The 72089-nt window shown below is 46.7% G+C and overlaps 1 long non-coding RNA gene across 1 annotated transcript; it reads left to right on the top strand.

Moving 5' to 3' along the window:
• The first annotated feature begins 62196 nt into the window (after positions 1–62196).
• Positions 62197–63743, top strand: LOC118355852 (uncharacterized). Its single transcript, XR_004819103.2, has 2 exons — positions 62197–62297; positions 63544–63743. It is a non-coding gene; the product is annotated as an uncharacterized LOC118355852 (long non-coding RNA).
• The last annotated feature ends 8346 nt before the right edge of the window (positions 63744–72089 follow it).

The raw sequence follows: 72089 nt of genomic DNA, 5'->3' as shown, positions 1-72089 counted from the left end.
GGGAAGCGGTAACCATGGCAAATATATTTTCTCACATTTGCCAAAGACATTAACATTCTCCCCAGGAGCGAGAAACCCAAAGTTGACTCATAATCATCTTCCCTTCCGTTATCCTTTCCTCTCACTGATACCAGGGCTCTCCTTTTATCGCTCCATCTACGAAGAAACAATTCTGTTATCTGGTTGGGGTGGGGTGGGGGGGACATCCAATAGAAACCAACGGACTCAAATAGCCAAGCAATGGGATTCCCTTTTCTGGGGATGCGCTGGGGCCCATGACGGTGGCTGGGGACCGGCCAGGCCAGGTGGAGACGGAGGTTCGTGGCTGTCTCAGCCCGGGACGGATGCCTGCAGCACCACTGTCATTCTACATTTGACATTAATATCGTGAACGGTGCTGTGGAAACCCCAGACGTCCCCCCACTGAGCTGGCCAGTTGTCAGGCTGGTGAGGGACAAGCCAACAGGAGCCTCAGCCGTCGGCGGGCGTGGTGGCCCATCCAGGCCTTGCTCCGCTCCCGCCCCGGGAGGCCCGTGGAGGTGTGACAGCCCGTGGGGGGCACTTGCGTGGCCGCCCCAGCCGCTCACTTGCCCTTTGACATGAGGGCAGGTGTCCACACGAGGGACACGGGAACACGCTCTCATGGGTCCCCTCAGTGTTTTTGCAACAGCCTTTCCAAACTTGCACGCCTGTAGGTCCTGCCGCGAAGATTTAATCAAGACACAAAGTGCTTTATAAGCCTGAGAGGCGTTACGACAGTTGTTTTAAGGATGCGTGTGCGTGTGTGTTAACGATGGGGCAGGGGACAGTTTGGCTTCTCCAACTTTTTATTTTTTTATTTATATGTTTTTTGAAGATTTTATCTATTCATTCATGAAAGACACAGAGAGGCAGAGACACAGGCAGAGGGAGACGCAGGCTCCCCGCGGGGACCCCCGTGCAGGACTCGATCCCTGGGCCCCAGGATCCCGCCCTGGGCCCAAGGCGGATGCTCAACCGCTGAGCCGCCCAGGCGTCCCTTCTCCAACTTTTTAAAGTGAACTTTTAAAGGAGGCATTTTTCCTGAAATGTGTGACTCTTTTCCGCTTTACCAAACCTGCACGGGGCAGGTAACGGGAATAGAGGCAACAGGTGTGCGCTCTTTTGAAGACTACGCAGATACCTAGCTCGGGGTTTGGTGAGACCACAAAACATGGACGCGATCGACCTGGTTTTATCAAACGAACAGTGACACCGCACGTCGGGCTGGGCTTCTCAGGCGTCCTCATCTGGCTTCTCCCTCATTGCGCCGCCCTGGCCCCTGTCTTCCCTCGCTGGCTGCTCCCTCGGAATGTCCCGACCCGGAGTTCTGGCCTGGTCTTCTCCCCTCCCCTCTCTACACCCCTGCCCGGAGCCACCCCCTCTCCGGTCAGGACTCTGAAACCAGTGAGCGTGTCCCCTGGCAGTGACCTACAGATGTCTTGTGTCTGGCTCTGGCCCACCCCACAGCCGTGTCCCCCACGGTTGCCCCATTGGGATCGCGGCCGCAGGCTCTACCCCGTTGAGGTGCTCCTTCTCCGTGTGCGGCCACCCCTCTGGTCTCACTCCCTGCGTCCGGTCCGTCGCCAAGTCCTCCTGGCTTTGCCTTCAAGACACTCCCCGACCATCCATCCCTGCCCTCAGTCTTCATGCTGCTCCACGGCGCAACGGTTCACACGCGGCCTAGCGAAGCGGCTTCCTCTCGGCCTCCCTGATCCTCGTGCTGGGTGGAGGTACAAAAACACTGGGCTTAGAGGGCGACGGTTCTGCGCTTACATCCTTCTGACGGCCTGCACGGCACACGCAAATCCAAACTCCCACCCAGCTTACGAAGCCCTGACCCGACCTGGCTGCCCTGACCTCCGTGCACCTGCCTCATTTTCCCCCGCAGGCACGCTCTGGCCCGCCACGGCCCTTCATCCCTGGAACGCTCTCTCCCTCCCAGGGACCTTTGCCTTAGCGCTTCCCTCTGTCTGGAATGTTCTATCCTGCATCTCTCCTCAGCTGCCACTGTTCTCTGGGTTCGGCCTCGAGCTGCAGACCGCCCAGGCCTCCCCTTCAGCACAGCCAGGGCGGCACCCTTCCCTCCCCGCATTTCCCTTCCCTGACAGCCCTCCTCACGACCCTGTGTTCTGATTGTTCGGTCGGGTGCTCATTTACACTTGGCAGTCTTACGGCCAGCACTGCTTGTTCACGTGGAACAGGGTCTTTCTAGAACCCAGTCAATGCTTTTTATTTTTTTCTATTTTTATTTATTTTTTTTAAGATTTTGTTTATTTATTCGCTCATGAGAGACACACAGAGAGAGGCACAGGCACAGGCAGAGGGAGAAGCAGGCTCCCTGCGAGGAGCCCGATGAGGGATTGGATCCCAGGACCCCAGGGTCATGCCCTGAGCCGAAGGCAGACGCCCAACCACTGAGCCACCCAGACGTCCCTATAGACTGCTTCTTAAAATTGTTTTTGTCCTATTTGCTTGTTTTGAGTTTTACTGTTTAAATAGCACAGGTGATCTATGCCAAAGACTTCTTCTATTACACTTTGTGATCAAAGTAAATGATTATAGGTGTTAATTTGCTCTCAATGTACACCCTTAGTCTTTTGAAACTACGTTTTTGGCCAATCTTTCATTCGGTATTCTTGATATCTTTAAATATTTTCATTTTTTTTTTTTTTCATTTTCGAGTCATCTGTGATTGTTCGCTCAGAGGCTTATCCAGAGGTTCATTACTTGAGTCCCTGCACACCTGAGGCTGTTTGACCAACAGAGGACAGCTTGCTTTTGCATGTCCAATTTTTCAATCAGTTTGCAGAAACCAATTCCTTTGTGACTTTGAATTTATCATTCTTGTCAAGCCCAGGGCTTTGTGATTCTTTGACCGGGTTTCTTTTTTCTTTTATTCCGACCCTAAATTAAATCATTCTAGCGGTAAGCGGATGGGGACAGAACAAGCTGGCCGTGCCCGTCCACGTTAGCGTGCTTGGTGTGCCGTTTAAATCATTTATCGCATTAGCTACAAAACATGGTTGTGACATTTCGGCAGCCTTCCATTTGACTGGGGTCCAATGTACAGCACTAATTAATCCATAGATGAGGCTCATCATTTCCCATCTGTCTCTTTTGCTGGCACTATTTCTTTGAGACAGAAGATCCTGCCAAAGGGTTAGGTTACACCATCCCCCATTTAATTTCATTCATAGAGTTTGACCCGCGGCTTTGTATATACTTCTGGCAGCCTGAGGACAAATAGGGCTAGCCCTGGACGGCTCAGTGTTACCCACTGTGGCTCCGTCACACGTTTCTCTCTGCAGACTGTTCATATCTGCCCGTGATGAGAAGCCGTGTAGGAGGTCAGCCTTGGATTTGGCATAAGATCCAACCACATGACAAGAAGCCAGCAATTGAGACAGAACTCGTTTGCAGTGACTTCTGTGGCCGGTACCTAGAGTTTGGAATTCACGTCCCCTCCAGGGTAAGAGCCTCCTCCATCCGATTCTCATACACTGCCTTCCTTCCTACAGTTTCTTGAAACGTGCCCCACCTCCTTCGTTAAAGAACAGAAGCTTTTGGAATTATTATTTTTTTTACATGGTACCGTTTCTTCTCTGCCTTTCTTTCTTATTGTGAAAATATTAGGCGATGAATCCATTTCCCTTCCCCATCCTCCCCAATGTGTGGGGACAACCGCAAAGTCTGTCATCAGCTTTGTTCAGGGATCGTCACGATGAGATGAATCAACAGAGGGTTACAGCCTCTTCCTATAGATGAGCCCATTCCATCCATGCAGGGAAAGAACAGCATTTTGTCTCAGTTTAATAGATTTATCCTTGGCTTTGTTTATGTCCATCAGGCCATCTAGAATCAAAATGGGTTCAGGATTTAGTGGGCAGGTGGTCTGCTGCAGAATGACTGGTATCCCGAACCTCTCCCTCCCAAGGTTCCAGAACACCAACAGCACCTGGGAACATCATGCAAACCCAGAGAGACACAAATTCAGTGGCTTATTATTGTCGGGTCCAGAAAATCTGCCTTTTTCTGAGAGCTTCTAGGGTGCGTCCATCATTAGTCACATGAGAGGAAACCAGAGAATTTCTGCATCCTAGATTTATAAATGCTTTATAGGGATTAAATAGTTCAAGTCTCTGAAGGTAAACTGAGGGCCAAGACCACGAAGCTAATGGCTTTCCTAAAACATGCAGAGAGTCATTCAGTATGGCCAGTGCACTCACTTAAGAAAGACAGGAACATTTCTGTTACATCTTAGGAAAATCCGCATCAATGTGGCTTAAATTTTCTAAAAACTGCCCTCGAAAAGGCAAACACCCTCACTATGAAAACGCCATCACACCATCCAGAGATGACTTCCTGGGATTCCAACGAGCCTGGGTTTCCCTGAGAAGGGAGCGAGATGTTTAAATCAGTTACTTTGCTGCCCCCAAGAAATCACAACACAATTATTTGCATTTTTACTTTGGTCCCTGAGTTTCGATCTGAAAACCTGTTTTAGGGTGGACAGTGATGTCTATTTGAAACATGACACAAAGCCTTAGGGGAAAAAAAAAAAAAAAAAAAAGACGTGCTAAGCATAATCCTACAGAAAGCACCAGCACACTGGACTCTTGCTGGATGTTTCCAGGCCACCTGGAAAGTCACTTAAATAAATAAGAGGGAGAAGGTATGATCTCTTCTTTGCTTCTACTCCTTTTTTTTTTTTTAAGATTTTATTTATTTATTCATGAGAGACACAGAGAGAGAGGCAGAGAAACAGGCAGAGGAAGAAGCAGGCTCCGTGCAGGGAGCCCGATGTGGGACTCGATCCCAGGACCCCGGCATCATACCCTGGGCTGAAGGCAGATGCTCAACCCCTGAGCCACCGAGGTGTCCCATCCTTTGCTTCTATACTGTTGGGTATCTTGCCCGTTTATGGTGGTGACCATCGTTTCTAGAAGGCATATTGATGCTTGAAGAGAGCCATTTTAACTCTGATTTGCAATGAGTGGATTTCTTCGGCTGTTTAAACTAGATTCTTGGGGATCCCTGGGTGGCTTAGCAGTTTAGTGCCTGCCTTCAGCCCAGGGCGTAATCCCTGGGATCAAGTCCCACATCGGGCTCCCTGCATGGAGCCTGCTTCTCCCTCTGCCTATGTCTCTGCCTCTCTGTCTCTCTGTGTCTCTCATGAATAAATAAATAAAATCTTTAAAAAAAAATAAATAAACTAGATTCTTAATTCTTACAATGGGTCAGCATGAGCATCACTATGTAGACGTCAGAGTTGAACCAACTGTGAAAAAGATGGAAAGCACACAGTTAAGGGTTAGAACACATCTGAGAACGTGTGGGTTGAGTCCTTGCATTTTCCCCTAAGCCACAGCAGCAAAGTGATACAGGGTCAAATTAAAAAAAAAAAAAAAAAAAACCCGTTTTGCTGGGGCACTCCCCTGAGACCGAGTCTCGGGCCACTTAGACTCCTTCCCAGAGTAGGCGCTTCCGAGGTGGAATGCCAGCTATGCAGAGAAGCCGGAGAGGAATGTGTTCACCTCTTAGCCTCGACCTGTGGGTCAGAAGGAGACATCCCTGGAAGCGGAGCTTTGAAAGCAGGAGATAAACGTGATGGATATCAGGGGACTTAAAAGGGAGCGCAGGCAGCTGGCCGCCCTGGGGATGCACAGACTCCTATTACCAGCACCTTCCCCCGAGCCCCCCGGGGTTGTGGGTGCTTTGCACACATTCGCCCAGACTTTTTCACAGCTTCAGACTTTCCACTGAAGGGGAAGTGTCTGCCCAGGGCTGGTGACTTGGTCTGTGGCTGAGCAGGAGCCCCAGCCTGGTCTGTCTGACTTTCTCACTCCACCATGCAAGATGCCTAGAAGAGTCAAACTTTTAATCTCGAAATCTAAAGGGAATGGAAAGGTGCCTTGATTCGCCTCCAAGCATCTCCAGTGGGGGTAAATCAGGGCCCACAGCTTTCTTTCTCAGGAGGTAAACTGAGGCATGGGAGAAGGTTGTTGAGGCCAGGCGGATGGGAGCCCGCTGTGGTCACTGCTGTTGTGGACACACTGGGAAAAGCTGCATCTGCTGCCCTGTCTCTGTTACCCCAGGCCACGGGCAGAGGGACCTTTGAGGACCCGTGACACTGTCATTCCGGGCTCCTTATGCTGTGGCTTCTGCTGCTTCTCTTAAAATTCCCCGCGTGTCCAGCGCATCCCAGAGAACCAGGACTCTGTGCCGGGTTCCCCAAGGGTTCCCTCTGCAAGCTTTCCTGCCCCTGACATTTGTCCGGGCGTCCAGGCCTCCCTCCCAGCCCTCCTGAGGATTTCTCCTCCATGCTTTAGAGCCTGACTCTTCACCTTTCTAAGACCTTGTTCTCAGACCCCCAAAAGCCATGCTGTTCCCATCTTTTTCCATTCTCTGCCTTCTGTGGTTCATCCACCCAGTTAATTCCAGTAAATATATGTATTTACTCAACAATGATTATGTAAAAATACATTATCTACTGAGGAGCCATCACCTTTTGGGGCAGCATTAAAAATCCATTGGGTTGAACTACATTTGATGAGAATTAATCTGTGACTGTCGTTGTCCTCAGAGTGGGGGTGACTGCGTCTCAGGCAGGTTGGGGGTGACTCCAAGGCGTGGAGACTCACCTCTGGCCTTTGGTAACCCCCTGGCTCTCTGGCATGACGAGACGTTCCCATCTCACGCACCTGCTGTCCCTGGGTCAACCATTTCTCCAAGCATCGCTGTTCTCCTTTGTTATCAGACCCATCTGGAGGCTGTAAAAATGGTACCTCGTGTGGTCGTAACGTGTATTTCCCCGACCCTCTGTGATGTTGTGATGTTTTCCTATATTTATTCCCCAGTCATGCTTTCTCCTTCGTGAGGCCGGGCCATGATTTTGTCCAAATTACGTGTATGTGCACGTATATGTCTATACACACGTGAGTACATACGTGTGCACATATTCATACATATGCAGACACATGTACCCACAACCCATTTGCATCCATATGGATTGCTCACAGATTCATGGTCCATTATTTATTCTGCACAGTAATCACTTGACAATTGTACGTTTCACAAATACCTTCCCCTCCTTTACAGTTTATCTTATCACTTTATTACGGTTCCTCTCATGGGACAGAACATTTTCATTTTACGTGGGCAAATTAAAAACATGTTTTGTTAAACGAAACATATTTAAAGGAAAAGACACAAAAGCATACGGCCTCGTGAATTATCATGAAGGGAACACTCTTGGGGCCACCACGGATGTCGGGACAAAGACCACTAGAGGCTCCCCGGAGAGAACTATTATTCTGACTTTTTAGGCAATGTACTTTTACCTTTTTTTTTTTTTTTTTAAGATTTTATTTATTTGGGGCAGCCTGAGTGGCTCAGTAGTTGAGCGTCTGCCTTTGGCTCAGGTCGTGACCCCAGGATCCTGGGATCGAGTCCCATGTCAAGCTCCCTGCATGGAGCTTGCTTCTCCCTCTGCCTTGTCTCTGCCTCTCTCTCTCTCTCTCTCTGTCTTTCATGAATAAGTAAATAAAAATCTTTTATTTTTTATTTTTTCATAAAAAGCTTTAAAAAAAAGATTTTTATTTATTTATTCAGGAGAGACACACGAGACAGAGGCAGAGACGCAGGCAGAAGAAGAAGCAGGCTCCCTGCAGGAAGCCCGATGCAGGACTTGATCCCAGGACCCCGGGGTCATGACCTGAGCCAAATGGAGCAGCTCACCTGCTGAGCCACCCAGGTGCCCCCATGTCTTTACCTCTATAGCTGTTTCTCTAGACATTTGTCCGAGCTCTGCGGCTTCGTGCTGCCTGTTTGGGGGACCTTATATAAATGTAGCTACACAGGGTGATTTTCTGTGGGTTCTTTCCACTTTGCTTTTCAGAAACTGACAAGGTAATTCTAAAATTTGTGTGCAAATCGAAGGTCAAGAATACCTACGACGTTACTAGGCAGTGAGACTAACGAGGAGGTGACGGAGACAGCGCTCACAGTCTTCCACCGTGTGGACACGCCACGACGTGCTCATCCGCTGCGTGGATGGTGGACACCGGCGCGGCCTCCCGTTCATGGCTATCATGACCAATGTCGACATGACACGCTTGTGCCCGTCTTTCAAAAGCATGTGCCTGCATTTCTTTGGGGGTGTGGGCCAAAAAAGTGAGGCTGCAGACAGGGAGTTGCGGCCATAAATTGCCTTTTGAGCCAGATAATTCATGTTTATGCCCAGGATTATGTCCCAGCCTAATATGTTGGCTTATCCGAGTATCCAGTTGTCCTGGAATAGTTTATGGCAAAGATCACCTCTTTCTCACCGCGCTCCAGTGCCGTCTCCGTCGTAAATCGCGTTCGCATATGCTGTCTCCCCTGCTGTCTCCCCCAGGAACCTGCTTATCCATCATCTCCAGCTTCAATCACCCCTCCCCGCCTTCTGGAAATGCTCATTCTCTCCCTTCGAGGTGTCCTCATGCGAGTGGCACACCGTGTCGGGGGTCGGGGTCGCACGGGAGAGCGACTGCGGTTTTGCTGGGTGGCATGAGCCGTGTCCACTTCATCCCCCGCCTGGCCGGCCCCCCTCCAAGTTACTGGGTGAAGGCAGCGGGTAACCGGCAGCCTTCGCCGTAACCCCATAACCGTGGGGACGCTCCCTGGAGCCTGACATGGTCCCACAGAAATAGGCACCTCGGGTGACCTGTCCCACGGAGGGAGAAGGAAGCGCCACCGCTGCATCTGTCCGTGTGGGAGCTGGGAAGCGGTCAAGCGGGGAGTGAAGGCTGTCTGTCCATCGGGCTCCAACGCCATCGGGTGCCCTGATGGAAGTGTCACCTTCCCTTACAGGGACGGGGTGTGGCTGGAGCCCTCCTTCCCAACCCTCCCCGTTCAGCTCTCCTGGGGCGCTGGCAGAGAGCTCGCGCCCCCACGCCAGCCTCCAGGTGTGTCCACGGCCTGACCCGCTCAGAGGCGTGCAGGTGCTGAGTCCCCGGGGTCCCCGGGCCGCCGCGGGCTGTCACACTTCCCCTCCGGCAGCGGGGGCAGATCCAGAGCCTGGGCTCTGTGTCAACACAGCACAGCTCCCCGCTTCCTCTCCTTGGAGCTCCCTTTCGTTTCTCATTGTGTTCAAACTTCCTGCTTTTGTGTAGGGATTCCCCTACTTCTGGGCAAACCCTTCTTTTGTCCTTGCCCCTCCCGCTGCTTAGCCACCCGCCTGCCAGCCCAGCAGGAGAGCCCCCTGTCCCCAGGGCTGCTGAGCCTGAAACCTCCCCTAAGTTCCCCTAAGGGAGACAGAAGTGCAGCCGAGGGTCCTCCCCAGGCTGCCAGCCGCATCACCATCCTGGAAGCACCTTCTGGAACCTACCCTGGCATTCCGAGATGATCGCGGCTCATTTTCTAATGGGAAATCGCCCTAACCGGGCCTCCACCGTGATCGAAAAGATGGACAAGACTTCGGAGAATAAATTTAATTTGATTTCCCTACACGGGCAAGCTTTCAGAAGGTTCATTTGTTAATCGGTTTATCTGGAAACCAGAAAGCTCTTTTTCTTTACTTTTTTTTTTAAGATTTTATTTATTTATTCATAAGACACACACACACACAGAGGCAGAGACACAGGAGGAGGGAGAAGCAGGCTCCGTGCAGGGAACCCAACGTGGGACTTGATCCCGGGACCCTGGCATCACGCCCTGAGCCGAAGGCAGATGTCCAACCACTGAACCACCAAGGTGCCCCCAGAAGGCTCCTTTTCAGTTGAAACTGTGGTATAGGGACATTCGTCTAATACAACCTCAAATAGTGGACCATTTTAATGAAAAAACACGGTAGACAACACATTCTTGACACTAGTAATCACGCAATTTTAATACTGCACCCAGTGGAGTTCAGTACAGAGGCCGTGGGCTGTGGGAGGTGAAAATGAACCTACACGTTTATGGGGATATTAAGTGGGAATGCTCAGCATTTTAAGGAGCTTTATAGAAATGTGATATGAGACCTGGTTCCACTGAAAGCCAGCCTCACTTGAGGGCCCCTTCACCGTATCCACTGAAGCTCCATCATGACATCGTCAGGCTTCAGCTCTGGGGTTTAGTAAATGTTCCGTAACCCACAAGTGAGCAGAGAGGACTGGATCCAAGTGCATTTCGCACCTTAATTCCATTAAGTCCTCATCAAAACCCCCCAAAACAAGATGCTTCCATTATCACCTTCATTTTGCACGTGGGGAAACTGAGACGCAGAGCAGTCAAGCTGCTTGTCCAAAGCCACACGGCGAGCAAGCGGGGAGGTTGGGCCGCGCGGCCAGCAGGGTCACCATCCCTCGCACTGCACAGCCCCAGCTGGATGGCACCAGGCACTGAGGGACGTCGAGAGACCAAGGACAGGACAAGGCAGGGTCCTGAGGTCAGTGGGCAGCAGGACCGCTTCGGCTGTAAAGTCTCTCATGAGGGTAGGATGAAGAGAGGGTGCAGCGGGGGATGGCCCGGGGATGGGCTTCTCGAGGATGCAAGGCCAGGGCCAACGGCGCCCCCAGGGAGCCCAGCCCCCATCTCCGCCGGCACCCAGCCTCTCCCTTCTCCCTCGGCCTCTGGCACGCAGGAGCCGTGCAGAAGGACGTGACAGCATTTATGCATTTGGGGCCTTGCCAGGATCTGGGGCAGCAGCCGGCAAAGTCCGTGAGACGGGAAACGCAGACGGAGGTTCGGGCACAAGAGATGCGGACGTGCTGGGTTGGTCAGAGTTCCTCAGAGGAACAGACCTGGGAGGAGAGAGATGCTAGACAGACAGATAGACAGACAGACGGTCAGCCAGGAGGGAGTCGGAAAGCAGCTGGTGCAGCTCGGGCCCAGGCTGAAGGCCCGAGAACCCCGAGTGCCCAGGCCTGAGGGCAGGAGAGGACGCGCGCCCCGGCTCGGCAGAGAGGACACACCCCTTGGCTATGGTGGGGCCCTCGTGGGATCGGGTGACCTGCCCTGGGGAGGGGGTTGTCTCCCCCTCATCCCGCCCGCAGCTCCAAGGACCAGTCCTGCCCCGGGTGCCCCGCACACCAGCTCCCCCAGCCCGGCCCCCAGGGAATCCCCTCACAGCCTCCTGGGCCCGGGTGGAGCTCCGCCCGCTTGGGGACTGCAGACACAGGGGTGGGGGGGAGAGACAGAGAGAGACAGAGTCAGAGGGAGAGACAGAGGGGGAGAGAGATAGAGAGAAGGGAGGATAGAAAGAGACAGAGGGGGAGATAGAGAGAGAGAGGGAGAGAGAGATAGAGGGAGAGACAGAGGAGGAAAGAGACAGAGATAGAGACAGAAGGGGAGATAGAGAGAGACAGAGGGGGAGAGACATAGAGACACAGAGAAACAGACAGACAGACAGAGGGGAGATAGAGACAGAGGGGGAGATAGAGAGAGATTCCAGGCCTGAGGAGTCCTTTCTCTTGGGCTGAGAGACACAGAGAGACAGAGGGGGAGACAGAGACAGAGGGGAGAGAGAGAAACAGAGGGGGAGATAGAGACAGAGAGAGAGCAGAGAGACACAGAGACACAGAGAGACAGGGGAGACAGAGACAGGGGAGATAGAGATAGGGAGAGACAGAGAGGGAGATAGAGACCGAGGAGGAGAGACACAGAGAGATAGAGATAGATGGAGGGAGAAATAGATGGAGACACAGAGAATAGGGAGAGATAGAGGACACAGAGACACGGATCAAAGAGAGACAAAGAGACAGTGACAGAGAGACACAGAGACAGAGAGAAAGACAGAGGACAGAGACAGTGATAAAGAGACAAAGGACAGAGACACAGAGACACAGAGGCAGGGGCCAGGTCATCCAGTTCTTTCTCATTTCCACGGAGGGCCGCTGGCCGATCTGTGCAGGAGCACGGGCCCTTACCCCGAGTAACAGGTTATAAAGGCCCCTCTGGGTGGGGAGAGGAGCCCCGGGCTGCCCACGGGGTCCCGGCTGCACCCTGCAGCTCTGGGGTGGGAGGCTCAGTGCGCGCAGCGGGTCCTTGCTCGGCGCCCGCGTGGAAGCTCTGGGCTAACCTGCGGCCCGCGCTCTAGGTCACCCTGTCACAAGAGCACGTTTGACTCTGGGCTATGTGGGTAACGTGGAGAAACATCTACTTCCATCCGAGTTTCCCAACACATTCTGGTGCATTTGATGGGATTGGGTTTCCACAGGTGGAAGCTAAATGGTGATTTCTGTGCGTTCTTTCCAATCTCTGAAGGAAACAACGAGCGTTAGGTACAAAATGAGAGGACAGTTAACCCCAGCAGGAAACGGAGGCCGGTCCTGATGTAGTCTCCCTGTGCCGTCTTGGCTTGAACCCTTCGAGCGTTCGATTCTGTCATTATGAAACCAGTCACCGAGGTGAATTTCAGAGCAATAAGGCGGCCTCCAAGTGTGCCTTCTGGCTCGAGCTGCTCCACATGCAAAACATGCCAACGTGTTGACGTACTTTCCAAACGGACGTTCATTAAACATCATGACAAAGGATGGGAATCGCAAGTCACCAAGTTGCCAGTCTTGTCCTGCCATCTCCAAGGCTCCATCTCTAATGCTCTCCTTGGCTGGTAGCATCCAATGTTGTAATCACCTTTAAACAGTGGCGATTTTTGCTCAGCTCTTGAACTGCCCCCCCGTTCTTGAATTCGAAGAGTCCCGAGAGCCTGAGGAGGCGGGTGAGGTCGTGCCGTGGACGTTTGTAGCTCCCATGAGAGGATGCGGCCTCCTGTGTCCAGCTCCTGCTAACTCTGCCTCCAGAAACAAAGCCAGGGCTCGAATGTGCTTCCTAACCTGCCAGGCGCTGGCCTGTGATCATCTCATCTAACGATCACTGATGCTGATGTTATGTATTTATTTTTAGAAAGATCTTATTTATCTATTTTTTTGGAGACAGAGATAGAGTGAGAGTGAGCAAGGGGAGGGGGAGAGGGAGGGGGAGAGAGAATCTCAAGCCCACTCCCCACTGAGTGCAGGGCCCCACGTGAGGGTCGATCCCACGACACTGAGATCATGACCTGAGCTGAAACCAAGAGTCACTCGCCAGCTGAGCCACCTGGGGGCCCCAATGACGGTGTTGTTATTACCACCCCTCTGGCAATTGCATAGATGAGAATGAGGACGGGAAAAGGGTCAGAGCCTGTCCAAGGCCATATGGCCACCATATGGAGAACCTGAGATTTGAACCCAGCCAACCCGACCCCAACCTAGATTCCAGCCCCTAGACTCTGTGTCTTGTAACTCTCTTCCAGCAGAAGAATGACTTCCCCAAGACAGCCATCCGGACCTAGCTCTGAGCCAGGCCTGAGGAGCCTCTTCTCTTGGGCCCAGCTGCCTGCTGGGGAACCCGAGGCCCTACTTCACTCTCCCACGTGGCATCGAAACCAGCCCCGCCTTTCTGGTCTGGACGGGGTTACACCACATGCCATTCCCCGAGGCCATGGAAACACACCATGGCCATGGAAACAAGCCCTGGTTCACCCAGCGGCCAGTTCCCAGACCCAGGATGGAGTTTGGGAGGACCTGCCCTTTCCCCAGCGGGGTCCAGATTTTCGGGGAGCTCAGACCCACATGTGGCCAGAAGAGCAGAGGGAGCATCACAGGGATTTTTATTGGCTTGATTTGTGTTTGTTTAGGGCCCATGAGAAACTGCAGCCTGTGAATGTCTCTGTGTCCCGAGACAAGCGCGCGCTCTTTGTGACCAAGTCCTTGCAACGGACAGTGTGATCACCCCCAATGGCCCGGTGCCCAGAGAGCCGGGGAGGCAGCAGGACAGGCTGAGAGCAGCTCCAGAGGAAGGCCCTGTGCTCCCGGCCCGGCCCACTCCTCATGAGGCGGCCGAGGTCCTCCCCTAGGGCACCCCTCTGCTGAGAGCATTGCTGCTTCTGAGCCTCAGCCTCCCAGTCTGTGAAATGGGCACGATGGCAAAAACGGCCACTGCCCTGGGCCCGGCTCGCAGATGGACTCCAGGCACGTGGGGGAAGCCACTTGCTTCTGCACAAGTGACAACGCAGGAGGGAAACGCGTGCAACACGCTCACTCGCTGTCATTGTTGTGAGCTCACACTTGGCTTCCCAAGCTGTGTCTGCTGGGTGGGCAGGGGCTCCGGAGCTGCGGGCTTTTGAAGAGAGGCTGCTCTGGGCAGGAGAACAGCGGGTGGTTGCCCCCAGCTCCCTTTCACCGACCCAAGGCCATTTAGTGGGACCTGGAACCCCTCGGGGCTCAGGGTCTTCCTCTGCAAAGCCAGGATAAGGATGAGAAGGCTGGGAGGACAGAATGGGATGAAGGAGGCAGGACTCTCGGCCTTAGGAAATCTCTTAGGAATTTCTTAGGAAACACTCAACGATTCAAGTTTGTTCCTTTAATTCTCAGGACCATCATCTGCAGGTAGATTTGGGGAGACATCTTAGAGGGCATTTTGGTTTAACCATGATAAAGGGGAGACCCGGCTACCCTCTCGTATGTGGGGGCACCAACGCCCGGCAGGCCCCACCAGTCCCGGAGGGAAACCGTCTAGCCACCCACCGCCGCCCTCCCTACTGCCCTGGTATGACCCCAGGACACTGGGACCAGCATCTCTGCACCCTTTCGGTGTCCGGCAAATGTCCAGAACGAGTTTTCATTTTTCCATCTCCAGGTTGGGTCTAGCACTGTGGATCTGTCCTGGGTTCTCGCGTCCTAGTGCTAATCAGAACCCCTTCCAAAGACCTTTAGGAATCCAAATCATTGGATCTTACTGCAGAGATCCCAACCGAGGGCATCTGGGGCGGAGCCCAGCACTTGCATTTAAACCAGCACACGAGTCATCCCAACACCACGTGGAACACATAGGCCTCAGGATGGAAACCACATGACATCCTTGGCCTGGCCACAGGCAAACAGAAGTTAGGAGTCACCTCGGTTTGCATTCCCGAGCACCGCCAGGGTGCCAGCTCTGTGCCAAGTGGGACAGCATGTCATTTGATCCCCAGGACAAACCTCAACAGGGCTTCCCATGCTGGCTGATGTGAGAACGCCACCCACCGCTGCACCCGCGTCCCCCCCACTCCGGCCTGCCTGCCTCTTACCCACCTCCATGGGTTTTAGGATCGCCTCCTTCCCTCATCTGCCCCCTGGCCGTCCCAGCGGAGGTGCTCCCAGAAGGACTCTGCCAACGCACCTTTTCAATCAAGCCTCAGATATTTTGTGACAAGCACCAACACAGCATGTTGCTTTTGGGGCATCATTGGACTCAACCCCATGTGTGATTTTGTGGGATCTAGGCACTTTGCAGGGGAAGGGGTGCTAGATGCCACATGCTGGTGCTGGGCCGTAGGGCTCAGGTTGGTGCCTTTGGTCGAAGCCTGGTGTCTGAAGCACCAAAGCCAGGGGCCTTGTAGCTCTGATGCAGAGGAAATTATACCCCTGCCTGTTTATGGCAGTGAGGACACAGCGGGATTTCTATTCCTTTCCCACAGTAAAAGCACCTACTAATTATACTCAAGGTTGGGACTTCCCAGGATGCAGGATGGTCCCTCTGGACCTTCGATGGTGAGGCCAAGCTGTGATTAGAGAGCTGGCCGGTCTCGAGGCCTGTCGGGCGGGCAGGGTGGCCACATACTCACCAGGGGCTGACCCTGAGAGTCAGCTGGGCAGCTTCTCCCTGGGGTTGGAACCACCCTGCTTCTCAAGGAGATAAATAAAACCCTACATGAAAGAACAGAGACAAAACTCCAGGCAAATAACACATTAGGGATGACATGAGACCAGTTTGGTCACGGGTTCCAGAAAGCAGCAGCCAAAGGGATCGAAGAAAAATCCAGAAATGAGTGGTAAGCCAATGTGTGTCGTATTTCTTGGGAATGGTTGGGATTCAAATATTATGCTTCCCTTCCTTTAAACCACTAATGGTCTCAGACACTGTGATTCTTGGGGCTGCAAACTCCATTTCCCAGAACCACCTTTAATGTTGGAAATTGCACCAAGGCCTTCATCATTTATGTAGGAAAAAAAAAAAGAATTATGTAGGAGATACCCACAGCCTGGAGCATGTAGATCCCCTGAGAACCAAAGAAATGCTTTTTGAGATTTTCAGTGTCATAGGCCACGTGTGCTTAGGTAGCCAGACTCAGGGAAGGCCTGTGCCGAGGGCCCAGCTGCTGGGCCCGGCCCTCATCAAATGAATGAGCTGGCCTGACATCGTCCACAGCCTGCCTTGAGCGTCGGCGCTGGGTCTCAAGGTGGCTGGAGAGATGGGGAGGACGGGGCTCTGCCTCCCGGAGCTTTCACGGTAGCCGAGCTATGGATGGGAAAAGTGGGCCCAAACCATCAGCTGTGGCTACGCTCTGGCCATCCCCTCGCTGGCCCTTCATGCACTCACTTTATTAAGCAAATCAGGGGCAACCAGGACCACGTGTTCCGCTCAGGGCTCCGTCTAAGAGATGGACCATTTTCATGTGACACCCCCTGCCCCCAAATCACACAATGCTCAACTGCAGTTCTCTTCTTGCGGGACTTCAGTGGATGGAGATTATTTGGGGGTACCAGAAAGGCTCTCAACTTAAAATGTCTCTCCTTCCTGGTGACATGCTGCAGAAAGTAACACCACCAAAGAGTAAACAGTTGTCCCCAGCAACATTCTTTGAATGTGAGTACTGATGAAGAGAGGGTCAGGACATCTGTGTGCCTATTTACCCTGTTTTACATATTTGCATTTTTCTCTTATTCACTGTACTCTTAGGGCGTGCTAATAGACCAGCCTGCTAGGGGTCACCTCAGATAATAATAAACAAGTTGAGTTGCTCAGTGAGTCATAATGAAGGAAATTCAACACTGTAAGCCATCGTACCCATGCTGGTTCCAACCTGGTGCGCTGGCCGACCCTGGCTCTTGGAGAGGCTTCATCCCCCTCTCCCTGGCGTGCTAAATTACCACCATCCTAGTGAGCTGGGGGATGGATTTAGCCACTTGGTCTATTTGTGTGCATGGGCAGAGCAGACAGGCAGCCCGTGACACTGTCTCTCCTAGCTGGCATTCTGAGCTTGAGATAGATATTTCTTTTTTTTTTTAATATTTTATTTATTTATTCATGAAAGACATGGAGAGAGAAAGGCAGAGATGTAGGCAGAGGGAGAAGCAGGCTCCAGGCAGGAAGCCTAATGTGGGACTTGATCCTAAGACCACGGATCTTGCCCTGAGCCAGGGGCAGGTGCTCAACCGCTGGGCCACCTAGGCGTCCCGGGGTAGATATTTCTTAACAATGCATAGTAACGATTATTTATTTGTGTGCATGCGTGCTTAATGATAGATATTTCAGAGATATGGAAGGTTTTGGCAAATCAGGGCTGTGTGAGCTAGCATCACATGGGTCTTCTAGTTACTTCTGAGCAGCCCATCTGTGTTATTTGGATTTTCAGTAAGGAGGGATCGTGTCACGCAGCCACAGATAGCTCAGGCAGTGACTTTCTAACATTTAATTTTTTTAAAATTTATTTATGATAGTCACACAGAGAGAGAGAGAGAGAGAGGCAGAGACATAGGCAGAGGGAGAAGCAGGCTCCATGCACCAGGAGCCCAACGTGGGATTCGATCCCAGGTCTTCAGGATCGCACCCTGGGCCAGAGGCAGGCGCCAAACCGCTGTGCCACCCAGGGATCCCACTTTCTAACATTTATACGGAGCAGCATGTAGTAGAGCTGGGCCTTAACCTTGGGAACGCTAGCTCAAGAAATGTGTGCTTAATGTTGTCACTGTCCTGACCGGGTCAATGTCTGTCTCAGGACAGAGGGCAGAGCTGTCATGTTCAGGGGTGGGGGAAGGTATGGAGCAAGCACCTGAGAGGAACTAGCCTTGGGTTTCCCAGCACCTCATAAGGCAAAGGGGCCTCGCGCCGGCACAGCTGTGGCCTTTAAGATTTCTGGAATGTTCCACTCAGCCATGCCCAAGAGCTGTTCTCATGGTGATGAGGAAGGCCCACAGTGGTCTGACTGCCAGGATGCAGCCCTTGTGTGCTTGGATACGGCTGAGCACCCTGCCGCCTTCTCCTGCTCTGGCATATCACATGGGCCCTTATACCCAGGGGTGTGCCTCCGTCCTTTTGAAATTCTAATGATAAACAAACACTCTGCCGTCACAGCCAGACCTAGGGCTCTCATTACCCTGGCTGGGGACCAGCTCCGAATCCCAAACCCTTTAGCGTGCCTGGCACTGAGTCCAGCCCCTTCTCAACCCCCCTGCCACCTGATTAGATCTCCTTTGACAATGCGGTGGGACGTGGCAGGGACATCTCTCTCTTCTCAGTTTGGCCATGAATGCGGCTTCCTTTCTCCTGGGGCTGAGAGAGCCGCCTCTCCACCCTATGAGCCAGGCTCACTTTTCTCTAAATCCCAAACACAAGCGAAACTTACCATGATGTCTCATAGAGGAAGTACTGTACCTTGATTCCAGAAATCAGCGTTCCAAAGCCCAGAGCTTTGGTCTAGTTAGGGACAGCTCAGCCTGTGGAAAGTCAATGTCATTTTAAAATAAACCAAAGGATGGATGACAACCCACGTAAAGGCCTATTGAGCCTAACCCTAGGACAATCTATGATGACTTCTAGGCTGCCGCTCCCAGCAGCAAGTGGGTCCAGTTCTTCATATTTCAAGAATCTCCCAAGGTACCAGGGTGGGTCAGTGGATTGAGCGTCCAACACTTGATTTCGGCTGGGGTCATGATCTCAGGGTCATGAGATGGAGCTCCGCATCGGGCTCTGCACTCAGCAAGGAGTCTGCAATACGTCCTACTTCTAATAAACACTGGACATATTGATTCTATGAAACCGTGCCCCTCTGTCAAGGTGTCCACATGGTTCCTCAACACTCACTGTGTGCTAGATTCCAGCAACCTGCGCTTGCCCTCCCCACAATTTGAGATGAATTTATTCATATGCAGATGCTGAGCCACCCAACAACCCAACAGTACAATGCGTGGGTTCCAACAGGGAACCACCACAGAGATGTGACCTTCGTGCTCAGTGTTTTGTGAACTGCCTACTGCTAAGGTGGGATTTCAGAGGCAGCTCGCACCCAGCAAGACCAGAAACAAACCCCCTTCCGTCTTCCATTCCCTTTCTCCAGGTGGATGACTCTGAAATTAAAGAGAAACAAAAAGGAGATGTCAATTATATCATGTCCTGACAGTTAAACACACTAGAAATGCAGAAATGCAATAAAATAATAGCATGAGGGGGGCACTTTAGTGGCTTAGTTGGTTAAATGTTCAACTCTTGGTTTCAGCTCAGATCGTGATTTCAGGTCCTGTGATTTCAGGGTCCTCTGCATCAGGCTCCACGCTCAGCACGAAGTCTGCTTGAAGATTGTCTTCCTCTCCTTCCATCCCTCCTATTGTGCACACTCTTTCTCAAATATATAAATAAATATTTTAAAAAATAATAATCGTTTGATATTTTATTTTTTAAAGGTTTCATTTATCTGAGAGAAAGAGCACAAGCAAGGGGTAGGGAGAAGGAGAAGCAGGCTCCTGACGAGCAGGGAGCCTGAAGTGGGGCCTTGATCTCAGGACCCTGGGGCCATGACCTGAGCTGAAGGCAGATACTAACCAATTGAGCCACTGGACCATCCATCTGAGATTTTAAATGTACAAATTTTACTGTTGATTTTATTAGGTAAGATGATAAAAGTTAAAAGTTCGCATCTTTTTAAGATAAACCATTTAGGTGAAAAATATCATGTTGTTTGACTTTAAAATATTGCAGTAAAAAAAGATATATTTTAATGGCAAAATGTCAATGACAGTTAAACCAGGATTTATGTGATACATTATTTTTTCTATTTTTCTCCATATAAGAAAAATTCACAAAGAGAAGTGATTTTTTTTAAAGCAGTTCTTATTTTTTAAGAATCGGTTCTTTTGGGGGGAACCAAGTGTTGGTCTATTGTTCTCTTCTCCTGATTGCAAAATTATGCAGTTTATCGTAGACTTTTTAGATTAGGGCACTGGGGGGCTCAGTGGTTGAGCATCTGCCTTTGGCTCAGGGCGTGATCCTGGGGTCCTGGGATTAAGTCCCACACTGGGCTCCCTGCAGGGAGCATGCTTCTCCCTCTGCCTTTATCTCTGCCTCTCTCTGTCTCTCATGATTAAATAAATAAAATCTTTATTATTTTTTTTTATTTATTTATTATGAGAGTCTCACAGAGAGAGAGAGAGAGAGAGAGAGAGAGGCAGAGACACAGGCAGAGGGAGAAGCAGGCTCCATGCACCGGGAGCCCGACGTGGGATTCGATCCCGGGTCTCCAGGATCGCGCCCTGGGCCAAAGGCAGGCGCCAAACCGCTGCGCCACCCAGGGATCCCTAAATAAAATCTTTAAAAAAAAATAGAATGTTTAGGTTTTACTGAAAACCCACAAGGAAGAGGATCAAAGTCACAATGTCAGTACTTGGGACAACTCAAGGATGGCCACTGTCAATATTTGGATGCATTTCCTTCTTTCTATGCATATTCCAAACCATTAGGAATCTTACTACCTAAGATGAATCCATGTAACTTGCCAATATTTGACCATGCTAACTGACAAAACAGAAATTCATATCGTCCAACTTATTCCATACAACATTAGGAAAACTGGATAGCCATACGCAAAAGAATGAAACTGGGCCCCTATCTTATACCACACTCAAAAATCAGCTAGAAATGGACCAAGACTTCCATGTAAGACCCAAAACTATAGAATCTGTAGAAGGAAACATAGTGGGTCAGCCCCTTGGCATCACTCTTGGGAATTTTTTAGATTATTTTTTTGGATTGGACACCAAGAGCAAAGGCAGCAGAAGCAAAAATAAACAAGTGGGACAACGTCAAACTGAAAAGTTACTGCACAGTGAAGGAAAACATTTACAGAATGAAAAGGCAAACTACAGAGTGGGAGATGATATTCGCAAGTCGTATTTCTGATAAGGATCTAATATCCAAAATATATAAAGAACTGAACTTACTAGAAAAAAAAAAAAAACACTTGGAGGAATTAAACAATGGGCAGGACTAAATAGACATTTTTCCAAAAAAGACATACAAATGGCCAACAACAAGCACTTGAAAAGGTGCTTAACATCAGTAATCATCAGGAAAATGCAAATCATAACCACAATGAGGTATCACCTCACACCTGTTAGTATGGCTTTTATCAAAAAGACCAGCAATAGCAAGTGTCGGCAAGGATGTAGAACAAAGGCAACTCTGTTAGTGAGAATGTGAATTGGTGCAGACTATGGAAAACAGTAGAGAGTTTCCTCAAAAACATTAAGTAGCAACCCCACTATATAGCCAAAGGAAATGAAATCATGGTCACAAAGAGATATCGGCCCTCCCATGTTCATTTCTGCATTATTCACAGCAGCTTAGATATGGAAACAACCTAAGCATCTGTCAATGGATGAATGGATAAAGAAAATGTGGTATAATATTTGGAATGGAATATTGTTCAGCTGGAAGAGGAAGGACGTCTTGCTCTTTGCAACAACATGGTTGAAACTGGAGGAGATTATGCCAAGTGAAATAACACAGAGAAAGACAAATACTATATGATCTTACTTATATAGGGAATCTAAAAAAAAAGTCAAAGTCACAGCAATGGAGAGCAGAATGATCGTTATCAGAGATTAAGGGGGTGGGGGAAGAAAGATTTTGCTTAAAGGGTACAAGCTTTCAGCTCTAAGACAAGGTCTGGGAGTCTGATGTATGGCAGGACAGCATGGTGGTGACTATAGCTAATAATACTGCATTGAAATTTGCAAATGATAGAGTGTCTTAAGTGTCCCTTACTACAATAAAAGAAAAAAAATGAAAGCATGTGACATGATGGATGTGTTTATTAATTGGATTGTGGAAAAAAAATAATTGGATTGTGGACACCATTTCATAATTCACTCATATGCCAACTCATCACAGTGTACGCTTTTTATATCTTATTTAAAGCTAAAAAAAAAAAAGAACCCCATGGAGACTGTGAACATGGTCATATTAAAATGATAGCATTCTTGGGGCACCTGGCTGGCTCAGTCTGTGGAGTATGAGACTCTTGATCTTGGGGTTGTGAGTTCGAGCCCCATGCTAGGTATAGAGACTGCTTAGAAATAAAAATCCTTAAAAAAATGGGGGGCTCATGGATGACTCAATCGGTTAAGCATCTGACTCCTGATTTCAGCTCAGGTCATGATCTCAAGGTTGTGAGATCAACTTCCACATTGGGCTCCAAGCTGGATGTGGAGACTGCTTAAGACTTTCTCTCTCTCTCTCTCTCTCTCTCTCTTTTTCTCTCCTTCTCTCCCTTAGCTCCTCCCCAGCTCAGTACACGTAGGCACACTTTCTTACACCAAATAAAATAAAATAATAGCATTCTTTATATCATGATTCAAATCTTATTTTTTGTGTCCCTTAGCAAAGTTTGATGTTCCATTTATATGACCTAATAAGATCTGATTTCAGCTATACTGTAGATAGTTACAATTTTTTAAGATCGTATTCTTTTATTTTTTTTAAGACTTTATTTATTTATTCATGAGAGACACAGAGAGACAGGCAGAGACATAAGCAGGCTCCATGCAGGGAGCCCGATGTGGGATTTGATCCCAGGATCGCGGGATCATGACCCGAGCCGAAGGCAGACACTCAACCACTGAGCCACCCAGGAGTCCCTAAGATAGTATTTTTACATTATGTTTTAGGAGGTCATTTTCCCACACCCAGGAAAACTGTATACACACTCACAGAGACATAAACACAAACATACACATATACACATACGCATATAGCTGTTATTTTAAACTTTTGCACACCATAATCCCGTTACCCTTATTAGTTCTAGTGGCTTTTCCATTGCATCGCCAACTATGATCAATGATAAATTCGGCTTCCTTCCAGTGATTATATCTTACTTACGAAAGTGGCTAGAGCTTTCAGAAGAGCATTGAATAATAGCAATGCTTTGTTGTGTAGCAAAAGGAAGATAAATAAAATCTTAAAAAAAATTCTTCCCAAGAAAATAAGGGTGATCCCTCAGGTTCGCACATCATAGAGAGCTGTTATTTGGGAATGCTGGCCTGAGCGGACAATGGGATGCTGTGAAGTTCTGGTGTGATGGGAGGAACGGGATATGCAGAGCTAGGAAAGGCACTGAAAAGGTGTGCATGCTCACCTATTGGGAACTTGTCCTATCACACCCTGCCCCAGAAGTTTCTCTTCTGGCCCTAGGAGAGGAGTTTAAAAAAAGCTGGGCACATTTGTCACCCTGGCTGGTGGCCTGGGATGGATGCTTTTCCAGGCAGCACCACACCGGGGTCCCTCTGAGAGGTTGAACAGCCTTGGTAATCGTTCTTGATGATGTTGTCGAAATATTTGTGCTCTTGGGCACTGCTTGGGCTTGAAAGCCTAGTAGATGTCAGGGTTTCTGCGTGTGTGGAGTTGACAGTGTCAGCAGCTACAAAACACAGGAATTCAAAAACACGGAGTGACCATTCTAAAAACCCATACGACACACTATTTTTCCTACACACCTTCCCACCCTCTTGCCTGGGTATCTGTTGTCACTTCTCTTCAGAGTGGAAAACCCACTAGCAGCTCAGCACTGGTACCATCCGTCCCTTCCAGAGTCCAAGTGTTGCTCAAGTGTTCACTGATAAAAGGGAAAAATAGCTCTTGATAATCCTAATAGGCTTCTCGGTGGCCAATAGCAGTTTGAAAGAATTTAAACAATTACAGAGCAAGCTGGATTCTTCAAACAAATGTGAGTCGCAAGATTTGTCCCATTAATTTTTTTAAATGTATAAAAACAAAGTCATACTTAATTATGCATGTTGCTCAGCAAATTTCCTTAATATGAAAGTGACACAAAATAGAAAACTTATCAATAATACACGGGCACAAATTCAATATTTATATCGTTATTTTTTTTCCTGCAAGTACTGGATTGTCTACACTGCCCGCGGTCTTGGGTCTCCTTGGGGAGGGGAATCAGGGTGTTTTTCAAGTATTCATTTTTGTAATATAAATACTTGAGAGCCAATTAATATTTCAACTTTCATCCATCACTAGGGTATTAGAATGAATCTGACAATCAGATTTGCTGGAGAGGGCGACACATACACCGCAGAAGAGCAGGAGCAGAGAGAGACAAGAGGCATCCGTGCCCCTAAGGACTTCTCACTTGGGAGCCTTCAAGTCAAAATCTATCTTCCTCTCTCCCTCTCTCCCTCCCTCCCTCCCTCCCTCCCTCCCTCCCTCCCTCCCTCCCTCCCTTCCTTCCTTCCTTCCTTCCTTCCTTCCTTCCTTCCTTCCTTCTTTCCTTCTTGCTTTCTTTTAAAAGCTTTATTATATCCTGCCTCGTATTGCTCTGAAGGACAGAGGGCTTGGGTCCCCTCGCGGTCCCTAGCAGGGGACACACCCTGTCCTCCCCAGGCAGAAGCTGCACAGCCTCATGGTGGTGCTTCACCAAGGAACATTTACTGACACAAAGGGGTTCTCAGGAAATCTGGGCAAAATAGAAAATCAGGCTACACATAAATGCAGAATAAAGGGGAGAAGGGGGATGTTTGGGTGGAAAGCCAGAGTTTCATCATTTGAGCAATTTCCAAAGGAAAATATGAGCCAATTCAACAGCCCACCCTTCCATGCCCTCTTCCCTCTGCCGGAGTCTTCACAGGAAGAGACTTACCCAGCAAGACTGGATATCTACCCCGGGGTCTTGCAGAGCCCTCACAGAAGCCAGGTAGGGCCTCAGGAAACTTCTAGAAATGTGGGGAATGTTGCCTTGTGTGGGTGGTACTTCTCTCCTTCTCTGTTCCCCCTCCCCCCTTTCCCCTCCCTTCCCTGCCTCTCTCCTCCCTTCCCTCCCCTCTGAGACCTTCCTGATTAGACTCCGAGGAAACAGATCCTCTAGGATTCTATATGTTTTCTTTCACCACAAATCCCAGTACTTCAAAGCCAGAAAACAGTGTAGGGATCACCTTGACCAACTTCCCCCTTTTTACACCCTGCACCCCACACTCCCCGCAGAAAGGAAAAGAATAAAAAATAAAATGATAGACTATCTAGGACTGAATTTAAATCCTCGTCTTGCCAGCGGCTCTCACAATCCTGTGCTGTAGGCGCAAGTGGCTGAACCAGCACTTGGCTAATTGTGGAGACAATTAGCATTTGTTACTTCTTTTAATGAGCCAAGTGGATAATTGTTTCTGGCCAGAGCCACTGGGGACAAGACCAGTTGTCTGTGTTTCTAATTTCTGGGTTAAATCTATGCTAATGAAGCTCTCCCAGTGGAGGCAAGCCTGGGATTGACAAAATGTCCTAAACACCGCCCAAATCTTCTGAGGACACCAAATTCGAGACCCACAGCCACCCCTCCCCTCTTCCTGTGCATGGTGACTGGATGCTCCTGCAGCTCCCAAAAATTGGGGGTGGTGCTGAAGTTGGGGGGTAGGGCCACCTGTGCTGCAGGTACCTGGGGAGCACGGTTCACCTTGGCCCTGCTCAGCTCCCCTCCTCAGCATTTGGATTAAGGTTTGCTTGGTTGCATTTTCTTTTTACCTCTCAAGCTGTCTGACACCCCCAGTATAGGCTGCATTCTGTTCTTGGCTCTGGGGGGTTTGCCCCCACATGGATTTGATGAGGCAGTGAGCCCCACTGGCAATCCTAAGGAAGCCCTTACTGTGAACACACTGGTATTTCTGGGTAAAGTTTGGTAAAGGTTATGCATTTTGTGTTGTTTCCTGTTAAAACAATGTGAAGGGTTCAGAACACGCCACCCCAAAACATGACACTTGGGCATGTGGATTATTTTGAGGCAAAGGTGAGGGAGAACCAGCAAACACAGGAAAAGTTCTTTACCTCCGCCTGACTCCCTATAATAAAGTATGTGTTTCCCCTTTTGCAGAGGACATTTACATTTATAAAGGAAATTTCCATTAGTGAATATACCAGAAAGAGAGCCACTGGGTGTGGTCTTTCATCAGAGCCGCCCTTATCTGCACAACAAGGTCCCTGGGATTTATGGGCTATTTTCATTTCCTTTCCCAGCCTATAATCTGCCTCCTTCCACATCAGGCCACCAGACAAGCCCTTTCCTTTGTTCCAGATGGTGTGTAAATTCCAATCACCTGAGAATCATCTTGGGTCTCACATCTTTGTGAGCCCCCCATGGGTATATGCATAATAAAAGTTGGGGGTTTTCCTCCTATTAATCTGTTTTATGTCAACTTAATTCCTAAACTGGCCACAGAACCTAGAAGAGTAGAAGGAAGTTTTTTTCCTCCCCTACAGTTTCCAGGAAGCCAGACATACCAATTCCTTCTTTATTAAATAGTTGGATTACTCAATTATGCCAAAAATTGAGAAAATATTTGCTATGGATAGTTTCAAACTATTGAACTCTTAATTTTTTTGAAAGATTTTATTTATTTATTTGAGAGAGTGAGTGAGCAGAAGCAGGGGGAGGGGCAGAGGGAGAAGCAGGCTCTCCGCTGAGCAGGAAGCCCCAAAACTGACCAGGGAGCCCAAAGTGGGGCTTAATCCCAGGACCCTGAGATCATGACCTGAGCCGAAGGCAGGTGAGCCTGCCTGAGCCACCCAGGAGCCCCTATTGAACTCTTTTTTAAAAGTTGGCTGGAGGATGGATGAATCAGGTGTGTGCATGCATGTGTGGCGATGAGGGGCAAGGGGTTTCGGGTATATACCAGCTGCATCATTTGTCCGGGTAGTTAAACCTGCGCTTGTGACTTCACCTTGTTTTCCTTTCCATCTCATCTGCAGCCTTAAAGCAATGGGGAAACAAGGCATTGCTCACTGCAGTGCTTGTGTGTGATTAATTGGCAACCCAACGAACTTTTCTAACATATCCATCACCTAGAAATAGTGGAACTGAGAGAAGGGTATAGATAAACTTTTGGAAACACCTACTATGTACTGGGTGCACCATCACATTGTCTCATTTAACTCTCAAGGGTGTCTTGGATACAGGTGTTAATATTGTCTTTTTAAAGATGTGGAATTGGGACGCCTGGGTGGCTCAGCGGTTGGGCGCCTGCCTTTGGCTCAGGTTGTGATCCCCAGATCCGGGATCAAGTCCCGCATTAGGCTCCCTGCGAGGAGCCTGCTTCTCCCTCTGCCTATGTCTCTGCCTCTCCTCTCAATCTGTGTCTCTCATGAATAAATAAATAAATCTTAAAAAAAATAAAGATGTGGAATTTGAGGATCAGGGAGGTTATTGGTCTAAGGTTACACAGCTAATGGGTAGTCAATAGAGGATTTGAATCCATGCAATTGGGTGTCTTTGTGTGCAGAGTTCTGTCTACCCTAAAACTAAGACCCAGATGTCAGAAGGACCTTCTGGTCTTCCAGCATTCCTGCAAGCTCCCAGGGGCTCCCCTCCCAGAGTCTCTGCTGCCTAATTGCCTGGGAGTCTGTGTGAGCTGCTTCTGTTCCTTCCCTCAGTACACTGATGCAACGCAGCAGCTTCAGTTGGGTAAGCTATTCACTCATACCAGCATTTTGTGGGTTTAGCAACTTGACTAATAGTCAGGTTAGGGGGTGGGATCACAAGCCCACAAGCCACAGCTCTTTTCCTCCTCTCCCACCCCTCCTGATCTTGCCCCTCACTGCTCATCCCAGAGGCTCCTGATCCAGGCACTTTGTCCACACTGGGGATGAGAACATGCCAAGAAATACAGGATAGCCTTCCCTTGGGGGTTCCCAAACAGACTCAAAAGAGCGAAAACTATCCTGTCCTTAAAGAAAAGTAACAGATGGGCCATTTGTCTAAACTGCCAAGTATGGTCTCATCTATACGCTACAGCAATAAGGTGCTGACTAAACTTTCCTTTTCAGAGACTGGCTGTTCCAACCAGAGGTCAGGGATTGCTTCTCTGGGTAGAGAAAGCTGGACGCAGTATTTGAGATACTTATATTAAAATTTCTTTGTTTATCTGAAAATAAAATTCAGCTGGATATTCTATATTTTATCCAGCAGTCCTAAGACAGAGGCATAAGAAGAGTAGTTTAATTTCATGGAGGGTGGACTTAGAGATGCAGAATTTGATTGTGTTGCATTGCATAACTGTTGGGAGGGAAAGAGTTTCTTAAATCTTTTGGATTCATTTTCTGTGAGTTCATCATTTTAAAAGCATTAAAAATACAGCTGAGCCTGGGCACCTGGGTGGCTCAGTTGGTTAAGCATCTGCCTTCAGCTCGGGTCATGATCTCAGGGTCCTGAGATGGAGCCTCGCATCCAGTTTCCTTGCCCAGCAAGGAGCGTGCTTCTCCCTCTCTCTGCTCTTGCTCTCTCCCTCTGTCTCTTTCAAATAAATAAATAAAATCTTTTACGAAATACGGCTGAACGTGTTGCACTAATTGGAAAGATTGCTATCACAATATCCAAGGACAAACATTGCTATCACAATATCCAAGGAGGTTGTTAAGGAAGCTGAGGAAATTGCCTTTTCATAATGCTGTTAGCATTGATCAAAATGAGAAAAGAGCTCAACACCCAGGAAGTGCCCTGCTGAGGTAAAGAGGAGAAAAAGGTGAAAAAAAAAACAAAAAAAAAACAAATAGGGCAGATTCTTCTGCCTTGGAGCTTGCATCAGCTCTCGGCACCCCACAAAGCTGAGTTTTTTTGCCTCCTGGACCAGGTGAGCAGCCAATCATCTCCTGAAGGGGAAAAAATGGAACTGGAAGGGCCCTGAATTTAGATGCTCAGTATCTAAATGTTGAGTGTGGCTGCACTAAGTGCATCAGGAAGGCTAATGCTTTGTAGACAAAATAGCCAACGTCTAATGCATGGTGGTGATCAGCAAACTAGTAAATGGTACAAGTACTTAGACTTCTGGTTCCAATTTCCTGATGCCCATAAATGCTGCTGGCCACACGCAGCAGGACCTTCACTTGCATTTCCTTTTCAGTTTCTAAAGCTAATGATTTTTCCCATTAGGTTTATAAAGGTAATGCATGCTCATTATGGAAAACACAGAATGTTCCAAAAAGAATGTAACGTTCTGTAAATATCTGTGAAATCCATCTGATCCAGTGTATCAAAAAAATGGGGTGCTTGGCTGGTTTACTCGGTGGAATGTGTGACTCTTGATCTTGAGATTGTGAGTTTGAGCCCCACATTGGATGTAGAGATTACCTACAATAAATTCTTTTTTCCAAAAGAGACTGTTAAAAAAAAAAAAAAAAAAAAAAACAACCAGTAACAATACCACCAAAGCTAGCTTGGTAAAGAATATCTATATTCCCAATACTCAAGACACTTTTAACCTCAGATCCATTTCTTTCCAGTCTTTTTTATTTTTATTTTTGTTTTTTTGTTTTTCTTTTTCAGTCTTTTTAATTTTTTTTAAAAATGTTTTTTCCAGTCTTTTTTAAATGCTGGTTTGTGTAGTGCGTACATTATTGTGTTCCACTTTTTTTTTTTTTTTTTTACACATTGCTTAGAACTCTTCTTAAACATCGTCTTAAGTAGCAATGGCATACTGGAAATAAAGTTAACGGTGAGATTAGCAGAGACATGTAGAAGAAATCGTTAAAAACAAGACAGCATGCTCAGAATGGAGTCGCTTAGGCTAAGCCCTGCAACATGAAGCCGAAACCTAACTTAAGCCTCACATCACCAAACTAAGACTTAATTACGGTTTTTGAGTCTCCCAGAAATAGAATCTTAAGCCAATCCATCAGGAATCGCCTGATCCGCACTAGCCAGATAGATAATCCGCCGTCCTCTCAATGAAAGTGACCTTGGGATAGCCAACCTGATTTTGTGCCCAGCATCATTTCCTCCGTGCACCTCGCTTCTGCCTAGGAGTCTTTTGTTTTGTGCTGCTCCTCGGAGCTCCTCTCTGTCTGCTAGATTGGATGCTGCCTGACTTGTGGAGCCTTGAGAAAAGCTAATAAGAGCTTTACAATTTCCTCAGTTGAATCCTTTTAGGCAAGATCCACTATTCCCACAGATACCTGTGAATACTTAGGAAAGACACTCATCCAACTTTTTTCTTTAATAATACATTTATTTTTTATTGTTGTTCAATTTGCCAACATACAGAATAACACCCAGTGCTCATCCCGTCAAGTGCCCCCCTCAGTGCCCGTCACCCATTCACCACCACCCCCCGCCCTCCTCCCCTTCCACCACCCCTAGTCCAACTTTGATTATGATAACATCTCCCATTGGAGGCTGCAGACTTCGTCATGAGCTCTTTGAAGGGGTCGCCTTTCCTATAGATCCCAAAACACACGAGAAAATTAGCACTTTTCTTCGGTTTCTGGAATTAGGCAGTTCCACTTTCTGTCCCTCCTCCTCTTGGGATAGGAAATTTAGCCTCATTGCCTAAAAAAATCAAGTAGACAAATTCCTATTTATGCACGAACATGAATGTGCACAAATATGCACAAATATTTGTGTTCTTCATACTTTCAAAAGTATCAAATAAAAAAATCATTTAAATGTTCAGCATTAAGGGGTTTGGCTAAGTAAATTACAGAAGATGTAAATAATCCTCTCAGTAATGGAAAATTATTCAGCCATCAAAAACAACGATTATGAAGAACATTTGTTGATGTTAATTTTTGTGTTTTAGGTAAGTTGTATGCCCAACATAGGACTTGAACTTGTGACTGATATCAAGAATCACAGGTTTGCTCTAGTGAGCCAGCCAGAGGCCCCTACTGATGCTAATTCTTTGAAAACCTGAATACCCAGTTTCTGTAAGCAAGCATTTAGATTTTATATGCATATGAAAAGGGACTGGAGCCAAATTTAAGAATAATAATACCCAAGAGATGAGGTGGTAGGTGTTTTTCTTCTTACATTCTGGGTTGTCTAAATCGTCTTTCTTATTTGCGGTAATCCTGCCTTTGTTTGTTTTCTCCGCTTACCTTCCGGGGTTGTCAGGTCAAAGCATTAAACTGCCAGACCCCTGGATAAGCACCCCAGACTTTTCTCATTGTCAACCACATCAAGTATCCTACAAGCCTAAACACCCATGAGAGGGACTTTTGCCAATTGCAAAGCACTGTTTGTTCTTGGGCAAACTATTTAGTCTGGTTATCATTAGAAAATTTGTTTGCACAGACCTGGCTGTTGCAGCTCCTAAAATTGACTCTTGCTAATGCGACACGGAAAAAGAAAGAGTGCAAACAATGCAGAATTGGAGGTGAGCTCTTGCCTCTGCAAGTCCAGCGCGGGTGGAGGAGGGTGGCCCCTCCACCCGCACATGCCCTTTGATGGGGGACACTGGGGCGACACCCTTCCTGAGGGACACCTTTCCTCTTTTCTTTCCTATGCTTGCCTGTGGCTGCCAAGGCACCTCACAATGGGGTAATGGAGAATTGCAAGAAGCTGGAAAGAGTGAGGAGCCCCATGGGAGAGACTGAATGTGCCGGAGATGCAGGGAGGATGAGTCAACAACCCAAATTAACATATCCAGAAAGAAAGTTGAGCTTGAGTTGGACTTGAGTCAGTGTTTTCACACCAGTGGGTTAATCTGGTCTTTGAGGCCCAGTCTAGAGGTCATGTTTTGCAGGTGGAAGCCTGGTGCTCCTAAGTGACCCTTTACAACATGGGACAGAAATGCAGACAAAGACTAGAAGAGAAGGCATGGTTCTGGAATCAGAGCTCCAACAGATGGGCCGAAGTCCTGTGTAGAGCATGGAGAGGGAGAGTAGAAAGAACCAGAGCATTGGGCCTGGAGTTCCAACCACCCCCCAGCCCCAACCCCCTTGTCCCATGACAGCCTGCATTATTGCTCGCCTGCCCTGTCCGAAGCTTATCCATGGGCGCCAGCAGCCATGGTGGCAGCCACTTTGCTGGGTCCTCTGTTTCCAGTGCCCCTGCCAGTGCGCTCAGGACAGGACCTGCTTTGCTCAGTGAAAAGTGAGCACGAGTGATGGGACATGCCACTCCCCAGCTGAAACTCTAAGGGGAAGCTTTCTTGCTCGAAGAATTTCTTCTTTGTCATGACAACCCTTCCACCCCGAATCAGCTACTCCCTCAGCATCTGGGTGTAGACGACCTAGAGCCACAACCAACTCTGCCAACGTGTAACTTGTGTGAGAAACGGAACTTTGTGGTTATAAGGGACAGGTCTGGGTGTTATTTTGTTGCCAAGGACCTATCTTAAAAACGCTTTATCTTTTTTTTTTTTTTTTTTTTAAGATTTTACTTAGTTATTCATGAGAGACACACACAGAGAAAGGCAGAGACATAGGCAGAGGGAGAAGCAGGCTACATGCAGGGAGCCCGATGTGGGACTCGATCCCGGGACCCTGGGATCACGTCCTGAGCCAAAGAAGATGCTCAACCACTGAGCCACCCAGGTGCCCCCCAAATGCTCCCTCCTTAAGGCAGTTTCTTTGTCTCTGACAAAGCCTTGAACAGGCCTACCTCGAATGGCTCTTTTGAGAAGTGGATAGAGTAATGGTGGGAACACATTTGGCCAAAAAACATGGAGAAATAAAGGGTGACAATGTCCCCTGGACACTGTGTTCTGGCGACTGAAAGAGAGGGCCAGTGGCCAGAGTTCAAACTGTTTCTGTTTTGTTTTCCCCGGGATCATAATTTCTCCCTCTCCTTGGAAAATATTGATCTAGAAATGAAACACTTAAAACCCGTGCATTTTATTTTTTTGATGTGTTGGAGAAATGCAATCTTCCTGAGGGAAAAGGCGGTCACTGTGGTTGAAATGGCCCTCTTCTTGCTAGCCTGAGCCTGACCTCCCTCCAGCAAGAAATTGCACAATCCTTTGAGGCCTTCCACCCAGATTTCTTTATCGCAAACAGCCGAGCTAGGGAAACCTGCCTACATTGTATAGAGCTGCTTCTGCAAAGAGTAGCTGAAGCTGCCTCGCTTATGTGAGGTGCACGACTGTCCCCCCAAAGACCTCACACTTACGGCTGCACCATGTTCATGGCCGATGCCTTCCTGTCTGGCCCTTGCTTTGGCATAGTATTGTCTTCCTTACCTCGCCCCTGCAAGGGGACCTTGTTTTAGAGCCGGACTCTCCTGGGAGAGATCTCATTGCTAGATTCTTCTTCCAAAACCCCAGCCTGATCAGAGTTGTGGGACCAAAGTCTTTGCTTGCTCCCCATTGTCCTTGTCCATGAACATCTCTACCTGCTTCCTTAGGTCTTGGGGATTCTTTTTTTTTTTTTTTTTTTTAAGATTTTATTTATTTATTTGCCAGAGCAAGCGAGCAAGAGAGAGAATGCAGGAGGAGTAGCAAGGAGAAGCAAACTCCCCACAGAGCAGAGTCCGATGTGGGGCTTGATCCCACAACCCCAGGATCATGACCTGAGCCGAAGGCAGATAGATGCTCGCTCGACTGACTGAGCCTCCCAGGCACCCTGGGTCTCGGAGATTCTCTTCAACTCTTATGGGTTCCTGCCCATGCAGAATTCTGCTCACCCATTAGGATGCATTCTCCTGCATCACAGTCTTTTCTAATCTCCCATTATACTTGATTTCTCTCAACCATGAAAACTACCTTGCCCTAACACATCCTTTTATTTTATTTTTTTAAAGATTTATTTATTTATTCATGAGAGATACAGAGAGAGAAAGAGGCAGAGACAAACAGAGGGAGAAGTAGGCTCTTCGCAGGAGCCCCACGTGGGACTTGATCCCGAATCCTGGGATCACGACCTGAGCCAAAGGCAGAGGCTCAACCACTGAACCACCCAGATGTCCCCACACATCCTTTTAGTAAATTTTATAATCATGGTAAAAAATTTGGAAATTAAAGAAAATTATGGAGAAAGCAGTAAAATGGAAACATAACCAGGCCACAGGAGAGGACCATGGTAACGTGAAGTGCATCCTTCCCCTGCAGGGGGTGAGGACTAAACAGTGATAATCCTCAGGGTTGGTGGAGAAGCGCAAAGTCAGAATCATCAGAGGGGGTGGTACCTTGGAAGGCAACAGGGGAATGTAGACAATTGTAAGCTATTAAAATGGAAAATTGTCTACATTCCTTAGTGTGGTGATTCCACTTATCAGAATTTACCCCATGGAAATAATAGCAGAAATACACAAAAGTATCGCTTTGAGAAACCTCATTGCACCATCATTTTTAATTGCATAAAAAAATTGGAAGCAACCTAACGGTCCATCGGTTGGGAATTCGTTTAATCCATTAGGAAACATCCATCCAGTGAAATGCTGTGAAGTCGTTAACAAGAAGACAGAGTGCAGTTTGGAGATATAGTGTGATCCATACTGCGGTCCTGGAATTTTTTTTAAATGTGCATTATTTTTACTTACCTAAAGCCAATTCTAAAGTCCCTTGCCTTGATCGTTGTCGCAAACAGAAAAAATTTCATATGCATAGAAAAATTTTTCCGGCATGAGGTATAGCGATGATTAATGGTGGCTATCTCACAGGGATGAAATTGAGAGATATTCTTTTTCTGATCTGTACGTTCCTGTATTTTGTAATAGTAAATAAAACCGTACAGTCCCATGCTAGAATAACAGTAACAAAAATCCTTGCCTGCAGCTGATTGAGTGGAATAATTTATACGTTTTTCAAAGGCCTTCCATAAAAACATAAAAAGCCTCTTTGTAAACAAAACTGTGTATTTCAATTTGCACCTAGAAGTGAGGGTTAGCTGGATAAGTTAAAGACAATGAAATCCACGGCGATGCTCAGATGAAAAAAATAGAATAAATAAAAACAATAAAAGAGGAAAAAAGCTAAGCGTGTTCTTTAAGGACAGTATTTTACCGTTGTACTCTACGGCACATAATAAGGTGTGAGATTATGCATTTTTGTAGGACAGTTGTTTTAGGAGATCATATGTTAAAATTAAAAGCCTTTTAGGCAGCCCTGGTGGCACAGCGGCACATGATCCTGGAGACCGGGGATCGAGTCCCATGTCGGGCTTCCTGCATGGAGCCTGCTTCTCCCTCTGTCTGTGTCTCTGCCCCGCTCTCTCTTTCTGAATAAATAAATAAATCTTTAAAAAAAAAAGCCTTTTGAATTTTATTCCAAAAATAAAAAATAAACTAAAAAATGAAATCCTGAACAAAGCAAAACAAAAGTATTTTTTTAAAAAAAAACAATGAAATCCTAAGTGGGCCTCATAAACTATATATAAATGCTTCTGGGAACTCTGTGAATCGGAGCTCTGAGGAGTCTGGTGACCTGGAGTGTGAAGGGGTCGATGCTGAGTCTCTGCTGTTGCTGTCCCTTCCCTGTACCCACACCCTCCCACCCCCGCACAGTACAGCCTGGTCACATTTTGTGGCCTCTCTTGGAGGTAAAGTTTCTGCTTGTTTAAAGCAGTCAGCCCCACCCCCACCCCCCACCCCCGCCGGTCAACACCCCTCAATCATCACACACACGGACAAGAATTTGCATCGAGATGTTTGAAAGGTAAACAGCAGTGTTGCAGCTCTGGGCGCCGAGAGGCCGGGCCGGGTGGTGTGGACTCTGTCAAGAGGCCTTATCGCTAATGGCAGGGCATTCTCACTGCGGGGCCCTTGTCATCTGCGATCGCTCAAACATCCATCCAGTGTCAGTGCTGCAGCCGCAGAGACTCCCAAGAGCAGGATCACCAGCAGAGCCAGCCTCACGCAGCACGCACCGCTCCGAGCCTGAGCATCGGTCAACCTCTTGGCCAGGTTACATAGTTTAAACCTGCGGGGTGCCCGTGTGCTTCCTCCCCCACCCCCCCCCCCAACTCTGCAAGTGTTCAGACTAGTACTTTCTATGGTGATGGTCTTTTCCGAGTCACACCCCCCCCTCCACCTGCTTCAGCCAAAGAAGCCTTGGCTCAAAGGAGAACCCTCAACATTCACTGCAGACGCTCTTCCAGATGCTGTGGATTTGTAGGGCGGATGGGCTCAGTTTCCAACCCTTGCTGAAAACCTAAGAGAACATAGCGATGAGCAGCAAACCGACTCCCCCCCGACTTTTCTGGCGTGACCGGGAGCTGCAAAATTAATTAATGGCGTTTTCTCAAGGGAGCTGCTGAGGATCCCTTTCAAGTTTCTGGGTTGCAGGGCATTCACAGATGCTAAGTAGGGCTCAGCCCAGGCCCTTTGAGGTTTTTGTCTCACAGGCTGGAAGGGCAGCGTGATTTAGGATGGTCAGCAGGGGGGAGAGTGGTAAACCCCAACCTGTTCCTTAAACAAATAAACAAAACCACCCCAAGCTTGGACAAACCCGTGCCTTTTGCACCTGGTAGACCTAGACCTAAGCGGCAGAGGTTTGGGGTGGGGGGTCCCCAAGGGGCAGAAATGGACTCTGCTAGTACAGCTAGAATGACAAGACAATTCATTTTTGTTTAAAGCTGCTCTGAAAGAGGTTTATTTATTATTTTTGTTTTGTAGGGCTCTTGGATGGGGTTGGGGGCAGGAACTCTACCCACATCAATAGTCAGGTGTTTCTCTTTGCACTCACTTCCTTCCGTGAGCACAGACCACAGATCCTTAATCAAAAACCCTTCCTCATCTGCCTCTTGCTCTTCTCCCTGCAGAGTAGACACCCTGGTGCAGAGGCTGAGCTCTATCACCACTCTGCTTTTTCGGAGTCCTCACAAGGTCCTCAAACAACCCCCTTCGCAGAGGCAGAGGGTTCTGGGAGTCGGGATGAAAACTGTCCTTATGTTATTTCTTTTTTTTTTTTTTTTAAGATTTTATTTATTTATTCATGAGAGACACAGACAGAGGGAGAGGCAGAGACACAGACAGAGGGAGAAGCAGGCTCCATACAGGGAGCCCGACATGGGACTTAGGTTATTTCTGATGCTGGAGTCATTGCCTGGAGGACAGTGGAGTGAGTTGTAGAGGTGGGGTCATAACCCGGAGAAAGGCTGAATTCAGATCCTGAGATAGCAGTCTACGAGGTGTTGGCTTTGGCGTCTTGGGTAAATACCTCTGTGTAGTATTTTTCAACAGGTTGACTGGGAGACTCTGTATACAGCCCCATGGGCACATCACGCTCAACCTCACAGTCATGCACACGCATACACACACAGACGGACATGCACCCACACCCCCGCGCCCCCATACTACTCATCCCACACATATAAGGTTTCTATGCTCAAGTAAGTTTGGAAAATTCTGCAAAGGGCAATAAGGCTTTGCATCTTGTGAGTGATGATTCACAGCAAAAGCCCTGGGAAGTCCTGCAGTAAGGAGGCCTGAGCTGCTAACTTGCTCACCCGGTGTGGCCCAAGTACACTGGGCCGTGTCCCGTTTCCATACGCCCCGTGCAGTTTCAGTGAAGCACACTGAGCAAGCTGCTAGTGGAGTATAGCTGCCTGCCTTCTTGGACTTGCATTTTGCTTTCAGACTCTAGGGGTTATATCATTCTTCTGCCCCAAAGGGTCACTGACCCTTCATATTCCACTGTGTGCGCCCAGTCCAGCCACGTGCACCTGTGTGGGGGATGGGGGGCAGTTCCTCCCTGTGTTTATGGAGGGAGCCCCCACAACATTGATAGAGCCAATATTCCACGGGCTGGAGGTCACACAGACCGGCACCCCATTTCTTTGGTAACAATGTCCCCATTGGGCCTCCCCGCCGCTGAAGAGAAAATGCAGTGACAACCTTGCTGAGCACTCTTTCCCCCTGCCTCTTCTTTCTGAGGCCATGCTCCTCGAGTTCAGCTGGATGCATGATGGTTGCACCAGGGTGGAGAGCGACGCCAGCCTGGGGACCGACGACACCAGTGAAAGGCGGCCGTCCTGTGTGCCCAGTGGCGGGAAGAGATGTCCCGGAGCCTGCCTCCGAAGGCCAGAACCGGCACCTGGGATCAGGAGCCAGAAATCAGGATCCTCAACACCCATTGTTGAGCAGCATGTGGTGGCTCTTAAATTGAAGGGAAAGGGAATTGTTACTGTGCATCCTCCCTGACGAGAGAGAGAGAGAGAGAGAGAGAGAGAGAGAGAGAGAGAGAGAAACACATTTATAAAAGAGTTGCTCAACTCCACATTCAAAGACCCGGACAGAGAAGGGCAAAGCTGCCTGGGGCACCCCTGTGTACCCCTAGAGGTGAATTTCTGGGTCCCTCTAGGGGGGCCTTGTCCCTGAGTGGTGCTGCTGTTTTCTGGTGGACAAAAGCCACACCGCGTCTTTGCACCCGGAGCAGAATCCGTGAATACGGCCTACGGGGCCCGGGAGCAGACTCCAAGCGGGGTGCCCTGGGGGCACCAGCTCAGTAGCTCCAGAATGTGGTGTAAACGCACCTGTCTCTCCCTTCCAGGACCATGGAACATCTTGGTTATGGAAACAGGTATGAGCCAGGAAGATGGTAATAAATAACGCGTAATACACAGGATTAAAGGAACGCAGTGGAGACTTAGACAGACCCGGCTTTTATTTCCAACTCAGAAGCTTATAAATCTGCAACCGTAAAACGCTCTAAGCCTCAATTTTCCCAACTGTAAAATGGGCCTCCCTTTATGCTAGCTTCTCCTCCAGCTGTGGCAAGGCGTGAGTGAGGTAGTCGTGTGAGCTCGCATTCAGTGCCTGCCACATGGCAGGTGTTTCATGAATAAACTATTACGCACATGTTGGTCATATACAGCACACAGTCGGTGTCAACACATGCTTATTTTTTTAAAAACGATTTTATCTATTTATTCATGAGAGACACAGAGAGAGGCAGAGACACAGGCAGAGGAAGAAGCAGGCTCCATGCAGGGAGCCGATATGGGACTCGATCCCAGGTCTCCAGGATCACGCCCTGGGCCGAAGGCAGACACTAAACCACTGAGCCCCCCAGGGATCCCAAACACATGCTTATTTCTATGGGTTTCTAGGTAAGCTCACACTCACACAAAGAGCCGAAGTCCTCCCTGCAGCTTACCCGTCAAAGAGTCTTGATTGTTTGTTTTTCGGGAGATGTGTTTGCATTTATGATTCATGAGTGGGTGAAGGGATCGTGTCTGCATTTTCCCCGAGGAAGCCAGAACTGGAGTCGACGCTGTGCTTGTTTACTCTGCCGTCTATAGGATCCCCCGAATACTGCAGGATTGCCTCGCAAGGAGACCAGGCCGGGTCAGCACAGCAGAGGCTCGGACCCGCGGCCCAGGTGAACTCGCCAGCCTGCCCCAGGCAAGATCGGCCCAGCAGCTTTCAGAAGCAGAGAGAGGAAGCCCGTGGCTTCTCTTTGTTTTGTGGTTGTTGTTTGGAGCCGGTTGGAGGACCTTAGGGGAGATAATGGCCCAAGGAAGGCTTAGGCTTAGGCATCCCTTTGTTAAGGTTTATTTTGAGCCGCTGGGAGAGACCCTTTGTTGTCCTGTTTGCTCTCAGTACTTCAAAGCAGGAGGGGTTTTCTTGGGGACAGAAGAGGAGGTTACCAGAGCCCTAAGCAGCCGGAGGGAGGGTGGCTGGAGTTGGTGAGTGGACGGGGCTCAGGGATTCCTTATTGAGAAGCAGCTAAGGGAGGGAAGCAAAAAAGAAACAATTTGAACTCGTACTTAACAGTAAGAGATTATCTGATACTTGAGTTCAAAGACTTGCTAAGGAAAAAGATGGGGTTGACTTCTGGAAACAAGCCACCTCACGCTTTGGAGTGCAAAACAATCACCTGGCGGGGCACACGGGGCGGTGTGGGGGGGTGTTGTTTCAAAGGCCATTCCCAGGACCCTTTAGAGGGGGACTACTGTTTTGTTAGGTCTCTAGGAATCTGCATTTTATTCTGAGCACCCCGGGAGGGTGGTGCGGGGTGGGGGTGGGGTCCTTGACAAGGCTCCCCTGACACAATCAGAGGTATTTGGGGTCCTGGGGCACCTCTGTTGCCTGCTGGCCAAAGGCAGCTGCTAATTTTCTGGATTACTTTGCTCTGGATTCCTAACCCCCTGTGGCTCCTGGGAAATGCTTGCCTGGTTAAAGGGAGATTGAACAAAGGGGGATAAAGGAGAAGCCAGACCCTTTTATCCCTCCTGGAGAAATAGCTCCCAGCCCCCTGGCAGCTTGGCTAGCTAAAGTCAGGCCTGCTGCGTTGGCCCTGGGAAGGAGAAAACGGGATTGGTCCCCACAGGTGAACGACTCAGGGCTTGGGCCTCGGGATCGCTGGGAGCTCATCCCCTCTGTGAGCCTGCAGTGCCCCCACATGGAAATGGGCCTCCCCCGAGCTGCCCTCCTGCAGGAACAGCTGCTCCACGGGCCCAGGTGCTCCACGGGCCCAGGACCTCGCCTGAAGAGTCAGGTGGATGCGCACAGCAGAGGTCTGTAAGCGGCAAGAGCTCCAAACTTCAAGAATAACTGGAAAGATTCAGGGTGTATTCAGCAGACACAGGCTGCTCTCAACTGGGGAAAGAGATATTATGAGCTTATAGTTACATACAGATTGCACCACAAACTTAGTCACAATTATAAGTAGCTTCAAAGTGATCAACATGATGCTTTGACATAACTTTCAATTCACTATGAGAAAGGGACAGGCCGGCGGGGGGAGGGGGGTGGGTGGGCAGCTAGGTAGGGAGTGATAGGCAGGGGGCTACAGGATCAAGCTCACAGAAATCCCAAAAATGCTGAAGTGTAAGGAAACCAGAGGGGTGCCTGGGTGGCTCAGTGGTTGAATATCTGCCTTTGGCTCAAATTGTGATCCCAAGGTCCCGGGATCGAGTCCCACATTGGGCTACCTGCATGGAGCCTGCTTCTCCCTCTGCCTGTGTCTCTCTGTGTGTGTCTCTCATAAATAAATAAGTAAAATCTAAAAAAAAAAAAAAACAAAAAAAACAAAAACAAAAACAAAAAAAGATAAGACAACAAAATCAGACCACGCTGCCCTAGGCGTGTGTATTGGGGATGTGCGTCTTTTTTTTTTTTTATGACAATCACTTGTGATCAACAAAGAATAACCAAGAATAACCAGACTCTAAGAAACGTAAGCCATTAAGGATGTTATCACCAGTCCTTCCTCAACCCAAGATGTCACAAGAATGCTAAGGCCACCAGCTCACTGGTCAGTTCTAAATAAAAGACCGTCAGAGGAGGCCTTGGTAACTCTGTCAGGACCCCTCTCACTCCTGAGAGCTTTTTCTGTATCCTTGCTTAATAAACTTCTATTGCTTTACTCATTTTTCTTCGTCCACGAGATTCATTCTTCAACTCCGTGAGACAAGAACCTCGCTGGCCCGCTTCAACTACTCACTAGGGAAATGGTGAGACTCTTCTGTGACAAGTGGGTAGGGGTGATGTGTTTTCCAAGTGTTTTGCTGACCTGATGTGTTGTTTGGGAAAGAAAGGATCATGATAAAATGTCTGGATTAAACTGAGTGAAATAGAGTTGTCTGTTGTGGGACTTCTCTTAGAAATCTGTGGATTTGGCCATGAGACACTTTGGCAAAGATCATCATTCAACGTCAGTGTTTCCTGGACCAGTTTTGAGAATGCTAGGCCACATGACTCCAAAGGTCTCCTTTGGCTCTTACAACCCACAGGTGGCATAGAAGTGAAAAGGTGAGGAAGCACACAAACGCCCCTGTTTGTGCAACAGGAGGATAGACGGGATATCTGAAAACTTGCACGCACCTACAGACATAATAAAACAATAAATGTTAAAAAAAATCCATATGTACCATTTATAAAATAATTGCCTCTCCAGAGAATGCAACGGAGTAAAGAAAATGGGCTTTACATGTCCTCAAGAATCAAAATAAAAATCAGCCCTACTCATACTCCTCGTCTACAAACTACAAAAAGAAATTATGCTACCATGAGAAAAAAAAAGACCCTTTTTCAGTAAATGCCAAGTCTCATTGATGGAGAAAATAAGCCTGGTGATCTTCTGTGCCTTCTGTGTACTAAATCTCAAGACAGCATACATGGTAATACCAGCTGTGATTGGACTCCCGGGAACAAGGGGGCCACTCCTCGGAAGAGTGCAAATAGCATCACTTCTCCTACAGCAGCAGCATCCTGAGGTTTCCAAGGAAGCCAGGGAAGGGAGCTGAGATGAAATTATCTTCCACTTTCCTTCATTCTTCTTTTTGTTTTCCATTTTTCTTTTCTCTTTATAGGCAGTGATTTGGAAAACTCAGACTCCCTGTCAATAAAAGGTGACAAATAGGGATCATTACATGCCAAATTTAGTAAAAATAAAATTGAGAGAAGACAGCTTTAGTGAAGCTAGAATTACAGCAGGGTTAATTTAAATTTAAATTTTGCCAGGGAGATGAGAATATTCATTCTAGTTAGAAAATAGGCAAAGAACCTCTGATCTCTTCCTTACCTTATAATGTTAGCACATAGCAGAAATTCATCAACTGATATGCCTTAAATATGAAATAATATTTTACTGCAATGGAGAAAAGCTATTTTTTTCGAAGAACACTTGATATCAATCTCAAAGCAGTAATTAGCATCATACTTAGAACTGCAGTCTCTAGGAAGATCCGTGAAAGGTAAGACCAGGAGAGGATGCCTATGGCCACCACCCCTCTTCAACATTGTCCTAGACTTTGAAGTCAATGTAATAAGACATGTGAAAGAAATAACTTACAAGAGAAATTGTTTATTGTTAAGGGACTATATCTATCAGAAATCCCAAGGTATCCAACTGAAATTAGAATTAAAACTAGAAAAAAGAACATCTGATAAAGGACTGGTATTCAACATATTCAAAGAAGTCTTAAAACTCAACAATAAGAAAGCAAAAGACCTTACGCAAAAAAATGCACTAAAGACCCTAACAGACACTTCGCCAGAAAAGGTATACAGGTGGCAAATAAGCATATAAAAATATGCTCCTCATCATGAGTCATTAGAGAGTGCAAATTAAAACCAGGGTGACACAGCACTCCAGAACAATCAGAACGGCCCAAATCCAGAACACTGCCAACACCAAATACTGGCAAAGAGGTGGAGCAACAGGCACTCTCATTCATTGCTGATGGGAATGCAAAATGGTACATGATGGGGAAAGAGAGAGCTAGCTGAGGACAAAGCACAACCCAGGGACAGCACATTGACAAGTCCTTGAAACACGCACAGTGACCTTCTTCTACAGACTCAACTGCCTCAATACTAATACTCTGCTAAGGGCAAAAGGCAATCTTAGCTAGACACCCAGGATCCTGTAAGTCTACTTTAACATATAAAAATTCCTTTAGAAATCTCCTTTATCTCTAAACCCCCAAGTTACGTGTTGGTGATCATCCCCCAAGCACATGGCTCATGGATACACACCTGAAGGGTCTTGTGACTCAGGTTTTATTAGATGGTAATAAGTGACCTTTTCCCAACAATAGCCAGCACCCTCAAGGTCCTGGAAACCTTGCTTCCAAAATTCCTTAGAGAGTACGCTATCCTCAAACCTCTCCCAACTCCCAGGTACATAATCAGCCTCCCCTCACAGGCCCAGGGCAGCAGCTCTTCCTGCCCACGGGTCCTGTCCTCCTGCTTTATTAAAACCACCATTTTGCACCAAAGACGTCTCAAGAATTCTTTCTTGGCCATCGGCTTCTGACCTCACCCCACCAAACCTCACCTCTATTCCAAAACTTCGTCAGTACAGTACTTTGGAAGACAGTCTAACAGTTTCTTACAGACTAAACATATTTTTACCATATAATCCAGCTTTTGTATTTATCTAAAGGTGTTGAAAACTTAAAGTCCACACAACAATGTGCACACAGATGTTTCTAGAGGCCTTATTTATGATTGCCAAAACTTGGAAGCAAGCAATGTGTCCTTCAGTAGGTGAATGGTGCCTCCAGACCAGGGAATGTTATTCAGTGCTAAAAAGAAATGAATTATCAAACCACAAAAAGACATGGAGGAAACTTAAATTTGTATTGATAGGTGAAGGGAGACAATAGAAAAGATTACAGACTATATGATCCCAACTATATCACATTCTGGAAAAGGCAAAAAAAGAGACAGTACAAAGCTCAGTGATTGTCAGGGATTGGGGGAGGGAGACATGAATAGGCAGTGGATTAAGGACAGTGAAATCATTCTGTATGGCACTAAAATGACAGATGCATCTCACTGTAGCTGTGTCCCAACCCAAAGAATGGACCACACCAAGAATGAACTCTAATGTAAACTATGGACTTTGGGTGATAATAATATATCAGTGTGGGATACTTAAGTGGGGGAGACTATGTATGTTTTGAGGGCAGGAGTCTATGAGAACTCTGTACTTTCTGCTCAATATTGCTGTAACCCTAATACTGCTCTAAAACAGAAAGTCTTTTTTTTTAAAGTAGGTTGTAAGATGTAATTAAATGGTTATGAACAAGTTATTAACCTTCTTATTCCTTTGAAATTGTATTTATGTTAAGTAATTCTACATCCAATGTGGGGTTCAAACTCATAACCCTGAGACCAAGAATCACATGTTCTTCTGACTCAGCCAGGTAGGCACCCCTATTAACTTCCCTTAAAAAAAAAAAAAAGATTTATTTATTTATTTATTTATTTATTTATTTATTTATTTATTTATTATAGACATAGAGAGAGAGAGAGGCAGAGATACAGGCAGAGGGAGAAGCAGTCTCCATGCCGGGAGCTCGACGCTGGCCTGGATCCCGGGACTCCAGGATCGCGCCCTGGGCCAAAGGCAGGCGCCAAACCGCCGGGCCACCCAGGGATCCCTGTTAACTTCCTTATTAATGACCATTAATGACTTAGAAGCAGAAAGACCCACTGCATATATGTGTCTACATGTGTGTATGTACATACAAACATATATTATGTATACATGTACAAATATATAGGTATGTGTATATATACATATCATATATCCAGGAATAAACTTAGCAAAAAAATATAAATACTTATTCAAGAAAAGCAAAAGTAAACTATAAAAGACATCTAAAGATAAAAAACTGGAGAGATTTGGAAAAAGCTGCCATATTTCTGGAGGAAAAATTTATCTGAGTTGTAAATATCACATTTTTATCCCAAATTAACTATAGGTCCAATGAAAATCCTCTAACTTTCTATTGGATTTTTTAAATATATATTGGAAGGCGATTTCAAAGATAATCTGAAAAAATAGACAGAACTCTTAACTCATATTATAAACCTAGAATGATTAAAAATAAGCACAACTAAATAAAGGAGGCTGCTCAGCCAGACAGGAGACATAGAAAACTTGACATGAAAACAGTAACATCATAAATTAGTGGAGAAAGAATTATTTGATAAATAATGCTGGGAACAGGGTTAGTCACCTAAAATGCTTTAAAAAGTAAAATTCGGTCCTTATCTGATGCAGTCTAAAATAAACTTCAATTAAAGTAATAAATTAAAGAGCTTTAAAAATAAAAATTAAAAACTGTCATATATCCAGTTAGGAGAAGCTATCTAGAAGCACATGCATGAGAGGATTTATAAATGCGAAGATCGATCCTTTAAGAATCAGAAAAAGTTAAATGCATAAAAAAAGAACTCTGCAAATGAACTTAAGCTACAGTCAGGATCTAACTTATAGCCTAGAATTCTTTTAGCGTCTACTAAGAAAAAATAAAGACATAAAGCATTCAAGAAAGGATGTTAGAGCCAAGTTCAGGAACAAATAGGAGAAAATAGGAGATAGGAAATCATGAAGGCAAATGCACATATTAATAAATTAAAAGGGAAAAAGTTTGACAAATACCTCTTTCTCTGAGAAACAGTTAACAATGCAGAGAACACTAGACCATATTCATACCACGAGCATAGGGAGGCTGTCCATTTTTTTGCCCATTGCATCCTCAACACCTGAGAAAATGCCCAGAATTTAGTAGGTCCTTGATAAATAATTTCTGAAGGAATGGAAATAGATATACCATTTGAGAAAGATAATGAGAGGATTAAAGACAAGATAATCATACAAAATCAAGAAGAGAAAAACGGAGATGACATGACAGGAAGGCTAAAACCTACAATATTTCCTTAAATTTGAAAACCTTCACGAAATAGAAAAGAATGTTTATCATAAGGAAGTCAGCAAGAAAAAAAAATCCTAAACTAATATCCACGGGAAACTTGGCGTCAATGATGTCCACGTGAGAAAATGGGGCTAGGCTGCTCAACATGTGACAAGGATTTCAAAAATTGGAGAAACCACCAATATCCATGCAATGTAAACTGTCCCAACATACATTTTTAAGAGTGTGCATGGAGGTGGGTGAAGGGAAGAATTCATGCTATAAATGTGATAAGGAATATATTTATGGCATTATAAACGTTAGCTCTCTCTAAGCTCATGCTTCAAATGTTTTGACTACCATAAAATAGAAGTTTTTTTTTTTTTTAATGTGTCAGGAAATGCCATAAAGAGTGATGAGTGAAGTGACAAACTTGGAGACCACTGGCCATGCTATCAGATCATCAGAGAAAGAAAAACAGGGCCTGCAGGACGGCAGCTGGCATTTCTGGAAGTCTTCCTATACTTCTCAACCTGTGTAAGTGCTTCCTGGGTGTTGTCTCATGAAAAGAATCCATGCAATAAAGAGGAGATGCAAACATTATCATCACATGCTTCAAACATCAACACCACCAGAGACTTCAGAAATATTAAAACTCAAGACCAAATTTGGAAAGGTGAAGATAAAAGATAATACTCAGGGTCAACCAGAGTGATAGGAAATAGCACTCAAATACAATGCTTGTTCAAGGTGAATTTTTTTAAAAATATTTTATTTATTGATTCATGGAAGACATACAGAGAGAGGCAGAGACACAGGCAGAGGGAGAGCAGGCTCCCTATGGGGAGCCCCATACAGAACTCGATCCCAGGACCCCGGGATGACAACCTGAGCTGAAGGCAGACACTCAACCACTGAGCCACCCAGGCATCCCCCGTTCAAGGTAAAGTTGAACAATTTTTGCAGGGGGCACTTTGGCGATTTGCATCACAGGCCTTAAAAATGGTCATAGCTCTTGTCCCCCAAATTCCACTTTTTGGAATAACGCCTTTTATCCAGTAATACTGTCTCTTGGAATAACCAGATGCACACCCAAAAATGCACCAAAGATGTTCATTGTAGCAAGGCTTATACTCAGATACATGGGATCATGTCTGACACTTTATTGTTATAAGTGTCTCAGAATGCTTTTGATCTCATTTTCTCATTTCATTCTCAAAAATCTCTTGATGATAAATTTATTATGCCCATTTCAAAATTTCAAAAATGGTACATTAGGAGCTTACTTAAAGTCGGAAACTTAGAAATGGGGCTCATGGACTGAGCCCAGGCTTCTGAGGCCTGGTCCGGTGTCCTTTCTGCAAGATCACATGGCTTCTATCATGCTAGGGTCTTAGAGGTGAGTCTTAGAAATGACCTGGTTCACACAAATCCCTAAGTTGGATGAGTGGCTTGGGCTCACAACGAGTAAGTCGGCCCCATGAGCCAGTGATGGAACTTGGCCGCTCTTACCTAATACAATATTCTCAGGTCTGCCTTAAGTGTTTCTCTCAGAACAAGGTATGGAATGATTTCAAGTAGTGCCTGGACCATAAAGAAAAGATGTGGGGGAAACTAAGAGGCAAGCAAGATCTTCCAGAATATTGTTTCTGCAGTATATCCAGCTCCAGCTCCATCACTACCTCTCTGCCAGCATCATCCAAAGTTCCTCTTCCAAATGTCCACTGATGCAGGTATGGCCTCATCTCTGACCTAGTGAATATTCTTTTAGCAGATTGGTAGAAATACTCTTTGGGAAATATGAGGTCAAGGATTGTCAGTTCCTTTATACCAGTGAGTCTTAAACTTCTTTGTGTTTAAGAATCACCTGAGGGATCCCTGGGTGGCGCAGCGGTTTGGCGCCTGCTTTTGGCCCAGGGCGCGATCCTGGAGACCCGGGATCGAATCCCACGTCGGGCTCCCGGTGCATGGAGCCTGCTTCTCCCTCTGCCTGTGTCTCTGCCTCTCTCTCTCTCTGTGACTATCATAAATAAATAAAAATTAAAAAAAAAAGAATCACCTGAAAGCTTTGTGAAAAATGCAGAATCCAGGGCTCTGTCAGTAATGGTTCTGATCCAATGGCTTTGGAGAGTAGTTTTAAACAGTTGGCCTGGCTCAACCAGAGGCAAAAAGTCCAAAGAGCCAACTGAAGCAATGTTTCATACTTCCTATTATATCTTGATTTATAATCATAATTTTAGGCAACTCTCCTGAGCCTGATGGGCATTTTAATCCAGCCATTAGGATGATTTTCTTCCTGTGTCTTCAATGCATTTTATTTTTATCTTTACTTTTTAAAAATAATTACTAATATATATTTTTATTTATTTTTTATTTTTTTGTTTTTTTAATTTTTATTTATTTATGATAGTCATACAGAAAGAGAGAGAGAGAGAGGCAGAGACATAGGCAGAGGGAGAGCAGGCTCCATGCACCAGGAGCCTGACGTGGGATTCGATCCCGGGTCTCCAGGATCGCGCCCTGGGCCAAAGGCAGGCGCCAAACCGCTGCGCCACCCAGGGATCCCCTAATATATATTTTTAAATATTTTATTTATTTATTCATGAGAAACAGAGAGAGAGAGGCAGAGACACAGGCAGAGGGAGAAGCAGGCTCCGTGCAGGGAGCCCGATGTGGGACTCGATCCCAGGTCTCCAGAATCATGCCCTGGGCCGAAGGTGGCGCTAAACCACTGAGCCACCTGGGCTGCCCTCTTCAATGCATTTTATTTTATTTTATTTTTTTTTTTCTTCAATGCATTTTAAAGCACTGTTGTTGCTTATACTTCCAAGACCTAGACTTGGTCAGTTTATCGATGCTGCCTGTAACAGCGGACTTAACTCCACTCCTTCCTTCATTTTGGTGTTTGGAAGAGAAATTACATTATATGCCCATATCAGCCATTAGCTCATGCCACAGGCAATTCATTCATCCAACACATGTTGAGTGGCAGCTCCTAGCGGTGCAGAAACTATATTATAGGACTGAAATGGACTTTCTTTGTGGAAGACTAAGATTGATATGGCTCCTGACCAGTACAGCACCACCCACTCTTCCAGCTTCATGGGTGTATGACCAGTACCATCTCACGGGTCCCCAGGAAGTCCCGGCATTTGGTTTAATGCTCTGCTGTCATTGTCTTGAAATGTTTAATGCCTTTTAAACAGGAGGCTCTGCTTCCACTATCCACTGGACCCTGAAAACTCTAGAGCCGACCCTGCAAATTATATAGCAGGTCCTGCTGGTTAGACTCAGAAGGTTGCATGTGAGATATTCAAGAAGGGAAATTACATTTGGGGCCCTGGTGGCTGGTGGTGGCACGAGGACTGCTCAGCCTGGGCAGTGTGTCTTTGCTGCACACCACTCTTCTGGTTGAACATAACAATGCTTCTCTTGTTTTCCCAGTAATGAGTCCAAAATCAGTTTTATTTTGGAACATCTTAAGTGAAGACAGGATAAGTAAGTCCTTAGAATGGGAAGACCTCAGGGGACAGGTAAGATGTCCAGCTCTTCCCTGCCACAACCGCTATCTCTCCTATTTTAGCCCGTGAAGGTCAGAGCTTCATTAGCAACCAACGCTCTTGAATATAAAATACAGGTGTGGCTTTGTACCACGCAAATACGGCTGCGTTCTCTGATTGCTTGGCTGTAGAGCAATCCACCCAGCACAGCTTAAACAAAGAGCAGGAGCACCTCCAAAACCCAAAAGAAGTTGCAGCCAACCTAGCTGTAACTAGGTTGAGAGGCCCTGGGATCGAGATTTAGGAAGCAATCGGAGCCCAGGTGACCACTCCCTCCAACTCTGTCTGGGGAGCCATCTGGTCCCTCTCCCCTGATTTTTGCCACATGCCATCTCTGTTTCTCCTTCCCTCTGAGGACAAGCTCTTTCTATCCCACTTACACATGGCAGAAGTGTAGCCAACTGAGCCACAGCTTTCATGACCTCCCAGCTCAAGTGACCTTCATGAAGCACACAGAGCCCCGAGGTACCAATTCTAAACTTCTAAGAGAGGAAATCAGATTGGTGCTCTGATCACGAATTGCCATCTGAGCCTGGCAATGGTGTTAGTGGGAGTGACCAGAACCACAATCCACTCAGAATGGTTCATAGGAGCAGCCTCTGTGGGAAGGAGGCGGATGAGAAGTCCGTCCAGTGGATTCACATACTACCTGGGGTCACAAAGGAAGGGTGGGATCAACATGAAGTTTCGGATGGTGCCTAGGCTCTGGGGGAGGGTGGGCTATGGGTGGAGCCCACTCCAGCTATAATTTACAAGCAGTGTATAGTTTTGGGGTTGGGGGATGAGTTCACATGTGCTTGTTTGGGTTGTGCTTGCAAATAAAGAAGCTAATGAACTAAAAAAGATCACGAATCAATGGTACTGCATGATGAGCAGAGGATTATGACTAATAAGAATTTAAGGACATTGAGGTGGAAAGTTTACTTTTTATCTGGATGGTGAGTGCACAGGTGTTTATCTTATTACTAGCTTTCCGCCTGCACATGTGTGTGGGTTTTTTTTTAAAGATTTTATTTATTTATTTATTTATTTATTTATTTAAGACACAGAGAGAAAGGCAGAGACGTAGGTAGAGGGAGAAGTAGGCTCCAGGCAGGGAGCCCGACGTGGGACTTGATCCTGAGACCGTGGATCACGCCATGAGCCAGGGGCAGGCGCTCAACCGCTGAGCCACCCAGGTGTCCCTGCACATGGGTTTCTCACACATGCACACACTGCCCTGAGGTCAGCCAGAGCTAGTAATTCCCTAAGGGAGGGCTAACTCAGAATTCCCTGAGTGACTGAGGCTCTGAGCCGGCCCTTTGAGGCGCAGCTCAGGGCTTCAGTGACCCTGCCTAGGGTGTCATCCAGGTGACCTGGGGCAGTGACCAGCAAGCCTACCGGGTAAGACTCCTGCTCACTGTGCTTTCACTGTGGCCTGGGAGCACTGCTGAAGAAGAAGCTTCTCGACAGGGCACTCTGCCTTCCATCCACTCTGCCTTGGCGGCCGGTGGCTCCTTTCTGCCTTGCTTCCTTCGAAGGAAAGGTACATTCCTCAAGTTCACATGTGTACCCCTCCTGTCCGGACTCAGGTTATCCTCCTAAGTTCCTTGTAACTTCTTCATGTAACCCAGGTACCCCTAGTTGCATGCTTCCTGGCAGACCAGGGGTGCTCTGACTCCAGGAAGGGAGGAATGCTGATGTCAGAGTGCCAGCCTCCTCCCTCGTTTGTCCCTTGCTCCCCTGACTCACAGTTTCAACCATATTCTGTGGTGTGGAATGGGATAGATAAGGAAGGTGCTGGAATGGGGCCGGGGGCAGAAAAGTCACAGGAGGCTAGAAGCTCCATCTCTGAAATCAGCCCATCAGCCATCTGGAGAAGGCTGTGCAACTTCTTTCTCCTCCAGTCCCCTGCATTGTGGGGTGATTCAGGGAGCAGGAGATGCAAGCACTTCATTCCCAAGAGCGGGGGGCCCCAGACAGGGGAGGGCAATTTGGGGACCGGAGTCAGGACACGGGGAAGCCTCAGGCGCTGCTGTCCCGCTGCTGACGGCCTCACTCAGATTGCTTTTCACCCCTCTTCATGTTTCCTGGTCTTGATATCAGACCCTGAGCGCATAATATGGCATAGCGCCTGCCCCCCAATATTGGCGGTGGCTGTCCTGCTTAGTTCTGGGGTGTTCAAGCAGCTGGCGCGCTGCCAAAAGCCGGGTCCTCTCGCCCACCTCGGAGGGGCTCCAGGAAAACACGTGACGTGATGACATTGCAGGGGACACAGCGCTGGTGGATCCCGCCCCACACCTCCCCGAGGACAGGTAGTGAGTGACCTTCACCCTCACCCTGTCCCTGCACCTGCCCAGGACAAACCACGCATTTCTTTATCCACAGGCCATCCAGTCGGCCGTCGGGGGCCTAGCACCAACAGCCTCCAGGCAGACGCTGATCCGAGGCCCACGCAGGCCCTGGGATGCGTGAGTAGGAACTTACTTCTAGAGACGGAGTCACGAAGCTTTGGCAGCCCCGCCACGTGGGCCCTGGCTTCCTGGTAGTTCGGGAAGCGAGACTGCAAATCGTGTCCCTAAGCTGCTTTGAAAACTCTCATGACTTCAGAAAAACAAATGCCTCCAACGGGCGACATCCTTGGTGCACTCTGCGGGTGCCTTCCTCCCACCCCGCCCCCCAGGTCTGATGCTAACCCAACATAATCCCAATAGAATACTCGAATATTCGAACAGAATGAGACAGAGCAGGGTGACATCAGGCGGTATTTTTCATTCTCTTTTGAGTCTTTGCAAGGGATCCAGCGATGTGTCCTTCAGGGCAGGCAGCTAAGTAACCCACTCTGCCGCCGTCTGTGTCTGTCCGTCCGTGGACTGTCCTCCCGCACCCTGGCCTGCAGAACTTTGTGTTTGCCTGTGGAGGACGCAGCTCTCTCCCGGTCTGCATAAGAGACGAAGCCCTGGCTCTTCCAAAGGGCCACCTGCCTAGAGCACACCTTATTTAAGAACCTTAGCTGTTTTTCTGGAAGCTTTGTTCTGAGAGTAGCCGTGTCCCACTGTCGAAGTTAATTTTTCTCATTGCTTCGCTCGGTTGAACCGATTGACTGTCAATGGGAAGGCAGGTGTTATAAAAGTGTGGTTTCCAGAACGGGGATGATGATCTTGCTTCTTGGATCAGAATCCCACACACCGGACCCCAGATCACGGATGCTGCCCCAGGCGTGTGAACGAGCTCTGCGGTGGTGGTGGTGGTGGTGCGTGTGTGTGGGGGGTGTTCCATGAAGAATCAGGCTGCCTTCTGCTCCTGTGACTTACTCCGGGAGCTTCAGGGGAGTCTGAGTTGTTGGGGGGAGGGTCCCACTGCAGTGAGACGCAGGATCCAGTCTCAGTGTAATAATTCAGCAATAAGCACGTGGTCCTTGATATTAGAGAAAACGGGCATCTCGTGGGTATGGGGAAGGCGTGCAGAAGAGGTTGTCAAGAAGAGCTCTCCCTTTTGGCAAATCCCAATCTACCTAAGACATCCCTTCCCTCCTACTCGTCTGCAGAAGATCTGCTGCAGCTAAGAAGCACTACTGTTGGGTTGGAAAGAAGCTGCCCTCCATCCATCCACGGGTCCTTAAAAAGAGCTACCTCCCGTCGTTTCCACGAATAAGACATAGAGTAAAGGGGGTGGAGAGGTTTGAGGCTCATTCATCGGCTTGGAAGTCCCCCCATTCCAGCAGCTCTCGCAGCACCAAGGTCCCCTCTGCCCTCTAGATGTTCCCGAAGCCTTTCTGGGATGTCTGTCCTGACCTTTTTTCCTCTCCCAGTCATTATGCCAGTTGGACCTTCGGTAACTCCGATGCCAGTAGCTGCCTGCAGCCCCAGCTCCGATAGCAATCAGGGCCCCAGGAGGTAAGTTTTACAAGAAGAAAATGCAACAGTTGTCTTGCATGGAGTGGATGGTACAGCAACCAGGAAATCTGGGATGTCATTCATCGGGGGCTTTCAGGCCAAGGAAGAAACTGCTGTGGCCTCCGCCTTTAAGCTTTGAATGTCGTCGCAGGGAAAACTATGTTGGTTTGGTGATAGCAGCACTTAGCTCTCCGGGTGGGGTGGGAGGGTGCTGGAAATGCACCAGGCTTGCTCAGGGGACCTCAGCTCTCACCCTGGTTCTGCCCACAGGACGGGCTCCATGTGGGCGGCCCTGTGAGAAAATGTGAGCCTAGTACAGAAATTCGTGTTCTTTTTTTTTTTTTTTTTTTTTTTTTTTTTTATGATAGTCACAGAGAGAGAGAGAGAGAGAGGGGCAGAGACACAGGCAGAGGGAGAAGCAGGCTCCATGCACCGGGATCCCGAGTCTCCAGGATCGTGCCCTGGGCCAAAGGCAGGCGCCTAACCGCTGCGCCACCCAGGGATCCCCGTGTTCTTTTTTAAAAAGAGTTTATTTACTTGAGAGAGAGAGAGAGAGAGAGAGGATGCACGCATGAGCAGGGAGAGAAGCAGAGGGAGAAGGAGAGGGTAAGAATCTCAAGTAGACTCCGTGCTGAGTGCAGAGCTGGAGAGCAGACTCGATCTCACAACCCCAAGACCATGACCTGAGCCAAAACCAAGAGTCAGATGCTCAACTGACCCAGCCACCCAGGCACCTGCCCTTGTTCAGAAATTCTTAAAGCGTTTCAAGATGGGAACAGCAGGTCTAACGGGGTCTAACCCAAGCACGGGGTTCTTTTGAGCTCAGGGCCCTGTGTACCTGGATGTGGTGCAGGTCTGGCAGGTGCCCTTGGTCTCTCACTGCATGTATGACCTGGGGGAAGTCCCACACCTCAATTCTTCACCTGGAAAATGAGGACCCTGGAGGAAGAGGGCTTCCTGGTAAGTTCTCCCCAGTAAGGAGGGGGGCCCACAATGAGGGCAGTGCTTGCTGTACCAGGAGGGGCAAAGGTGCCAGGACCCTGAGCAGCCTCAGGAACAGGGACGAATGATGGCATTTTAGGGCTGGGGGAGCCCAGGAAATCACACCCTGAGCCACCAACACCTGAGAGACCAGGGAGGACCAAGCAAGACCCCTGGTGCTGACACAGCCAGTGTAGACAGTGCGTCTCCTCCGATCAAGCTGCTTTGCTGGAATACCCCGGGTTGGGGGCTTCACCAACCGGCATTTATAGCTCATGGTTCTGGAGGCTGCAAAGTCCAAGGTCAAGATGCTGGCGGATTTGGTTTCTGGGAGGACCTTTCCCTGGTTGGCAGAAAGGCTGCCTCCTTGCTGTCCTCACGTGGCAGGGAGAGTGATCTCTGGTCCCCCTTTCTCTGCTTATAAGGACGCTCATCCCATCATGAGAGTTCCGCCCTCAAGACCTCGTTTAAACTTTGTCACCCCCAAAGGCTTCACCTCCTAATGCTGTCACATTGGAGGACAGAGCTTCAACACACGTTGTAGGCGACACACGCATTCCGTCCATGGCAGGAGCACAGCCTCGACGGGATTCCTGACACTGAACCCCAGAAGACACGGGCAGTGCACGCAGTCCCCACACGCACCACCCCCAGACAGAGGTGGTGCTGGGAGCCCCAAGCTCTACGCCTCACGGGGCAGGTGAGCCGCGGCCAGGCAGCCAGGCTGGAGAGGGATTGCCTAAAGCTGTCCTACCAATTTTTCTCCCAAATGGCCAACCAGATAAATCCCTCAACCTTCGCTGGAAGAATGGAGAGGGTCAAGCCAGGCAGGAATGTTAAATCTGTTCATGTTAATCTCTTCATCTGCAGGGAAATCTCCAAAGCAGGCAGTGCACCCCAAAGGGGGTTAAAACGGGAGTTGTCATGATGCCCTTGTTTTTCCCAAGGACCCTTTGTTTTCATGGCATGTTGCTCCTTTTTTCTGGAACACCTTGCTCCTCCCCCATCTACCTGGATGGCTCCGATTTATCCTTCAGGACTCACTTGGGATCCTTCCCCTCTCCGGGGCTCTGTTAACACCCCGGGGTTTACTGCATGCAAAGCCTCTCAAGGAGCTCTGCTTTCTCCTCATGTTTTTCTTCCAGGACATTCTTGCAGACATCATTCCGTCACCTCATAGATGCACACTGTGCATCTGGCACACAGTAGGCACTTCCTGATTTTTTGTTGAATTGATAAATGAATGAGCGAGCTTAGAGGCCATCAAGGAGTTTGTCTTCCTAGCTGAGGCAGCAGAGGGCAAATTCCTGTCTCGCCCTCCTGTTGCAGAGCAGAGGCAGGATGTGAGTGAGTGAGCAGGACACGGAGACCACCAGTCCGGGGACCTGGATGAGACTCACAGGGCCAGAGGCCCGCCACCCCATTTCCCCCTGCACGGTGCTCCCCGCTACGGGATGGTGAATAACCAGTGCATGCGCTTCCTTTCAGCGCTGTTTCGGGGGTGACTGAAGGGAGAATGAGACTCAGTTTTAAAAGAGTCAGCATTCGACCTTTTTAAACCTAGAAGTCGTTGTGGAGCGAGAGCCAACAGGACCTGCTGATGCGTTGGATGTGGGGGGGTGCGGGCAAGAGGCAGAGGCTGCTCGTGGCCTTGGCCTGGCGTGGAGGGGCAACGCCTGCACTGTTGCATGGACCGCAGAACACGAGGAGAGCAGATTTAGGGGTTCTCTGCGTGCACCATACAGGAGAGCGCTCCCCTCAGACTTCACTGCCCAACGCCTGCGTCAGCTCCTGCCTCTGGGTGCAAGGATCTTTCCATCCTGAAGTCTTCTTTCCCCAGGCTCTGAACACTGAGCTCTGTCCGTGCTGTGGAATATTCTGGGAATCGTTCCATCTTTAGGCCTCCCTGTGGGGTCAGCTGTGGCACCCCTGAGATGGCATCGCAGGCGACTCCTGCCGCCTGCCACCCCAGCTTCCAGCGCTGACCCCCGTGCCTCCCCCATAAACCTCCACGGTGGATCTCCGCTCTGAAGGCTTCCAGGGGCCACAGATGGGGAATGAGGCTAATTTATGTACATGGAGAAAAAGCCCACCAAGTGGTTTGGAGTCTCAAGGTGGTTGGCCAGCACACTGTCCCCCTCGCCCATCAGAAATGAAGGTGGGGACGCCTGGGTGGCTCAGTGGATGAGCTTCTGCCTTGGACTGGGGGCGTGAGCCTGGGGTCCTGGAATCGAGTCCTGAATCGGGTTCCCTGCAGGGAGCCTGCTTCTCCCTCTTCCTGTGTCTCTGCTTCTCTCTGTGTCTCTCATGAATAAAAAAATAAATAAATAAAATCTTTATGGAAAAAAAAAAAACAACAAAGAAATGAAGGCGTTATCAGGTTGTGCAGGAGGATAGAGTACCAGGTTAGATGGCGAATCCTGGGCAGTCGCTCAGGCCTTCTTCCCAGTGCTGACTTCTTTTTTTTTTTTTTCCCAGTGCTGACTTCTGAGCTGGTCCTGCCACAGACCCACAGTGTAAAACAAAACCACAAAATACAAACACACACAAAAAAACCCAAACTTAAAAAAAAAAATAAAAAAAAAAAACTTGTGCAAGATTTAAAATTGAAAGCAGGATTGCTGATTGTCGGTGAGTGAATGAGTACTTGCCTTTACTCACTGACACTTTCTTATTGTGACCTAGGAAACGTCTCCGTCTCATGAGCAACATGCTGCAATTTATCCTCCGGATTATGTCCTAATATAATGACTAAGGGGCCACTTTGGTCTAATCCAGGTTTCCCTGGCCATGTGCTTGTGGGGAAAACCAGGGTCAAGATAATGGTCACAGGCACTTTTCCTAGGGATCTGCTTACACTCGCTCTTCTGGGAACTCATTCCCTTGCCCTAGGATGTCCCTCCCCAATTCTTTCAAGAGGACCCCGGGGTGGGCTCAGCTGAAGTCAGCAATAATGGGGGCTTGCCTCCCTCCAGGATCCTGGGCTGTGTTCTGTCATTGGGGCTGCAGAGTCCAGAAGCCGCTGCCCTAAGTGGCCCCAGGGGGGCTGCTGTCTTCTAGTGCCTGCCAGCGCCAAGGACCCAGGTCGGCCTGAGGACCCAGCCTCCTGAGGGGCAGCGCCTTCCATCACTCCTGGACACCTGAGCAGGCTCCGATGGAGTGAGGGGGGCAGTTACTTCCCAGGACAAGCCATGGAGCACCCAGAATCCAAATCTGGGCCAGTCTATCCTGGACTTCCTGGTAATTTTAAATTTTTTCTTAACAAAACTTAATTTTTTAAATTTATTGTACGATTACATAATCATTGTCCAAAAAATTTTTTTTAAGATTTCATTTATTTATTCATGAGAGACAGAGAGAGAGAGAGGCAGAGACACAGGCAGAGGGAGAAGCAGGCTCCCTGTGGGGAACCCGATGAGGGACTCGATCCTAAGACCCTGGGATCACGACCTGAGCCGAAGGCAGACGCTCAACCCCTAAGCCACCCAAGTGCCCCTAGTTGTCCAAAGTGTAAGAATCACAAAATAGAAAGAAGTGAATTTAAATCCCCTATAATTTCCTCTTGGTCAGTGTTCATAACTGGTTCATGTCCTTGGTTGTTTTGTTTCATTTTGTTCTTAAGTTTTAGCTGAAAAATAGGAGCAAGGAGCTAAGCTCTTTTTTCCTAATCAGAATTGTTTACAAATGTCCTTAAAGTTTTCCAATTACTTTTGTTTTGTTTTGCTTAAATTTTAGTTACATTTTCTAGTTTAATCGCAAACTTCGTACAATAAAGCCACTTTTGTAATTCAGGGTTTTCCTATGTGTGAATAGTTATTTTTACAAATTGTCCTTAGGTGCTTGAAAGAAGGTGCACTTTTGTTTTGAGTGTAGGCATATTAATCCTTATTCCTTAATCAATCGTATTATTTTATTATCCTAATTTTCTATGCCTCTTAAACTTTTCCATCCCTTGAACTTAGAAAGAAAACCTTACCTTGCTTTGTTAAAATCTCCTACTCCAAATATTTTTGTAGTGAATCTCTTCTTAGATTTTTTTAACAGTCTTTGCTTTAAATACTATTGTCAATGTTATTTTATTTGGCACATAAATATTTGTGATCATCATAGTTTCATTGTAATTATATCTTTCCCAATCTGAAAAAAAATCTTTCTTGTTTAATGATTTTCCCTTGCATATTCTTTTGTCTAAGATCATTTTTTAAAATCTTGCTTTCTTGTATTTGTGTGTGTCTAACATATATTTGCCCATCTTTTAACATTTCTGTTCTGTCCTCTGTTTTAGGGGAGTTTTATATCAATAACTCACCTTTAAATTTTCTTTTTGATCCAGTCTTAGAGTCTCTGAATAGGAGATTTTAATTATTTTGTTAATTGTCTCAAAGTATGTTTGCTTTTACTTTTGCCATCTTACTTTTGTGTTTTTTTTTTTTTTAAATCCATCTTTGATTTTTCCTTCCTTTTTTGGTCTTTTTTATTTTTATTTTTTTGTCTATAGGCTGTTTTTTTTTCTTGCTATAATTTGGAACGTATATATCCTATTTTTTCCCCAAGGTGTTTTCTTAAATTTATATAATTGATGTATAACACTGTTTAAGTTTGGGATGTATAATATGTTGGTCTGATACATGTGCATATTTTGCAATATGATTACTACAATAGCATTAGCTACTTTTTCATGTCCTTACTTTTTAAAAAATATATTTTATTTATTTACTCATGAGAGACACACAGAGAGAGGCAGAGACACAGGCAGAGGGAGAAGCAGGCTCCCTGCGGGGAGCCCCATGCAGGACTCGATCCCAGGACCTGAGGATCACCACCTGAGCCAAAGGCAGATGCTCAACCACTGAGCCACGCAGGCACCCTCATGTCCTTATTTTTAATTTTGCTAACATTACCTCTAAGTCTTAAGGACTTCACCGTCTGTCCAAAACCTGATATCCCCTGACTTGACTTCATATCTACTAAAATGATATTCCTCTGCTGCGTGAGAATCAAGCTGCCGAAGCCCACTCGAGCTGATCCCCATGACCCCACCCCGTCCATTCTGGTGCTGACAAGATTCCCTTCTCAGAACCTTTACAGAAGGAAGGGCCATTAGCCACGTTTTGTTGTGAGTAGGTGTTCACCAGGACCTTTGTACCTGGAGAAAGGGTAAAGTATTTCCAGGTGACCAGGAGCTGCAGATTGCTTCACTGGTGGGTGCATCCTTTGCAAAAATACAGATTAGCAGTGGCTAGGAGAAGGAAATAGCCCTGTTCGCCTCAGGGTGCCATTCCCGTCATGCCCAAGCTCACTGCCCGGCACTTGCTGGCACCCCTGGGAAGGGCTTGGCTCCCTCTTGTCTGACCTCAGAGCTCCGTTTCAGAAGCCACATTGTGCATCAGCTAATGAGAGTTCCTCAATCTGTCCTCATCTGCACCACCATTGGCAGAAATCCCTCCCAGACTGGGGCCAAGCTTTAATTGATATTCTTAGCTTCTGGTGCAGTTGCAATTTTGCAATTTTGCATGTGCCTTCATGGGTCTTTTAGCGGGAGAGGATGAATCAGGCAATCAGGCACCTGCTGGGAGCTACCATATGATTCTAGAAGTCTGCAAGTTTGGCTCTGAATGACAGAATGTGAACCATGGCTTCAATGTTTGTTATATAAAGCTTATGGCCCTCATTTCAGCAGATACTACAGTCCAGCACTTTCCAAACTATGTGTTGAGGAGAAAAGGATCCTAAAGTATGCTGTATTAAAAAAATAAACAGAGGAGGAGGAGGTCATAGCAACCATGTTGGGGGGATCGGTACACTCCACGCTTCTCGGACATTCGAAACACACTGCAGTGTATTAAGGCCTAGGAGCATCCTGTAACAAAGGAATTGACTTAACTTTGTTTAGAGCAGCACATCTCAATACTCACTTTGAAACCTTTTTTGATAGGGCCCCTGGGAACGTCTAACAAAACCGATGTTTTTCCAGAATACACACGGGGATGGATGGGTCAGAGCAGGTGCCAGAGAGGGTCAGGGAGAGAAGGTGGCCCTGTTTCTCTGGCTCCTGCCCACGTGTCACCAGAGCCCTGGCATGGATACTCAGCTTGTCGATTCTTCTGGATTATTTATATGAATTACATCGCCAGAAAACAAAAATGCCTGGAGCATATTTTCTTAACCTTCAGCAGACCTAATAGTACTGATTTGTGATTAACAGCATGTTTTCAAACTTCACAGAAAATTAATCTGGGAAGCTTTTGTTTAAGTTGTGTCTCTGCATCTTATAAGAAACAGCAATGAAAAACACGGTCTTTTTTTTTTTTTAATTGGAGTTCAATTTGCCAACATATAGCATATCACCCAGCGCTCATCCCATCAAGTGCCCCCCTCAGTGCCCATCACCCAGTCACCCCAATCCCCCGCCCACCTCCCTTTCCACTACCCCTTTGGAAAACACGGTCTTTTACCGTTACTCAATATCCAAGAATACTCTTTCAAGATGGATTTCATCATAAGTGTGGTTTCATTACAAACACTGATAAATGTGTCTGATTTCCTTTTCAACTATTCAGTGTAATCTGTGTTTTTCTTTTGGTCTTGGTTACCAGGGAACTCAGGAATAAATACGGTGCTCTTTCTCCAAGTTACTTTCTCAACAATATCTGGAAACGTCAGCCTTCTCTGTTGATTTTGCATCATCTCTGGATTTTTTTTCCAGCTTTATGAAGGCATAATTGACATATAACATTGTGTAAGTTTAAGGTATACAGCGTGATCATTTGATGCACTTCTATATTGCAGAATAGCTACCTCGGGAAGGTTAGGAGGCCCATTCATCCCCTCACATAGGTACCATTTTTGTGTGTGTATGGTGAGAAATATTAAGATCTACTCTCTTAGCGACTTCCGAGTGTACAATGCTTCCGAGTCACCGTGCTGTGCATTACACCCCAGCACTCACTCATCCTATAAGTGGAGGTTTGTGTCCTTTGAGCACCTCCACCCAACCCATCCTCCTCTGCCCCTGGCCACCCCAGTCTTCCCTCTCTTTCCTACATTTGGGCCTCTGAATGTTTAAATCCTTAACTCTCCTGTCTTACTTTATGATTATTTCTTATACGATCCAGAATCCCTTTACCACAAACTGGTATTTAGATTCTCTCTCTTTGTATGTCGATAAGGTCAAGGAGGCAATAAGTAAAAATCAATTTGATTCGTAAAGAGGAAGTAGAGAAAGTTTTGACATTTCCCAGTACAAACACTAAAAACACATGCCCAGCATTGGAATGCATGAATGAACAGCACAAACAGTAATGTTAACAAAGAGAAAGAATCCAGTAAATCTCATTTCTCAGTGTCAACAAAATCTCGAACTATTCTGATTTACTGCTCTGAGCTCTAAGATTAATCTGATATTGAATTATTTTCATTTCCATGACTGGAGCCAGCTGGAGTTATGGCCTTTTTTTGTTTTATTATGGAAGTTTTAAGCATACCTCACACTTGGAAACTGTAAACGTCCAAGTGCCCAACTACTGCTTCAATTTCAACAATTACCATCATTTTCCTCATTTTGTCTAACGTTGCCCTACTTCCCAGTTTTTAATTTTTTTTAAAGTAGGCTTCACACCCAGTATGGAGCCCAACGCAGGGCTTGAAGTCATGACCTTGAGATCAAGAGCTGAGCTGAGCTCAAGAGTCAGATGCTTTACCACCTGAGCCACCCAGGTATCCCTAGTTTAAAAAATTTTTAAGGCAAATCTCAAACACCATGTTTTTTTTTTTAACATAAATATATCTCTAACAGATGACTTTTTTTTAGCATAACCACCATGCTATTATACCTTAAAAATTAACCATAATATTTAATATTATCTTAAATATATTCCATAATTAAATATTTCTAGTTTTCTCAAAAATTTCTTTTTCATTTCCAGAGTCTTCAAATCAGATTCCCCACAAGGTGTGCATGCTGCATTTGGTTGTTATGTTGGAGGCATTCTGAAGTATCACAGCTTTCTACCATTTGAAATGAGAGGTGTGTAAGGATATACAAGTATGTGCCTTGATTACTTAACTTATCAAGAATTCTAGAGAATACATCATAAGGCAATTTTCTTTTTCTTTTTTAAAGACTTTATTATTTATTTATGAGAGACACGGAGAGAGAGGCAGAGAGACAGGCAGAGGGAGAAGCAGGCTCCCTGTGGGGAACCCGATGTGGGACTCGATCCCAGGACCCTGGGATCATGACCTGAGCAGAAGGCAGATGCTCAACCACTGAGCCACCCGGGCACCCGACAGTTTTCCTTTCATTCTTAAGCAAGGGGAGGGCAAAAAATAACCCCCTTGACTCGCTTAGGGTCCCTGGCTGGGTCTGAAAATTAAGATGACAGAGATAGATCATCAGGAGAAAAGCACACACACTTATTTAATATAAGTTTTATATGACACGTGGAAATGAAAGCCCAAAGGAATGATTGAGCTCCAGTGTGCAGACCCCATGCTGGGTCTGAGGAAGAGTGGGCAGTCGTGAAAGAAGTGATGGGGTTGAGGAGGAGCTAAGTGTAGTACTCTGGATGAAGCAGCAAGGTTTGTTTGTTGAGATTCTTCTCAACATCGCTGTCTTGGGAGCTAGGGTGCTCCTCTCCTCCTGCACAGGAGGTGAACCTCATACAGAGAAGCTGTGATCTGCATCCGGGAAGAAGGGGAGAGAAGGTCAAAGTGACCTTCTTGCTTTTATTTTTTTCCCTCAAACTCCTTCAGCTTCAAATATCCATATGCCAAGGTGCCATATTTTGGGGTGGCTCATCTTGAGCCATTTTTTAAAATTAAAAAAACCCTTCACAATATTGCCAAAATTCATGCCCTATCTTTATTTTATATAACTGCAAACACAATGCACACTGAGTTTCACATTCTGCCAATGTGATACCAAACCAATTCTATCTTGCCAGTGTCTGTATAATTATCATTTGTAACAGGTGCACATTATTTCACTTTCTTGGCCACTATTCTATTGCTTTAGCATTTTTGTAGCATTTGCTCAAATCCATATGATGTATTGGAAGGGGAAATGCTAGCCAAGGCTGAAAATGTTTGGTGCCACCTGCCCCCGCCCCTTCCCCACCCTGCTTTTAACCCTGTGTTTGACACTACTTTTAGGTCTATGGAGGCAAAGAAGTAAAAGGCAGAGGTGGGCTGCAGGAGTAGAGAGGGGGTGGTGGTTTGCCTGGGATGAGTTTGAAAGCATTGTTTTTCTTCTCTCTTCTTGATTCACATAGGGCCAGCCTGAGAAGCCATGTGCTCACCTGAAATTAGTTATTTTACAGAAGAGATCCAAACTGCCAGTTCTGTATGTCCACTACAAGCCTGGAGTGTGCAGGCACCAAGTAGCAAGGATAGACCATGCCCTTCTGCATCAAATATTTGATGTCAAACTATGTGATATCCCATTTATCATTAATTAATCACCCTAGAATAATCTTGTGTCCAATGACTGGTCTTGCCAGGTACAATATGCAAGGAAAAACATCACCTCGTGCACTGTGGTAAACAATGTACTACACATAAAATGAAGTGGGATGTTGACAAGGCTCATAAGCTTTGTGGTGACGATTGTAAGCAATAATATTTACATGACATTATTTTTTTAGATTTTCTTTTTAAGTAGTCTCTATAATCAACATGAGGCTTGAACTTACAAACCCGAGATCAAGAGTCACATGCTCCACTGACTGGGCCAGCCAGGTGCCCCAATAAAAATAATTTTTATTGTTATCAAAAAAATTTTTTTTCTAAGAATGTTTTGTATAGACAGATGTTTTGGGCTGAAATTTCTCTTTAGGATTAATTTTTAGGAACAAGACTATTAGATCTCAAATGAGACATTTTTTAGAGAGAGAGAAAAGAGAGAGAGAGGGGGAGAGAGACATGTTTTTTTTTTCAAAAGAATGATGCTGGGATCCCTGGGTGGCGCAGCGGTTTGGCGCCTGCCTTTGGCCCAGGGCGCGATCCTGGAGACCCGGGATCGAATCCCACGTCGGGCTCCCAGTGCATGGAGCCTGCTTCTCCCTCTGCCTGTGTCTCTGCCTCTCTCTCTCTCTCTGTGACTATCATAAATAAATAAAAATTGAAAAAAAATATTAAAAAAAAAAAAACAAAAGAATGATGCTAATCACCAAGACTACAAATGTAAATACAAGTCTCAGATACAGGCATATTTATGTGCTAGCCACAGAGATTTTTAAACAGCAGGCACACAGAAGTTTGGGGAAAGAAACACTGAAAATATTTTCGTCACACCCTGAGTGCTTGAAATGAAACCTCTCCAATACATCTCTACAATTCCATCTTAACAATAGGAACCCTGACAATAGAATTAATTAACTCAGTTGGGTGGGACCTACACACTGGAAGCTCCCAGAGAGAGTTCAGATAGAGAGACCAGTAGACCAGTAGACCACTGGGAGATGAAGCCATGGTGCAAGTTGAGGAATGGATCAGTATCTTGCATGTTATTATTTTGAATCTGCAAAATCTAGTCCAACTAGAAAGTTACCTAGTGATATCATTTTTATTTATAAAGCAACAATGAACAGTCCTGCAATATCAGCATAATTGAGCCAGCGTAATTAAGAAGACTGCGAGCGAGGAAGACAGCTGGCACATTTTGCATTCAGATTGACACAATTCCAGCCATAAGCATAATTGATGTTTGTTCGGGAATATTGAGCTATGTCACAGAATCTGTGAGACGATGCTTATCTGACAGCTATAGGAAGTGCCAAGTCAAGTACTAGGCAAAAAAATATGTTCCAGACAGTAACAGATGTTCTCAGATCAAATATTTCCGTGCAAAAATCATGTAGGAGAATCAACTGATAAAATAGCAGAGACTATTTCAGTGGCTCACATCATGGTAAACACACACACACACACACATACACACACAGACACCAAGAAGCAGCCTCTTGTCTGAGTCATTTCCCCACCTGCAGACTGAGGTGCTCACATTCCTGAAGTCCTGGCTCTAGATGCAGTTCTGAGCAGAGGTTGTTGTGTTGTCCCAGAAGGGACTATCTTGCCAATGGGGAGGGATTAGAAGATTTGCTACCAAAGAAAAAAGCCAGAAGAAGAAAACACAAAGAAAACAAAGGAAGAAAATCAAGAAAAAATGAGAAGCGTAATGAGGGGTGGGGAAGGACTCTGGAATCATTGTTTGACCTAGTTCTCCTCTCAGAGCTGGGTTGCCTCTTGAGGTGGAAATCTTGTCTCAAACTAAAGGCTCTTGGTGACGACAGAAATTTCACGGCATGTGGACTTCTTCCAGAGTTTTGGGTGAGAAATCAGGACTCACACAAATCTGACCTGCAGAGGTCCGCATTCTGGCAGAGTCTTGAGGTCCTCCCCTACCTCAGGACTCCTCTACCTCCTACTGGCACTCAGGAGGCTTGAACCCTGGTCCCTTCCTTCAAGAACTCTCTCTCTAAGCTTGTGAGTGCTGAAGATGTTCCCCAAGATAAAGATATGGGGAGGAGTCCCAGGCAGGGGGTCTTGGCCATCTTTCTCACCCATCCTCCTCTTCTCTTTCCTCTCACTTCTTCTCCCCTTCCTTGAGTGGAGATCAGAAGCTCCACGTTCCTTCCCTCACCCTGGTACAACAGTGGACGCTGCCTCCCTCCATCTGTGAACCTGCTAGTGGGTCAGGCTCTGCTAGTCTGTGGTTTCCTGTTTGTCAGGAACATTCGCTTAGGGGCCTCCCCAGGCCTGGGGCCTTAAAGCTCACTGCCAATCATGGAGGTTCTGGATTGTTCTTCACCACCCAGTTTCTCAACCAAAACCTGGAATGGGGTGGTTCCTCTTTTCAGCTTCTTCTTCTTCAGGACTCTGCTCACCATACAGCATCAAACATCTAGTCAAATCTGTCCCTAGGACATATTCTCACACTAGTCCACATTTCTTCATTTCCAGTCACTGCCCTGGCTCATCTCTTGCCAAAATGACTGTGGTGTCTTCTAGCTAGTTTTTCTGATCCTCTCACTTATTTCAACATAACAAACTATTTGATCTTTTAAATAAATGTGAATCTGGTCATCTTAACCTTCTGACTTTTTCTCTTGTGTTTTCCCACCGAGTTTAGAACAAGATTGAGCATTCCCTTTGCAGCTGGCATTCTCTTTGCCTGGGACACACTTCCCAAGTGATTCATAAGGCTTGATAACCTCACTTCCTTCCAATCTTGGCACGTGTATCCCTGCAGCAACCCCATACATAATTGCAGCCCCCATATCCCTGTTATCCCTATTCTCCTTCCTATTTCTTTATAACGTGAATCACCAACCAACCTACTACAGCTTTGCTGCCTTTTTGTGATCCCCCTCCTCCCATCCATGCTGTGCCCCCATCATGAGCTCCATGAAGCAGAGACATCATCGGTTCTGTTTCTCGATCTAGTCTCAGCACCTGGACCCATTCCATTCATGCCACATTGTAGGGACTGGACAAATAATTATCAAATGCTGAATTAAATTAAGATCTCAGTAGTAAGTGGTGGACTCAAGATTTAAATTCAAGCATTCTGACCCAAGATAAGTTAATATTTACCCTTAATGAGCTTTCATGTAACATAGCATCCATGAGCTTAAAATAAAACACAAGATACATTTTGAAAAGAATCACACACGTGGGAGAAACCATTATCAGATCACAATAAGTTCATGAAAGATCACATAAACACACTTGGAGTAACTGAAAAAATAAAATCATTTTGTAGTATTTATAGAGGACAACTCTTTACATACCACTGAAAGGAAGCTCAACTCCATGAAAACCCATGCAATGGTTTCGGATATTACCAGAAAATACCATGTGATGAAAGTCTAAAGAGAAACACAAATTTACTTATTAGCTTCTGGAGAAGAGACTTGTTGAACTTAAACAAGCAAACACACAACTATGACAGAACAAAGAAACACGTGATTTCCACATTCTGTACACAGATGCAGATGGCATTAATTCAAGGAGTTCCTCAGAAAAAAAAAAAAAAAAGAGTTCCCCCAAGATCCCACTGGTGAAAGGGAAGAGGGGAGAGTGTGTTTCCACTCTTATTTCAGTCTGGACAGGCTGCGGAATGATGTGTTTTGGGCCAGAGTCTGTCCTGAGCAGAGTTTCCATTGCAGAAGGGGAAGAGGGTGGATGTAGGAAGGAAGGCTGATCACATCTCCAGCCCAAGATGTAACGTGTGGTCACCACGATGGCAGACAATTTCCATGATGTAAGAGGGAAGAAGAATGTCACTTGTGGGGAAAGGAAGGACTCCCCTCAGTGGACAGGTCCCAGGCAGTGCAAAGATTCTGATGGAAGCCTCCAGAAGCTTAGAAGCAGCTGCACAAAGTAAGTTCCCCCCACCTGAAGGGTTGGAGAGGGAATCCTTCAGAGACAAATGGCCTAGTTATTACCTTGTACAGCCATACTTGGAAGACCTTACAATACCTTCTACAAAGATAAAAATGACCGCAAAATAAAAAATAAAAAAGACAAATTTCTCTATCCCAGTGCACCAAAGTAAAAAAATTAATCACATTAAAAAAAATCCTAAACCATTTGGAAATTTGAAATAAAAAAAAATAATTTCTCCCAAATAGTAATTTGGGATTTTTTATCAAAATCTACAATACACTGACCTTGTACCCCACACATGTGTTTCTTAGAGAACCCTAGAAATATTCACTAGTATGCTAAGATGTATCTCCTCGGACATTCATGGCAGCTTTGTCTGTAACTATAAAAACTTTTGGGGGAAAATCCTGAGGACCTTCATAAGGGTAAAGTAACAAAGTCATGTGGCCATTACAGAGACTTTGGTGACAATGTCTGACCTGGAAGGAGAGCTGAGTCTAAGCTCCTTAGGTGGGGGGCGTGGGGGTGGGGGGTGGTTTCTATTCTATTCACATATAGATCCTAAGGTCCTGGAACAGAAATAGACCCCAGTCCTGCCTGAGGTCACCCTGGGACAGAGAAGGCATCAGGAATGAGGGGGTGGGAGTAATAGAGGGAGGCTGTCCTTTCTTGTTCCGAATACTCCTGAGTTCTTTTTTTTTTAATATTTTACAACAAGAATATATTTTAAGATTTTATTTTATATTTGAGAGAGAGAGAGTGAACAAGAGAGAGCACAAGCCAGGGGAGGGGCAGAAGAAGCAGGCGAAGCAGACTCTCAGCTAAGCAAGGAGCCCAACACAGGGCTTCATCCTAGGACCCTGAGGTAATGACCTGAGCCGAAGGCAGACACTTAATGGACTGAGCCACCCAGGCATCCACAACAAGAATATTTTTATTCACGTACTTTCAAGAATAAAAAAGATAAAGAGAATAAAAGAGAATTAATGGTTAATTAATGGTCAATTAATAAATCCACCCCAAGCTGGTTCTTTGAGGGTTTGTTGAGGAGATCTTTGGTAAGTCTCATGAAGAAAAGCCATGCATAAAAAGCAGAAATAGAATTTTTTTTTTTAAAAAGTGGTATAAGCTACGTGAGAAGACGACAGGATGATGTGCTAACTGACCTGAAACTTGATCAAGAGACATCTCTCTCCTGCCCATGTATTAAATGAAAAAATTTAACCCAGGAGAAAAATGAAGACATTTTTCATGATGAAAAGAAAATTTAAAATCAAATCACAAAAAATAAAAATAAAGTATGGTTCCTTCCCCAACCTCGGACTCAGAAGATTTCACTGGAGAAGTCATATGAACTTTTAAGGGAAAGAGATTTCTACTTTATAAATTCTTCCAGACAAAGATGACCACGATACTATTCTTTTCATATAATAACTTATTTTCCAATAACAGTAGTTTTGCCAAAGATGGCATATTATTAACATGGATGCAAGCATTCTCAATAAAGTACTTGCACATAAACTCATAGATATATGACAGTATTTCCATGCATCACTGAAGGCTTATTTCTGGGAGATAAGAGCACTAAAATGGTAGGAAATCTATGAATGCATACTCCAAATTTAAAAGATAAATGCAGGGAAGCCTGGGTAGCTCAGCGGTTGAGCACTTGCCTTTGGTCCAAGGTATGATCCTGGAGTACCAGGATCAAGTCCCATCTCGGGCTCCTTGCATGGAGTCTGCTTCTCCCTCTGCCTATGTCTCTGACATGCTCTCTCTCTCTCTGTGTGTTTCTCATAAATAAATAAAAATCTAAAAAAAAAAAAAAAGATAAATGCAGAGGGGACTCTGGCTGACTCAGTCAGTAGAGCATACAACTCTTAATCTCAGGATTATGAGTTTGAGCCTCACACTGGGCACAGAGATTACTTTAAAAAATAAAAATATTTTTTAAAGATAAAAACAAAAATGTCAGTAAATGCCAAAAAGTGTTTTTTTAAAAATAGTTTTTATTTATTTATTCATGAGAGACACACAGCGAGAGGCAGAGACACAGGCAAAGGGAAAAGTAGGCTCCCTGCGGGGTGCCCAATGCAGGACTCAATTCCAGGACCCAAGGATCACGCCCCGAGCTGAAGGCAGAGGCTCAACCACTGAGCCAGCAAGGCATCCCCCAAAAAGTCTTTAATAAAGTTCAACAATCATTCTTATTGGGGAAAAGAATAATCTCTGAAGGTAGCTAAGTATTCCAGGATTATATCTTACACCAAATATCCAGTGTTATGCTTTAAAGGTAAAGAGCTAGTAGCATTTCCAATAAAATCAGAAATAGAGTTCCACCATGTTCTATTACCTAACATTGCTCCAGAAGGTCTAGAAACAATAAAAGTTACAGCTTTTAGAATAAAAGAGACAATGATATTGTTAGTTGCCTGTGATATGATTGTATGTACCTAGAAAACTTGAGTCACAAATTTGAAATTATCAAAATGAATAGAAGAACCCATTGAAAAGGCTGTACTTCCGATCATGAACACAAATCAATGGCTATGAAATATAGTAAGTCTGACTTATAAAAACACTTTGAGTTGAGGTCCTCAAGGATGTTAGTAGCAGGTGACTGATGAGCATGGGTAAGAATGGGCACCTCGCGGGACTTTCATGAAAGGAAGGGACAGTTGGAAGGTGACAATCAAAACTGCCATTCTCCAATGGGCTTGGTCCCAAAACAACATGAACTCTTGTGATGTTCTCAAATCGCTCTCTTTGTTGGTTATTGTTGTTACCCATTGTGTCTCCGTAGAGATTATCTTTTAAAAAACAGTGAGAAAACTGACCTCTGTGCTGGTTCTTGGCCCATCCCAAGATGAGTCAACAGACAAGAAGGTGCCTCACTCAGCACCCAGAGCACCAACCCCAGAAGAGTGGTTGGTGTGGTCCCCTCTGAGCCCAGCCCCCAGTAAGGGATTGGGGTGACAATTTGAGCCCAAGAGTGTGGTCCCGGGAGCTCAGCAGGAGAAAAGTCAGATTTCTTGATGTTTCTCTTGGAAATCTCAGACAAGCTCAGTAACTTCAGGAGATGAGCATCTCTTAAAGGTACCTCCCTGCTGCTGGTTCTGCAACCTCCATCCAAGGGTGGGCACCTTCAGCAGGTAACTGGGATCAGAAGCAGTGGTTGTGTCCTTAGTTTCAGGCAGGAAGACTATTCTTGTCCAACACTGTCTGAAAGAAGGATTTTCAAAACGGTGTGCCATGACCTGAGGACAATAGTCTATTTAATGGATTTTGAGCAGCATTAAAAAAAAAAAAAAACCTACATGGGAGAGATGAGAATACAAAAAGCTAGAGATTATCACCAGCAGTAAGGCTGTGAGTGTGTGTGTGAGTGTGCGTACTGGATCATGATGTAAAAGGTATTTCTTACTGTGGGTCACAACCACAAAGGGGCTGAGAAGCACAGCCAGCTCTCCCCGTCCCTTGGGAGTCATGTCTCCTGTGCTTGTCCCTTGTCTTTCACCACCAAACATCTCCTTGGTGGCAGCACCTGGAGCTAGACAATGGGAATGTTTGCTAACCCATTGTTTCAAGGCCCGAATGTGGCTGACAGGTGACTTCACTTTGGACACTCACAACTGGGTAGCAATGGCTGCAGAAGTAACTGGCTCTAGGTCGGCAACTAACATTCTCTGTGTGAAGTCAGAATTGCTCCTTTTCCCCTCATTTTGGGGACCTGTGACCATGGAGTTCCAGGACAAGAGGCAGTGGGGGCAAACACATCCCTATACAGCTGGAGGCAAAGAAACAGGAGTGGTCCAGGCCACACCCTTGGCCTCATCCTTGTGATCATTTTCCCTCCCATCCCTGCATCTCCACCACGCACACATTATGTCTGCTTTGCCTTCAATATATTCTCCAGAATCCAACCACTTCTCAGCATTCCTCCTGCAAAATGGCGGCTGGAATAGATGATAGAAGTTGGGCCAGTAAACCCATCTGGAACTTGCAGACTCTGGGCAATACAGCTTGTGCCCTTATTCTGGTTATTCCCAGTGAACCTGGTGACCCTGTGAATCGAATGGTAGCACACTTGTAAGAGCCATTCTATCCACTATTTTATTGAACTGAGAACACATCCTCTTTCTCCATTAACGACTTCTGTGAAACTGGCTCTCTCGTGAGACCAGGAGCCCTCAGCCTTGAAGCTCTTCCACTTACACGCAGGGTTTTGACTCTGGGTTTGAGTTTTGTGGCAGAGACTTCCACTTCTGCCTCACGAGCCTGAGCAACGTTGAGCTGCCTCAGCTGTTTGGAGGCTGGAAGAGACCTTTCCACATGACCAGGGAAAGCAGCCTTGTTTGTGCTGTGCTGTGGTTTCTCTCTCTCTCTCTCTCTCTTTCTCTCTTTTCAGTTATTCTCTGAGTCATGCTGT

Source organism: Canis lupus, chromosome 25 (genome assembly GCF_003254725.2).
Source record: "Canis lupus dingo isolate Sandy chromosome 25, ASM325472v2, whole genome shotgun sequence".
Taxonomy (NCBI): Eukaryota; Metazoa; Chordata; class Mammalia; order Carnivora; family Canidae; genus Canis; species Canis lupus.
This window is presented reverse-complemented; position numbering and strand designations above follow the sequence as displayed.